Consider the following 72,089-nt stretch of genomic DNA (forward strand, 5'->3'; position numbering starts at 1 on the left):
ACAGCTTCCCAATATATTTATTCCTTAATGAAATTTGTCATTAAAAATATATCACTTTTTCAAACCAACAGCTCAATTCATGGAATCAATACTAGAAATAAGAATAATCTTCACAAGGATTTAAAGTCACTTAGTCTTGTACAAAAAGGTGTGCATTATTCAGGAACACACATTTTCAATAACTTGCCAGCAGCCATAAAAAGCTTAACAACCAATGAAATTCAGTTTAAGAGAAGCCTAAAGGATTTATTGGTGGCCAACTCCTTCTACTCCATTGATGAATTTCTTAGTAAAACCAACTGATTTGTATATAAGTACAACATAACTCCTGCACAATTTCAGTGCAGTAATGTGTTCACTGAAAATTTGTGTGTGTGTGTGTGTGTAAGTATAATCTAACTTCTGCACCATTTCAGTGCAGTAATGTGTTCATTGTAAATAAGTATTACAGTAGTTGTATTACATGTTTCTTACCTTATAAATAAATATAAAACTTTTTTATTTTAAATTCAGTGCAATAGTATTTGTAAAATGACTCTTAGTGTTCATTAAAAAATGACGATCATTCCACTTGGGACCTGTGGAATGGTACATTAGCTTATTTGTTTTAGTTTAAATATTTGTCATGTATTGTTGTTTTTCTGACATGTTCCACATCCTGGAGGACCTCTTCACTACGGATCAATTGGAATGAAAGTAAATCTAATCTAATCTAATCTAATGATCAGTTCTGGGGACAATGCTGCAAATTGTGACTTTGTTGAAACTCAATACGCAAGACTGGTCTTCTCAACCTTCTCTACGAGTTGCTGTAATGACCCAAGAATGACTCCGGAGTCCAGATGAGAGTCACCAGTTCTTCCAACATGCACCACTGTCTGCAGTTGGTTACATGTCCCTCAATGGCTGCTGGAGTAGCCTCTTCGACTTGTTGAATAGGGGCCCCAGTCATACAGAGTGCACCTGGTGTCCCTTCCTGCCCTCGCTGCCATTTTGCTACAGGGTACAATCACTTGCTGTATATTTGAACTGCTGACGATTAATAGAGCCCTACCATTGTGTGTTTGCCACCTCCTGTTACTGGACAAAACAGGTTTCCCCAAAATGGGTGAAGTGAGTCCCACTGGCTGTTTCAGTTTCAGTGAAAGAAAGCACCTCAGACTTGTTGGTTACGGGGATCGGTACAACACCCTGAGTCTTCCCCGATCCCCGTCCACCCTGTACAGGGCCTCAGGCCTCTGTCTACCATTGACTAGTCACTTGCAGTCAATGAGACAAGTAAAGTCAGATCCTGTACTTCCTGCAGAGGAGACAGGATCCACAGGAAAAGATAGTACCTGAGGTACCTCTGGTACAGGTATCACAGCTACATGACTCTTGGGAGCCCTTTCAGCACACCGATTCGCAACAGCTGCCAATCATTTGACAGTTGTCAGGGCGAATTCCAGCGACTAAAGAGCATCAATCAATTCATCCTACATTCGAGACAGGGCATCAGTACTGTTAGTTGCCGTAACATAGTGAAGGAACTACCAATTCCAGTCGTGTGACATGGGTTTCATTCATTCAATATTTTATTCCAACCATGTCGTTTTAAGGTAAAGTAAGTTTTGTATTTGGACCCAATAAAGAAACACGTGCTGCCTAATATCAATACGATTTCTTCTTTCAAAAAACTAAGAAACTGAAAAATATTAGCATGTGGAAAGGTAGAACCACCATTGTCACAAAGTGAAACCATAGGTTGTAACTTGGGACAAGTATAACAGAAGTCTTTATTGGTGACTGGGACTAGTATGACAAGTCTTTCTTGGTGAGTAATGATGTAATTATTGGAGCTAGCCTAATCTGCTGTTCGTTCAACATTACCTACAATTGTTGCCTGTGATGGGGTAAATTTTCAAATTTCTTATACAAAATATATAGTATAAAAAAATAAAAACAATCCTAAGGTACAACCCTTTCACCAAAAGTTTTATTTTGGTGGTTATTCTCTTGTTTACGTTTTATTGCTGCACTATTTTTCTGCAGTGGTGGGCTAAAGTCAAAATTCTTACTAGTCAAAATTAGACTTAATTTTACTGAAAACTAAAATAACGAAAAAATTCTGGAATTAAAAAAAATCCAAGGTATTTTCCAAAGAAAAAAACTCCCTGGAATGCAATATTTAATAATTTTGTCAAAAGTATTGGGCATAGACAGTCAAATATTGACAGATGTTTGTATATGGGACATTTGGAAGAGAAGAGAGAGCATCTTCTACTTCTATTATATGCAGGTGATAAAATTCCTGAAAGTTACTCTGATGAGAACAACAAGATTAAAAGAGCTATGGAAACACAATTTTTTATTCAAGATGTGGAAGAACTTAAATCCTATCTTGGCACCGATTTTAAAAGGTCAAAGGATGAAATGATTGCGTCTCATCTTCTGTACTGAAGATATCAAATGCAGAGCAAACCAGAGCTGAATAATGATCAAGATTCTTTCGGTAAATCTAAACCAGTTTGTCAATTGATACATTGTTTGGGGTATGCTATGCTTACAATAAGATCAGAGCTGAAGTGTTGCAGCAAATTACTTCAGCAGATATGAAAACAATCCAATGGAATGCTGTTGGAAGGGACTTTAAAAATGAATGCTAAGATACATTAAAAGGAACACTGGATTTTGGTTTGCAATACGAAAAAGGAGATGCAGAGATGATTCCCTGCTACATAGAAGTAGATTTTGGCAGTGGAGAAGACAGGAAAACTACATCAGGATTCCATCTGTTAAGTGCATGGAAATACTGTTTGTTAGACAACAAAGCGTGAAAGCTGTTTTTCGTTATCTTCAAATGAAGCTGAATGTGTAGCCCTGGCCAACAGCAGCAGCTGATTGTATGTAATTAATTCAACTGTTCACTGGCATGGGTCACAAGGTCAACAACAGAGAACTGGTTCTTGAAGACAATTCTTATATCCATTTGCTGAGTATCAAAGAATAAGCACTTTGATAATAAATACAATTTTGTGTCAGACTATGTGAGCAAGAGAATTGCTGGTGTTTGTTACACAAATGCGAAGGAACAACTGGCTGACTTGTTAACTATGTTATTACAATTTGAGAAATTAACAAATCATTTAAATGTTATTAAAGTGAGTCGAGAGTTATTTGAATTGAGGAGGAGAGTTGAGGGTTGCAGGCTCACATATCTCAATTTCTTTTTAGTATATTCCTCTCCTTTTCTGTTGAAATTCTGAGATACATCTTTTTATTCTGTTTGTTGATAAGTGGTTGTAACACGATTCGGTTTCTTGTTGCTTATTCGGAAGTAGCTAAATGTAATCAGGTGTTCATGAATTAAATTGTTATTACTACAAGTTACTTATAATTTTGTGTGCCCAAGGATTGCCCACAGCTCTCTAAATTTATCAAGTATTAATGCTGAATGATTTATAGCTACTGCAGTTGATTAGCTCAGTGAGTGGTGAGCACAGCTGGTGTTCATTTGAACAATTCCTGTAGGTTAAGGGTGATCTCCCTGGCATCTTCATCTCTGGTGAAGCAGAAAAACCATATATTTTGTAACATGTCTTGTACATTTCCAAAATTTCTGCAGACAGTCTGGCAAAGCCATTTGGTGTGTTAGGTAAAACTAATTTCTCAATTTGATTTTTTCATGGCACAACATATAAATTCTGAAATGCTTAAACAAGAAGCAATGATTCATATGGAAATATGTTATCAGAGCATGACAAGCTGCATTCTGAAAAGTTCAAAAAATAAAGAAAATCAGGGGTGTATTTGAATTCTTCAAATGTGAAAATTTTTTTTACTAAAATTTACATACATACAACTGTGCAGTGATAAAAAAATAAAATACAAAATGAGACATGCATCTGAATTCTTCATATATGAAAATTTACAGTTTTCTCTTTATACAAAAAATTACATACAATATTGCAGTGAAGATAGACTGATTAAAAATTTCTTCCTGCCACAAACTCATATTTTCGTGCTAAATGAAGTCCACATGTATCGCTCACATGAATTACAATTACTGTCAGGACCATACACTGACAGTTACAGAGTGTTATAATAAATGCTAACTATGATTAACTTCATCATTAGCATCTGCATAAATGTTTAGATATATGACTTGACCAGTGGAGGTTGTTTGTGTACCACTTTCTGTTATTACTGGGATGTTCTGGACGGCGTCGTTAGTTCTCACACGCATTTCACCACTGCTGGACGTGCAATCTGATGCAAGTTCTACATCCTTTTCTCCATCCAATTCATCATCTGAGAAATGAAAATGGTTTTCTAATAATACTTGTAGCCTGCTCTTCCACTTATCTGCTACCTCGGTGGCCAATGCTTGTATTTGGTTTGTCTTTACATGCTTATAAGTTTCACTTGTGTCAACTGTAAAGTGCTTTATTGCATTAAAGACTGCAGCTGGTAAAAATTTCTTGAAAAGTTGTTCTTGCACCATATTCTCCACATCTTCCAAAACAAGTGATGCAAACTCTGATGAACCAGCAACTTGGTATGTGCACAATATTTCATACAAAGACATTTCCATTATTCCCCTTACATCTGAATCTAGAACACTTGCATTATTACTGTCGTGTGAAGTTTCAGAATCTTTTCTTCTGCAGGGAAGTATATTATCTTGCTTCTTCAATGTAGAAGCGTATGTTTTGTTGCTATGTGCATCAACTGTATTTTCAGTTTTTGGCACAGTGGACTGCGTGGAAAATAAATCTTTATGTTTTTCAGATTTGCTGCCAATTGCATTTTTCAAAATGTCATCTGTAGAACAGGCATCGTCTGAAACATTTTCTTTGATCTGTAATGACTGTTCCACCATATTTCCAGACTCTACCTGTCTGTGTTTACCTAGTTCTTTCATCTGAAACACAAAATGTTGTCCACATATAAACTGATTGAGCACTTGTCACAGATAACGACAAGAACATTTTGAGAAAATTAAAATTTTAAAACAACTCACAAAAGTCCATTAAATCATCTAAGCAGTTAACAGACTAATATTGAAATATCAAAGACAAAATTAAGAATAAAATTAAGATGCTATGTGTCAGACAAACAAAATTTGAAAAATTCTCTCTAAATCTGAACTACGAGGTATACGACGGATATTGCTGCATGCTGCATAATAAAACCACCTCATCCTCCTCCTCCTCCTCCTCCTCCTCCTCCAAATAAATATATGTATGTAGCACTGAGATGATTACATCCACATTGAAGTGAGATGGTTCTCTTGTCAGGCTGGTGCCACAACTCTTGATGAAAAGTCAAGAGAACATCTGATGAGACATTTTGCATGGCACACAAGTAAAGGAAGCCTTTAAGACACACAACTGACTGATATGCCAAACTGAGAATGCTGTGCACAGTTCAAACTGATTTTGGTGGTAGTGTGTGTTGTAGCATAAGGTTTTCCATATGGCTATAACTAGACTTCCTGACGTTTATCAAGCACAGAAAAAAATATTTAAATTAACATACATGTCAAAAATAAAAATTTGTGTGTTGCTGAACATTAATATATATTTGTTTTGCAGCAAACAGAAATTTGTCTTGAAGACCATAATATTACCTTGTGTAATAATCTTACAAAAATGAGTCTGACATTGTTACAACAATATGCCCATACAACATAAATGTGACACATGGCATCTACATTCACAATGAAAATAGCTCAGATAAAATAGAAGTTAGTTTCAAACTATGTAAGATGCATTAAAGAATAAGATGATGATACAAAGATCCTGATAATTTACTGTTAGATAGTTAGGACCAACCTGTTGAAAGAACTAAGTTTTCCTACTCTGTGTTAGATTGATCTGAGAGCTCAAATGTAAAAAAAAATGATGGGCATTTCGATACTATAACAAAGACATGTGAATGTTTCAGGAAGAAATTCGACAATGCACATAGGAAAAGAATATTTTCCTATTTTGGAGAAAGAAATTTTAACATTAATAAATGCTCCCACACCAAAAAATCCAAATCTAACACAAAGCCAAGTGGGAAAAAGTAACTGAGAAAATTAACTGGCAGTGTGCTATTATACTAATACTGGACACCATGCTGTAAGTGAATCCATAATGGTTGGGAATAAAAGGGAAACATCATTCTTGAAAAAGAATGTAGGAAAGTCATCGAAAAGGAAGAAAGTTTTGTTGTTGGGCAGTTCTCATGCCAGAGGTGTAGGCCAACTTCTGCAAGAGGAATTAGGACCAGAATACCAGGTCACAATTTTTTTCAAACCAAGTGCTAGTCTGGATCAGGTGACAGAGGATTTAGGTTCACTCTGTAAAGATTTTACCAGGGAAGACACCGTGGTTATTGTGGGAGGGCCAGGGAACAGTATCGACAGAGATCCTGGGTACAGTATAGAGTGTGACCTGGTAAAGATTGCGTCGGCATCGAGACACACCAATGTTGAATTTATATCTGTCGTGAGACGCCATGACCGGCCTCATTTGAACTCTTCTATTGGGAGAGTTAATTTGGATTTGGAACGGCTGCTTGGGTCGGGTGCGGGGGCTCATATTGGTGTGGTTCCTGTTGATTCTCTCAGTAGGTGGGACTATACCAGGCACGGCCTACATCTCAACAGGAAAGGGAAGGGTAAACTGGCAGGGGTAATAGCAGGAAATTTAAGGGGGGCAGGCACTACCATGAATGGTAAAATACCAGTGGTTACAGGTGTTGGAGCAGCACCTTTTTTAGGATAGGTAAGACAGTAAGATGTCAAATTCTACAAGAGGTCAGGATTGAAACAAATCTTCAGTTTAGGAAAGAAATTAAACAGCACAATTCTAGCACATTGGATCACCAATCACAGCTGTCAATTATAAATTTTCACCAATCACCAGAAATTTTATCTCCACCAAGTTGTATCTCATTCCTAGGTAATTGCATTGATGAATTAAAGTCACCAAACCCAGTTGACATAATCTGCCTCTCTGAACACCATGTGGCCACTGGTATAGGAACTAGGCCTAAGCACTATGAGAAACTCAGACAGGAGAGTACTGCAAATGTTAGAATAAGGAAAGGTTCTCATAAAAGTATAATTAAAAATAATGTAAGTATATTTCATCAAAATATTGGGAGTTTAAAGAATTAAACAGATGAGCTTCCGGTTTGTTTAGAAGATTTAGAAGCTGAGAATGAAATAGATATACTATGCCTGTCTGAGCATCACATTGTTACTGATATGGATAAGGTAAATGTAAGTCGATATAAGCTCTCTGCACATGTAATTAGAGAAAATGCGCAGAAAGGAGGAGTTGCCATATATGTCAAAAGTTATCATTGTGCAAAAAGTATAGAAACAAAAAAGTTTTGTGTAGAGAAACATATAGAAGCATGTGCCTGTGAGCTTAAATTAAATAAAGGCCCATTTATAATTGTAACTGTATATAGTTATAATAGAGGGAAACATTCCACGTAGGAAAAATATATCTAAAAACAAAGATGATGTGACTTACCAAATGAAAGTGCTGGCAGGTCGACAGACACACAAACAAACACAAACATACACACAAAATTCAAGCTTTCGCAACAAACTGTTGCCTCATCAGAAAAGAGGGAAGGAGAGGGAAAGACGAAAGGATGTGGGTTTTAAGGGAGAGGGTAAGGAGTAATTCCAATCCCGGGAGCGGAAAGGCTTACCTTAGGGGGAAAAAAGGACGGGTATACACTCGCGCACACACACACATATCCATCCACACATGTACAGACACAAGCAGGACTGTACATGTGTGGACAGACACGCGTGCGTGCGCGAGCGCACACCTGTCCCTCCCTCCCCCCAAGGCAAGCCCCCCCGCTCCCGGGACCGGAACGACTCCCCACCCTCCCCCCCAAAACCCACATCCCCCCGTCCACCCCCCCTCCACCCCCGATGAGGCAACAGTCCGCCGCGAAAGCCCGAATCCCGTGTGCATGCTTGTATGTCCATCGACCCGCCAGCGCCCCCGCCCGGCAAGCCACATCATTCCTGTTTCCAGACACATTCCTCCCACGTGGAATGCTTACCTCTATTATATTACACACACACACACACACACACATATATATATATATATATAGAGGGAAACACTCCACGTAGGAAAAACACATCCAAAAACAAAGTCTAATGGTCTTCCCATCATGTGATAGTGATCTTGCGATACAGGCAACCTTGGTTCAGTAAACTAAGGAGCCTAATGTTAGAGGATGCTACCATAACCATATACAAAAACATATGATGTTTAGACAGCTCATTATCTGTTAACAAGTGCTGAAATCTCTAGTAAGTGGTATATCCTGGGTACCATCCACAGTTGTTTACACTAAGCTACTAATTTTGAGTTGCTAAGACTCCCAGTGCTAGATGGAGTTATAACAAATTTAAAGTTGACTTGTTATGTGTCACACTTTCTGAATTTCAATATTACTTTGGAGCCACAAATGTAATCCCATTATTAATCACATAAACGAAAGTTACAATAAGCAATTGTTAGAAGGAATTATGTTGACAATTATGTGAATACAAAATGGAGGTAAACACAATAAATAATAATGGGAGGAAGTGATAGTTTATGTAACCTATAAATAAAAAGACATATTCCTTTGCATGAGCAAGGTTCTGGTTATGTGTGCAACATTTGTGCACCAAAATCTAAGAGTAATATGCTGGCTTCAATAGATAAGACCAAAAAGTGATAATATTTCAATAATTTAAAAAAATGAAATGATTTTTAACGTTCAGATTTCATTTTTATTCTTCAGTAGACAAACAGAACTACCTTTTTAAGTATAATGTGAATTATAAAGTGATGAATATAATTCTGCATAAAAGGTTTGTGACACTCTTCAGTGTTTCAAAAAAAATGTTACTTTCTACTGCAACAGAACAGAGGTCTATATGGTATTGTGAGTATGAAAGGGATGATGATGATGACAGCAATGAAGAATGAGGAAACATCAAATCATTTCACTTAGATCAGAGAGTAACCACACAAATACACATGCAGAAACTAAGTGCATTTGAAACCATCAGGAATCACGTAAATATGTTACCAAAATTCACCAGTCATTATTTTCTCCATGAGCAGATGTATACAAAATTATTGAATTCTGTATGTAACATTTATTAACTACATCCAAAATAATGAAAAGTGAAAGGCACAATTCCTACTCCACAGTACATATAGATTATATTAGACTGGATCTTTACTCGTCCAAATAAACATGTAGTACTCAATTGGTACATTCTGCTATAGTCAGTGCAAAACAAAATGTAATATTTTATGATTTAATTTTCCATTAATTACACTACTTTTACATTAAATGCGGATCAAGTTATAACGCAAAGAGCATATATTGTACAAGTGGAAAGAGAATACGTTATAAAAGCAGAAAGAGTATATACTGTACAGAACGATCAATATTTGTATTACAGTAACATCTACATGACTGATAATTAAGGTACTTATGGGCTAGTAACATTTATACAATACACCACTAAAGTACGGATACAAATATTTTGTGTACTTCCTAAAGGAGCTCGTGCAGGCTATAGAAGCAGTGGTGAGTCAAATATGCATTAGCATCTGACTTGAACTTTTGTCAGGTCATTTACTGATTTAATTTCTGGGGGAAGTTTATTAAAAATAATTTTCCCATGATGGAAGGTTCCTTTTTTATTTAGGCTGGTGCTCACTGGCTCTGTGTGAAAGTTTCCTCTTTCCTTGTGTTATAGGAATGTACATTTTCACTTTTTCGGAAGAGTATTTCCCATTGCATATTTTTTCACAAAAACAACTAACTCGTACACACAAATACGTGGAAGTGGGAGGACTTCCAGTTTTTTAAATAGTGGTCTAGAGGTTCTGTTCCATTTCACACTTTCCATTATTCTTATAATCCTTTTTGTAGCCTAAAGAACTTTTGCGTGAGAGAAGAGTTACCCCAGAAAGTAATTCCATATTACAGTTGTATTTTAAGACAATCTTTGCTGCAGCATCCTTCTAATATACTCACTAAAACAGTATGCAGTGTTTAATTTCTTATACAGTTTTTCAGTGTGTGTCCCCCATTTCAGGTAATTCTGGTGCCATAAATCTAAGAACTTTATGTTGCTACTCTCTGCAGCTCCTTACCAGATATCTGAATCCAAACATTTTGCTCACCTTTTTCACATTATGAAATTCAGTGCCACTGTCTCACATGCATTTATTAAAAACTGATGCGACTGAACCTGCTCATTGTCTCCATTGTCGACTTACAAGCATTTCCCTTTCTTTCCCAATATTATCATCAGAAAACTGAATGGTGTTTCTACAGAATTTGTTCAGGTCATTCACGTATGACAGAAACAGAAGAAGTTCCAGCACTGAGACTTGTGGCACTCCATATATAATGGCTTCATACTTTGAATAATGTTGAGATAATTTGTTGAAACTTTGGTGTTGCACTTGAACTACTTGCTTTTGTCTGATTCGGTATGATTATATCCAGTTGTTGGATGTTTCTGATCCCCATGTTGTCAAGCTATGGCAATAGTTTAGTGTGACCTATGACGTAAAAGCCTTAGAGAGATCTAAGCATATTCCATCTAAGCATATTCCAATACGACATTTTCATCATGATCCAGCTTTTGAAATACTTCATTATATGTTCAAAAATTGCTGTATTAGTCGATCAGCCCTTCCTGAAATCTTGTTGCGCTATAAATAAAGTTTTGTGCTCTTCTAGGGACCCTGCCACCCTTCTTTGAAAAAGTTTTTCTATGAACTTTGTAAAGACAATGGACCTGTAGGCACCCATTTGGTCCTTTTTACCTTTTTTGAGTAGTGGTTTGTGCTTGGTACTTTTTAAGCATGACAGGAAAATTCCAATTTGAAAGGAACTGTTACAAACGTGAGCTAATGGTTCAGCATTGAGATCTCCACATTTTATAATAAGACTGTCTGGGATGCTTCTATTCCAGAAGAGTGGTTCATTTTTAAAGTTATGTTAACTGCCAAGACTTTTCTCTGGGTTTCTGGAAAGAGAAAGAGTGAAGAAGGATGATACAAGGCAGTTTTTAGTGCAAAATTTGATTTCAGTGGCCAGCTGCTCATTTATATTGTTAAAATAAGTCTTGAACACATTTGCTATTTCTTCAGGATCAGAATTTCTTTTCTGCTATGGTTCAATTTATACTGGAATTTTGGGGAGAACTATTACCACTTTGCTGTTTCACTATATTCCATACAGTTTTCACTTTGTTATTGGAATTATTCATATAGCAGTCATTTGCCATCACTTTGGCTTCATTTATCACTTTTTAAAGTATCAGTTTATATTTTTTGAAATACACACTAAATTCATTAGATCCTATAGAAGATTTCAGCACATGATTTGCTACACCTGTTGTCAACCAGCAGTTTTATCTATCAAACCAGTAAGATTTGATCCTTTGTTTTTAACTGGAAAAGATGTATCTTAGTTACTTAGCAAGTTTGATGTTCAATGTATCATTTTGCACAATAAACTGTAATGAAGCGGAATGAGTCATTTTACATCTACATCACATATTCATTTGTAAATATGGTTACACTCTGAACATTTCTAAGATCACCCCTCTCCTCTTACAGAAGAAAAGAAGGAATACAGATGTGAGTTAGTAATGCCTATCCACCACCTTTCACATATTTCAAGTGTTAAGGAGAAGCTTCTGGAAATAAAATGGGAATTCCTGGACGAAAGGCGACATACTTTTCGAGAAACACTATTGAGAAAATGTAGAGAACTGGCATTTGAAGCTGACTGCCAAAATGATTCTACTACCGCCAACACACAATGCGCATAAAGACACAAAGATAAGATATGAGAAATTTGGATTCACACGGAGGTGTACAGACATTTGTTTTTTCCTTGCTCTATTTGCAAGTGGAACAGGAGAGGAAATGACAAGTAGTGGTATAGGATACCCTCTGCCAACACAGAGAATTGATGTAGATAAAGATGTAAATAGAAATTCTTCTGTGGAATAGAAGGAGCTGTCAAGGAGAAACTTTCTCACTTCGTTATCAAATTTTAGTGAATGATCAAAAATTTTTGTTGGACCATTGCCCCACTTTTTGTGCTAAAGACAACCTTGATGTGGAGTAATGAATTGTCATTTTTTCTTCTGGTCTTGTAGCTGTGTACATCATTATTTCTTTTGAACTGTAGTGGAGTATTTGCAACAAGCTTTACAAGGGAATAAATATACTGTGCAGTAGTCAGAATGCCCAACTCCTTAAATAGATATCAACAAGATGATTGTGGCTAAGTACCACATATTATTCTCGCAGTGCATTTCTGAGCAAGGAAGACTTGCTTTCTTCAGAATGAGTTGCCCCAGAACAGTATTACATATGACATTACTGAATGAATATACGCAAAATTTCTCAAATTACTGATTTATGTCTCCCAAAGATCTGCAATGATTCTACGTCCAAATGTGGCCAAAATAATTTGTTTACAGTGGTTCCAAAATGTGCTTTCTCCAGTTTAAATTTTCTGAGACATTAACACCCAGGAATTTTGAAGTTTCCACCCCATTTATAGTTTCCTCACCATGTGTTACATTTATCATTGGTTTAATGATCCTACATGTCCAGAACCGAATGTGTTCAGTCTTTTTAAAGTCGAAGATGAGAACATTTTCAGAAAAACAGTCAATGATACTTTTAAGAACTATGTTTGCCATTTCTTCTGTTTCTGCATGTATGCTTGGATCTATTACAGGCTAGCATTACCTGCAAAAAGAACTCATTTTGATTTTTGTACATTAAACAGAAAATCACTCACATGTATGAGGAACAACAGTATACCTAGGATTAAACCTTGTGAAACCCCCATACACGATTTCTCTCCAATTAGAATTACGTCCCTGAACTATACCAGTTAAATTACGAATCACAACTTTCTGTTCTCTTTTGGTCTATTACAAGCTAGTATTACCTGCAAAACAAACTCATTCTGATTTTTGTATATTAGACAGAAAATCACTCAGAATTATGTCCCTGAACTATACTGGTTAAATTGCGAATTACAACTTTCTGTACTCTTTTGGTTACACATGGTTAGATATGACTTTAACCACTGGTTGGCTATACCATCAATCCCATAAAACTGAAATTTATTTAGGAAATACTGCGATTTATGCAGTCAAATTCCTTACATAGACCACAGAAAATATCCATCGGTGCTATTTTATTATTCAAAGCTTGTAAAATATGGTGAGTGAACATTAAAAGCCATTCTCAGTACAGCAATCCTTCCATAACCCAAACTGTGACTTTCTGGGGATATTATTGTCGCTAAGGTGAGATACTACTCTAGAATACATCACCTTCTCAAAAACTTTGGAAAATGATGTCAGCAGTGAAACAGATCAGTAGTTAATGACATCTCTCTTATCACATATCTCAAAGAGGGGTTTAATAACAGCTTATTTCAGTCTCTCTGGAAAATGCTGTGTGTTGTTGACGCATTAAATATTTCAGATATGATGAGGCATATTATATGGGAACAAATATTTAGTACACTGTCAAAACCACATGAGCTTTCATTTTTGAGAGAATGCATAATTTTCTTAATTTTGAAAGGAGACATTAGTGATACATTCATATGATTGAATTCCATGAGAGTTACTTTATCAAAATACTACTGTGATTTTTCTCTTGAGCTGTTTATGCCTAGGCTTTCTAATATATTTAAGAAATGATTATTAAATACATTTTCTATCTGTGGCTCAATATGTACATCTAACAATTTTGAAGTTTCCACTCTATTTATTATTTCCTCACTGTATGTCACACTTACTATATTAAAAGAATTTGAGAAGACAAACACAGATATGTTGAACTTTTCATCTGTGCTTTCACATCTGTACACACAAATCCACGTTGCTTTCCTCAATGCATTCCTAAGGCGTGCTGTGTTTTGATGCCTGAAAGTTCTTCCTATTTTCATTGTTTCTGTTTCCATAGTCAGTACTGAAGATATTTCAAGAAGTCATTCTTAGTGGTCACTGAAAGCTGTGTTGATATTTCTAGCTGTGTATTCATGACTTTCCTTGTTTATCAATACCATATCATTAGTGGTGAGGAACACACTTGTTACTTTGGTGGGGGAATTTACAATACGGAAGCGAGTTGCATGTTCCAAATATGACCATAAGATCATTTCTATCTTTTGAAACATGCATGTATATGATGAACTTTTCATCTGTGCTTTCACATCTGTACACACCAATCCATGTTTTCTTCCTTAATAAATTCCTAAGGTGCTCAATGTTCTGATGGCTGAAGGTTCTTCCTACCTTCACTGTTTCTGTTTGCATAGTTATGCTAAGTTGCAGTCAATGTTAAAATCTAAACATATTATAACTGTTTTGTTCAAGTCCCTGATACCATCAAGGCTACCTTCAAGTTTGTTAAAAAATATTTTTATGTTTGAGTTTGCACTTCTATACAGGCAAATATGATTGTTATTATTGAGGTTAGTTGTAAAGCAGAAATTTCAAAGCCACCCTCTTTTCCCAATTTTTCCAAAGATTTTAAAGCAGCAATAGTTGACACTGTCTTTCTACAGAAATGAGGTGTCACAACACAACCTGTATATCTGTAAAGTTACTAACATCTCATCAGTCAGCAATGCTCTCTAAGGACACTTTGACGAAGCAATATACACTGAAGACTTCCACTTGGCATATTTGATTAATTACTCATCTTTATTTGTCTTTCTTTTCATTTTTATCAGAAGAGCACTTCACGGCTGTACTATGGTGCTGCTGTCTGACAGATTTCTAGGTTTAATATTTAGATTCATGTTTAGAACAGAACAAAAACAGCTTAAGTCTTAAACTTACATTATACCCTTGTTTGTCTGTCTGTAAGATGATAATGAGTTTTATTTTCTCACACCACGGTGAGTAGCAACTTTCCTTCTCATAATATTGTCGCAGAAGAAACTGAGTAGCACCGTGGTGTAAAGGTCATGTCGTATGTTAACCAAGAACCTAGAAACGACGGAGAGGCTCCGTCCCTGCCGCAGCCGCAGTGGTCCACAACCCTACGATGACTACCGCAGTCCACATCAGCCCTCTGCCACCCGACACCGAACCCAGGGTTATTGTGCGGTTCAGCCCCTGGTGGACCCCCCAGGGAACGTCTCACACCACATGACTGTAACCCCTACGTTTGTGTGGTAGAGTAATGGCAGTGTACGCGTACGTGGAGAACTTGTATGCGCAGCAATCGCCAACATAGTGTAGCTGAGGCAGAATAAGAGGAACCAGCCTGCATTCACAGAGGCAGATGGAAAACCGCCTAAGAACCATACACAGACTGACTGGCTCACCGGACCTCGACACAAGTCCGCCGGACGGATTCGTGCCGGGGACCAGGCGCGCTCCAGAAAGCTGTGCATTAGACCGCTCGGCTAACCAGGTGGGCTAAAGGACATGATACTAAACCGTTTCATGGAGGGTCGTGAGTTCAAAAATCACCTAGACTGCACAATTTTAATTTCTATATTTGGTTTCAGTACATTCTAGAAGTATCCACAGATATCAAGAATCACTGTACTGGAATGGTCTCCAGCTGTATATATACTGTATGTGTTCTGGCCGGAGGCAGTTCGCTCCGCACTCTTGCATGTGCAAGTGCTGAATAAACCTTCGTTAAGTGAAGCTAGTGTTCGTCATTCATCTAATTATACCTTCTTCTACGTAACATTATTCTTGTGGAGGCACTGGGTATTGGAACTTGTCATAGCGCACATTATTGACGACACAGTGGCTCCCATCAGGCCATGACAGAGCTGCCGTTTACTTGGCGAGAAACCTGAGTTCGAGCCATATTCAACAGATCGCAATCTACCGGAGACAGAAGAAGAAGAAGAGGAGGAGGAAGTTATGATGACAGCAACTGTGTGCCACCACATGAGACATCCTTCCGGGTTCCTTGGTGATGATCGCCAAGATCCAAACAAGTGCCTGAAGGTATATGAGGGTATAGCAAAATTTAACAAATGGGATGACACCATGTGTTTGGCTAACGTATTTTACTACTTGGAGGGCACTGCCAAGCAATGGTATGAGAGCAACGAAGAGAAGCTCACAATCTGGGAAGTATTCTAGGTGGAACTGCACAAGTATTTCAGCGACACACAACGACAGAAGAGCAAGGCAAAGATAAATTAAAGTGCAGGGCACAGTGTCAAGGAGAAACTACAGCATCCTACATTCAAGACGTCTTGGAGTTGTGTAAAATAATGGATCCTAGAATTAAGGAGGAAAATAAGATTGCACATCTCATGAAGGGTGTTGCTGAGGACATGTACCAAGCCCTACTCATTAAGGAGGCTTCGACAGCAGAAAACATCATAAAATGGTGCCAGTATATCGAGACAATGCCTCAAAAAATAATTACACGCAAGAAGTTTGAACGGCTTCCAAATGTCGTATCAATGTATGTGATGGAGGAAGCAATTGATTTCACAAGTGTTCTTCGTCAGATATTGAGAGAAGAAGTCCAGAAGGCACTTGGATTGCACGGCGAGCAAAAAACCAAGACGCTTCAAGAGGTCATAAGGGAGTAAGTGGAACAGACATTAAAACCAATCTCTCATCCTTCATTTCCCTTTAAAACGGCGAAAAAATCGAGACCCAGGTGGAGTTACGTTCCTACAATGCCGCATGAGGAACCTGTTTGTGCACCAAGGAAGACTGATGTCTGGAGGACCCAGGATAACCAACCAGTATGTTTCCACTGCAGACGACTGGGAGATGAGGTGCGCTATTGTCGAGAAAGGCGGCGGATATTTGATGATGCCCGCGTCACAAGACATCAGACCGATCTTAGCCGACACGAACTCCGGGACAACGAAGATGAACAAGAAGATGTGGGTGCAGGACAACGTAGGTCACCATCGCCGCCAGCTAGCCACTGGAGAGGACACTCCCCAACATGCCGATCTACATCTACATCTACATGGATACTCTGCAAATCAAAAGTGCCTGGCAGAGGGTTCACTGAACCACCTTCACAATTCTCTACTATTCCAATCTCATATACCACGCGGAAAGAATGAACACCTATATCCTTCTGTACAAGCTCTGATTTCCCTTATTTTATCATGGTGATTGTTCCACCCTATGCAGGTCGGTGTCAACAAAATATTTTCGCATTCGGAGGAGAAAGTTGGTGATTGGAATTTCGTGATAAGATTCGGTTGCAACGAAAAACGCCTTTCTTTTAATGATTTCCAGACCAAATCTTGTATCATTTCTGTGACGCTCTCTCCCATATTTCGCAATAATACAAAAAGTGCTGCGTTTCTTTGAACTTTTTCGATGTACTCCGTCAGTCCTACCTGGTAAGGATCCCACACCGCGCAGCAGTATTCTAAAAAGAGGACGGACAAGCGTAGTGTAGGCAGTCTCCTTAGTAGGTCTGTTACATTTTCTAAGTTTCCTGCCGGTCTTTGGTTAGCCTTCCCCACAACATATTCTATGTTTTCTTTCCAATTTAAGTTCTTCATAATTGTAATACCTAGGTATTTAGTTGAATTTATGGCTTTTAGATTAGACTGATTTATCGTGTAACCGAAGTTTAATGAGTTCCTTTTACTACTCATGTGGATGACCTCACACTTCTCGTTATTTAGGGTCAACTGCCACTTTTCGCACCATTCAGATATTTTTCTAAATCGTTTTGCAGTTTGTTTTGATCTGATGACTTTATTAGTCGATAAACGACAGCGACATCTGCAAACAACTGAAGACGGCTGCTCAGACTGTCTCCCAAATTGTTTATATAGTTAAGGAACAGCAAAGAGCCTATAACACTACCTTGGGGAACGCCTGAACTTCTGTTTTACTCGATTACTTTCTGTGAATTACTACGAACTGTGACCTCTCTGATAGGAAATCACAAATCCAGTCACATAACTGAGACAATATTCCATAAGCACGGAATTTTACTACGAGCAGCATGGAATTTTACTACGAGCCACTTGTGTGGTACCGTGTCAAAAGCCTTCCAGAAATCCAGGAATACGGAATCGATCTGAAATCCCTTGTCAATAGCACTCAGCACTTCATGTGAATAAAGGGCTAGTTGTGTTTCACAGGAACGATGTTTTCTAAACCCATGTTGACTGTGTGTCAATAGACCGTTTCCTTCGAGGTAATTCATAATGTTAGAACCAATATTTGTACTAAAATCCTGCTGCATATCGACGTTAACGATATGGGCCTGTAATTTAGTTGATTACTCCTACAACCTTTCTTGAATAGTGGTGTGACCTGTGCAACTTTCCAGTCTTTGGGTACGGATCTTTCGTCGAGCGAACGGTTGTATATGGTTGTTAAGTATGGAGCTAATGCATCAGCATACTCCGAAAGGAACCTAATTGGTATACAGGCGGGACCAGAAGACTAGCTTTTATTAAGTGACTTGAGTTGCTTCACTACTCCGAGGATATTTACTTCTACGTTACTCGTGTTGGCAGCTGTTCTCGATTCGAATTCTGGAATTTACTTTTTCTTCTTTTGTGAAGGCATTTCGGAAGGCTGTGTTTAGTACATCTGCTTTGGCAGCACTGTCTCGATAAAATCTCCATTGTTATCGTGCAGGGAAGGCATTGTTTGTTTCTTGCTGCTAACATACTTCACATACGTCTAGAATCTCTTTGGATTTTCTGCCAGGTTTCGAGACAAAGTTTCGTTGTGGAAACTGTTATAGGCGTCTCGCATTGAACTCCGTGCTAAGTTATGAGCTTCTGTAAAGCACCGCCGATCTTGGGGATTTTGCGTCTGTTTAAATTTGGCACGTTTGTTTCGTTGTTTCTGCAACAGTGTTCTAACCTGTTTTTTGTACCAAGGAGGATCAGCTCCACCATTTGTCAGTTTATTTGGTAAAAACCTCTCAATTGCTGCCGATACTATTTCTTTCCATTTAAGCTACATCTGGTCTACACTTATATTATTGATTTGGAATGAGTGGAGATTGTCTCTCAGGAAGGCATCAAGTGAATTTTTATCTGCTTTTTTGAATAGGTATATTTTTTGCTTATTTGTCGAGGATTTGAGGATTACAATATTCAATCTCGCTATGACAACCCTGTGTTCACTAATCCCTATATCAGTTTTAATGCTGGTTATTAACTCAGGATTACTTGTTGCTAAGAGGTCAAGTGTGTTTTCACAACCGTTTACTATTCACATGGGTTCACGAACTAACTGCTCGAAATAATTTTCAGAGTATGCATTTAGCACAATTTCAGGTGATATTTTATGCATACCTCCAGAATTAAACATGTATTTTCGCCAACATATCGAGGGTAAATTGAAGTCACCACTAACTATTATCGTATGAGTCGGGTAAATGTGTGAAATCAAACTCAAGTTTTCTTTGAACCTGAACTGGGAGGTCGGTAAAGGGATCCAATTATTATTTTATTCCAGTTGCCAACAATGACCTCTGCTCGTACTAACTCACACGAACAACCTACTTCAATTTCGCGACAAGTTAAACTACTTCTAAAAGCAACAAACACACCACCGCCAACCATGTTTAGCCTATCTTTTCGGAACACCGTTAGGTTCTTCGCAAAAATTTCAGCTGAGCTTATATCCGGCTTTAGCCAGCTTTCAGTGCCTATAACAATTTGAGCATCAGTGCTTTCTATTAGTGCTTAGACTCTGGTACTTTCCTAACACAGCTACGACAATTTACAACTGTTATACCAATGGTTCCTGAATCTATGTTCTTCCTGTGTTCAGCCTGCACCCTCTGTCACCGAAGCCCATCTTGTGTTTTCCCAAGACCCTCTAACCTAAAAAACCGCCCAGTCCACGCCACACATCCCCTGCTACCCATGCAGCCGCCTCCTGCATATTGTGGACACCTGACCTATCCACCAGAACCTGAAACCCAACCACCCTTTGGTGCAAGTCGAGGAATCTGCAGCCTACAGTCGCAGAACCGTCTGAGCCTCTGAGTCAGACCCTCCACTTGGCTCTGTACCAGAGGTCCGCAATCGGTCCTGTCGACTATGATGCAAATGGTCAGATCTGCTTTCATCTTGCAAGCAAGACTGGCAGCCTTTACCACTTCTGTTAGCTGCTCAAAACCAGAGAGAATCACTAATGATCCAAAGCGACACACATCACTGGTACCGACGTGAGCAACCACCTGCAGTTGGCTGCACCCTGTGCTCTTCATGGCATCCGGGAGGACCCTTTCCACGTCTGGAATGACTCCACCCAGTATGCACATGGAGTGCACATTGGTTTTCTTACTCTCCTTGTCAACCAAGTCCCTAAGGGGCCCCATAACGCGCCTAACGTTGGAGCTCCCAACTACCAATGGACCCACCCTCTGTGATTGCCCGTATCTTGCAGGCTGAGTGGTTTCCTCTGAAACAGGACAGGCGACAGCACCCGGCTCAGCAACAGTGTCAGCTGCAGACAGCACCTGGAACCTGTTTGTCAGACGATCTGGGGAGACTTTACGTGCGGCCACCTGGGAAGTCTTCCACCACCTTCTTCGCCCCGGGGCGACCTCTCACTCGACCACAGGTGAGGGGTCAGCCTCAGTGCGAGCAGTAACTGGGTTGGCCACCGGTGAGGACCGATCAGAGGACTCGTGACGTGCTGAACGTCTGTTGGATCCCCACAGCCGGCCCACAACAGTGGTGCCCATCCACTGCAGCCTCAAGCTGTGTAACCGAAGCCATCACAGCCTGAAGCTGAGAGCAAAGTGTCACCAACTCGGCTCGCATCCGCACATAACAACCGCAGTCCCTGTCCATACCAGAGACCGTAGAAAACTAAACTATGCAGATAAACGGACTATCGGCACGTGCTGTGCAACTCTAATGTAGACCCTGACGAAAGCGCACGAACTGTGTCTCGTAATGCGCAGATATTCAAGAACCTAACTACCAAAGCACTCAGGTGAAACTAAATAATTTGCCCCTGATAAGGAACTTGTAATGTATCACAAAATCGGTTTACTTTCTGACGCAAACGAAAACACAAGAACTGTGGCTTAGATTTCAAATTTACACGCAGAAACCCTAGAAACTAAACTATTAAAGCACACAGATGATATAAAATTCGCTCCTGGTTAGGAACTCGTAAATGTCACAAAAGCAGTTTACGTATCTGTTGCTGCATCTATCACGGTCAGCTACTACTGCCTGATTCAAGGTCTCCAGTGCCGTTCAGAAGCTCCAGCCCATCACCTAGCTGCCGCAACCTGGAAAACCAAAGGGTGCGACCTTCCTTGGAGGTGAGGCCGCTGAAGAAAAAAAATCCTCCGCCGTTGATCACTACAAAAATGATAGGAAACTATGTCAATATGGTAATGGATGGCTGACAAGCCCAAGCTCTTGTGGACTCTGGAGCATCATAATCAGTCACTTTGGAGAAGTACCATCACCAGTTGCAGAAAACCGTATTCGTTAACAACAAAACATCTCTGCTGAAGGTGCTAATGGAAAATATGTAAAACCTACAGGAAAATGTACCATTCGTGTGGGTATAAGTGAGCATACACAGTCCTTAGAATTCATCATCTTACAAGAGAGTAGTCATGACGTCATTCTCGGATGGGACTTTTTGAAAGCTTCTCAGGCAATTGTGTGTGTAGTGTGTGTGTGTGTGTGTGTGTGTGTGTGTGTGTGTGATGTGTGTGTGTGGTTTGAGGTTTTCGGGTGCTAAACAGCGCGGTCATCAGCGTCCAAACGCATAGAAACAGGAGGGGGACAGCACATTCAACAACGTGAGGGAGGGAACACATCTTTGGCAGCCACATCCGCCAGTTCGTTTCCCCTAATACCCATGTGCCCCGGCACCCAGCAGAAAGAAACCTCCTTCCCCTGCCATTGCAGGTGGAATAGGGCATCACGGATGTTCTGGACGACCGTATCCGCTGGGTACAAATGTTGCATGGTCTGAAGGGCACTCAGGGAGTCAGAACAGATGAGAAACTTAAGACTGGGAACACATCTCATCTGCTCCAACGCCCGCACGATCGCAAACAATTCGGCATCAAAGATGGTAAACGCCGTGGGAAGCCGTAACTTGATGACTCGATCAGGGAAAACAACAGCACAACCAACAGAGTCCCCCTGTTTAGAGCCATCCGTAAATACTGGTGCATGGTCGGGATGCTGGTTTAAAATATCGTAAAATAAGGAGGTAAAAACAAACGCAGGAGTGCAGCTCCTCCGGTACTCTGACAAGTCTAAAAGGACGCTGGGCCTCTGGAGCAACCAGGGAGGCAGACGGGTAAAACCCTGGAGTTGGGGTACCACACACTCCACACCAAGGGACTCAAGCAAATGCTTGGCATGAATCCCAAATGGTCTCGTTGCCCTGGGACGACTGGGAAAGAGACGTTCCATAGGCGGTCGGGCAACAGTAGGGTACGCAGGGGAGGTAGGACAGGCAAGGAATTGACACACCCGTCGCACCATGAGGAGTTTCTGCCAGTTGGCGAGCGGCAGTTCCCCTGCCTCAGCACACAGGCTGGGGATGGGACTGGTACGGAAGGCCCCAGTGGCCAGCCTGATACCCTCATGGTGTACTGCGTCAAGAATCTTCACATACGAAGGCCTCGCTGACCCAAACACGGTGCATCCATAGTCCAGACGTGACCGGACGAAAGCCCTACAAAACTGCAGCAGACGCGCCCGATCTGCTCCCCAGGACCGATGGCTCAGACATTTCAAAATATTCAGTCCCTTCAGGGCCCGCACCTTGAGGTCTTTAAGGTGCGGCAACCACGACAACTTGGAATCAAAAGTGAGGCCCAGGAACCTCACAGTGTCTCTAAAAGGAAGAATGGTGTCTCTCAGACGCAATTCAGGGGAGGTAAAAGCACGCCGAGAACAATTAAAATGGACACACACACATTTGTCTGCAGAAAAGGTAAAACCCGTCTTCGCAGTCCATGCCTCTAATCGCTTTATCGTAAGCTGCAGCTGCCAACTAGCAGTGACAAGACTGGAGGAAGAACAGAAAACAGCAAAATCATCCACAAACAAGGAGCACTGGGCCGGACTCCAGCTAGCGGACGTGATACTGTTAATGGCGATGGCAAAGAGGCTGACACTTAAAACGCTTCCCTGAGGAACACCATTCTCCTGCACGTACAAATCAGATAGCACATTACCAACCCGATATCGAAAGAGCCGGCGGGAAAGAAAGGACCAAATGAAGATGAGGAGATGACCACGAAACCCCCACTGATGGAGTTGATTGAGGATAAGGCGGCGCCAAGTAGTGTCATACGCCTTATTAATGTCAAAGAATACACCTAGACAATGCTGGTTACATAGGAAGGCCTACTGGATGGCCGCCTCAAGCAGGGTCAAGTTGTCTATAGTTGAACGACATCTCCGAAAGCCACATTGAGAGTGGCTAAGGAGCTGCCTGGTCTCGAGCAGCCAAACCAGGCGGCGGTTGACCATGCGTTCCAATGTCTTCCCGACACAGCTCGTCAAAGCAATACTCCGATAACTAATGGGATGCATTCGGTCCTTTCCCGGTTTGAGGAGGGGAATCAAAATCGCCTCCCTCCACGAGTCAGGGAATGTTCCGAATCACAATATCATATTAAAACAATTCAGGAGAACTTCCTTGGATGGCAGCAACAAGTGCTGCAGCATGCTGTACAGGATTTGATCATCTCCTGATCCAGCATCATGAGCCACAGACAGCGCTGAATCCAGTTCCCACATTGTGAAGGGGCAGTTGTAGGGTTCAGAATTTGGCGACTGGAAGTCCAAGTGATCCCTCCCGATGGCAGTGCGGTAACGGCAGAAATCTGGATCACAGTTAATAGTGGCAGTAGATTCCGCAAAATGCATGGCCAGTGTCTGGGCAATGTCTCTCGGCACCATGAGTAGACAACCCTGATGCAGCAATGCCGTGACAGGTAGTTGGCTGCGTTTCCCGGAAATCCTCCTGATGGCCTCCCATACTTTCGTAGAACTAGTGGAGCGGGAGATGGAGTTCAAGAACGATTGCCATGGCCGTCGTTTGCTCTCTTTAGTCACTCGCCGCGCCTTGGCCCTTGCCACCCGAAAGGCCGCGAGATTGTCAGCTGAGGGACGGCACTTGAAGCGGCGCAGAGCTGCACGGCGGGCTCGGATGGCTGAGCGGCACTCAGTGGTCCACCAAGGGATAGGACGCCTCTTGGGATGACTTGAGGACCGTGGGATCGACAATTCAGCAGCATGGGAGATCACGGCTGTAACATGGCCGACCCATTCGAGGACGCTGGCACGGTGTTCCAAAACAGCTAATTGGCTGAAAAGTGTCCAGTCAGCTCTGCAGAGGTGCCACCTGGGCGGCACTGGTAATTCCACAGCCTCATCCAGGAGGCGAATCCAAAGGAGGAAGTGGTCACTAGAATGGAGGTCAGCGGAAACCTCCCACAGAGCAGAATCCGCAAGTGCTGGAGAGCAAAAGGAAAGGTCAATAGCTGACAACGACCCAGAAGCAGTACAGAAATGAGTGGGAGCACCAGAGTTGAGGATGCACAGTTCTTCGGATGCCATGAGGCTTTCCAGAACGCGACCCCTGGGGCAAGTAGTCGTAGAGCCCCATAAGACATTATGAGCATTGACGTCCCCCAGAAGGAGAAATGGGTGGGGGAGTTGGCTAATAAGGTCTGTGAGAGCCTCTGAGTCTATTGCATCCTGAGGCGGTAAGTAAACGGAACAGATTGTGAGCCTCCGCCGCACAAGAAGGTCAACTGCAACTGCTTGCAAGTCCATAACGAGAGGGAGCTCAGATGAGTGGTGCATGTCACGGACAAAAACCACAACACCACCCTTTGCCCTTTCCCCCATCAGATCACCTTTTCGATACACGGTATAGCCCCGTAAAGAAGGAGCATCAGTGGCCCAAAAATGTGTCTCTTGGAGACATAAGCACAAGGGGCGCTCTCATACAAGGAGTTGTAATTCGGCCACAGGCGTCCTAAACCCATTCAGGTTCCACAGTAATATGGGAGCCAGTGATCAGGATGGCTGAATTTTCACCCTGCCTCTGTGCTTTGGAGGAGAGCCCGAACTGGCTGGAGATTTATTCCTGTGGCGAGAATATCGCCCCCGGTCGACATCAATGTCCATCAGCTCCGATGGCGACCCAAGGGAGATGTCAGACAGTACGAGGGCATCGTCATCGGACTGACCCTGACTAGTCTCCTCAGGTGGCAAAACCTTCACCTTCGGCGTCTTTGTCTTGGGGGGCTTAGAATGCAGAACCTTGTCAACAGTTGGAGCTTTACTCACCTGGGCAGAAGGCGCCATACGGGGAGGGGCAGGAATACCCCAATGTCAGCAACCACAGCCTTGTCCGACGTTGTGGGAAGAGCTGCAGGTTGCAAAACATCCGCAGCAGCAGCACAAGTGCACTGGCAAACGCAGGTATTAGTGCTGACACTAGCAACCTCCGTTTGTGTAGCAACAGTGGCCAACTGTACCAGTTTCTGCAGAGCGGAAGCGAAAGATGTTGTAAACACAGGAGGCTGCATGGCCTTAAAGAGCTTCTTGGCCTCACCATAGGGGATGCGCTTAGATGTTTTGATCTCCTGTATCTTCCGTTCCTCGAGATAGATGGGGCAGACCCGGCTCCAGACAGGGTGACTCCCAGAGCAATTCACGCACTTCACAGGCAATGAACAATCGGCTCCTTCATGGGCAGGCTGACCACATTTACCACAAGTGGCTATCCCATTGCACCCCAACGTAGTATGCCCAAAGCGCTGACATTTAAAACAGTGCATTGGATTGGGGAAATATGGCCCTACTGGCAAACGTAAGAAACTCGCTTTAACATGCTCTGGGAGTCTAGGGCAATTGAATGTGACAATAAACAAGTCGGATTTGACTAGGTCCCCATCGACTCATTTCATAATACGCTGCACGTCGACAATACCTTCGTCAGCCCACTCAGATTTCAACTCGTCCTTGGGGATATCCACCAAGTCCCTACATGTCACAACACCCTTACTATAGTTCAAAGTGGAGTGGAGCTCGGTCTCGATAGCGTATTCTCCAAGGCAGGTTGCTTTCCGAAGAGAAGTGACTTGACGGGAACTAGAAGTTTCAACTAACAGAGTCCCATTGCGCAGCCGCTTCACAGATTTCAGTGTTCCTGCAATTCCCTCAAGACCCTTGTGGATGTAAAAGGGAGAAATTCTCTCAAAGCTACCTTCCTTCCGTTTGACAATCAAAAACACATTCTGGTTATCAGCATGTGCTCTGTTACAACAGTCTGATAAATCTCTAGTAACACCAGGCGCTGGAGGACTCGCAGCACGAAGTCGCTTTTTCGATGGGGTGTGGTTTTCTACCAGTGGCCCACCCAATCCACTGGTAGGGGGAAATGTAGAGGTCGAAGGGTCCATTGTGGTCCCACGAGCAGCTAGGGAACTAAAGGTCCGCTCAGACAGAGCCCTGCGTGCCTGAGTAAGCCTTATACAACTGGGGTGCGGCAGGTGACAGGAGACTGGCGGCGCTGACCAGTCCCCAGCTAAGGACCCCGGGGTCCCCAAGCCCATACTCAGCAAATGAATGCTGAGCCCCTGGGGGGTCTCAGGCAATTATAGATTGTGGTCACTGAAAGATCATGCTAGACGAGATGAGATATTGTGGACAGGTAGATGCGCATCTGGATGAAGTGATCATTCCTGCAGTCAGCGCTAGAAAGATAACTGTCACATGTCATGCTACGCATCAACTCATGGATCTTGTAGTGGAATATAAGAGAAGCATACCACCGAAGAATAACTTGCTCATCCCAGCCTCTGTTGTCTCGTTTAAGAACAGATTCAGTGAATTGTGGGTAGTTAACTGTCACCGAGAACCGCAGATCCTTCCAAGATTCTTGTGCATAGAAAATGCTAAGCCATTAATTGAAGATCAGCTGAGCATCACAGAAAGTGCCCTCCGCCACACACCGTTGGGTGGCTTGCGGAGTATAAATGTAGATGTAGACGTAGATGAAATCCCCCATGCCGAGTCTGTGTGTGAAATTAGTGCCACCACTACGAGACAAGATCTTCTAGCTGGACTGTCACCATATCTCACTATGGAACAACAGAAGATACTACTTCCCATTCTTCAAGAGTTCTCTGAATGCTTCAATCCATAGATGAAGAGCAAATTATACGAATTGACAGAGAAGACCAGATTAGCACTGGAGACCATCAACCAATAAGGCAGAGAGCATACCGTGTGTCAGCAACAGAACATCGAATAATTCGCGCCGAGGTAGAGAAAACGATGAAGAATGACATCATTCAGCCTTCACAGAGCCCATGGTCATCACCAGTGGTCCTCGTCAGGAAGGAGGATGGCAGTTGGTGCTTTTGTGTTGATTACATGAAGCTTAATAAGATAACTAAAAAGGGCATTTACCCTCTTCCACAAATTGACGATACACTAGATTGTATGAAAGGGGCTAAGTTTATCTCAACCATGGCTATGTACTCAGGCTACTGGCAAATCGAAGTAGATGAGGCTGATCGTGAGATAACTGCATTCATCACCCCTGAAGACCTGTATGAGTTTAAAGTAATGCCGTTTGGTTTGTGTAATGCACCAGCAACTTTTGAACGGATGATGGATAATCTTCTATGTCACCTGAAGTGGACAATGTGTCTTTGTTATTTAGATGACATTATAGTTTTCTCAGAGACATCTGATGAACATTTGAAAAGACTGAGGGCCGTTCTTCAGTGTCTCCAACAAGGCGGACTGAAACTTAATCCAAGAAAGCGTCTCTGTGGAGTAAAAGAAATCAAAATACTCGGACACCTTGTGTCAAACGAAGGTGTGCAGCCAGACCCAGGAAAGGTGAGATCTAAGTTGTTAAAAGCTGATGCTAAATTTATCTGGGGTGGTGCTCAACAAGATTCTTTCAATGCGCTGCGAAAAGCTCGGATGACTGACCCTGTACTTGGTCTGTATGATGAAAGAGCACCTACAGAACTACACTACCATCCGCAAACTAACGGGCTTACTGAACGCCTTAATAAGACCTTGGCCGACATGCTATCAAAGTTGGACAATATTGAGCAGAGCAACTGGGATGAAGTGCTACCTTTCGTGCCGTTTGCCTTCAACACCACCACACAAGACACCATCGGACTTATGCCGTTTTTACTGGTGCATGGTCGTGAGGCAACTACAACGATGGACAATGTGTTTCTGTTACATCCTGATGACATGGACAACAACTACATCGGCCAGGTGTTAACCAGAGCTGAGGAAGTTCTGGTATTTAGCTCGACTCCACACGCTGCAGGTTCGATAATATGATCGCCGAAGGTATGATGCGAGCCACTGCCCTGTTGTCTACAAGCCTGGTCACCTAGTCTGGATCTTCAGTCCTGTTTGGAAGGTTGGTCTCTCTGAGAAGCTCCTCAGGCGCTACTTTGGACCTTATAAGGTTGTGCCACAGTTATCTGATGGTACTTATGAAGTTGAAGATTTCAACCCCAACACAAGATGATGAAAGATCAGAGATACAGTCTACATCCTTCAAATGAAGCCCTACAAGGATCCTGCAACCCAGGGTAAATTCGAAGCTACAGCGACAGGCAGCAAGTGGAAAGGTGACGAAGAGCAAAGCAGCAAAAGAAGTACTAAAAAAAACCACCGCCAGGGCAAGCATCAGTCATCGGGAGTCGAAGTATACAGGACTGATGACTCGTTCCCGGACTAGGAGGACGTAACACTGAGACGCTGTTCTCTTAAAGAGGGAGCAATGTCGCAGAAGAAGCTGAGTAGCACCATGGTGTAGTGGTTATGATACTAAACAGCTGCATGGAGGTTGTGAGTTCAAAAATCACCTGGACTGTACAACTTTAATTTCTATATTCGGTTTGAGTACATTCTATAAGTATCCACAGATGTCAAGAATCATTGTACTGGAATGTTCCGTAGCTGTCTATATACTGTATGTGTTCTGGGCAGAGGCAGTTCAGTCTGCATGTGCAAGTGCAAGTGCTGAATAAACCTTCGTTAAGTGAAGTTGGTGTTCATCATTCATCTAGTTACACCTTCTTCTACATGACAATATTGTTAATTCCATCCTGGATTTTCCATTGTTTGATTAGGTTTTCATTGACTTATCACAACCTTTAACATTGATTTTCAAACAGTTTTCTGGAAAAAGTCCATTGTATTATGGCTCAAAGTCAGCCTTGGATCAGAGCAGAAAATACACACAATACACAAAGTTATAGATCTTAATGTAGCATTAGTGTGGTAAGCAACATTTTCATTAATGGCATGTTGTGTCAAGGCTGCCTGTATTATAGGTTCACAGTATCTGGAAAGGTGGTAAAGTATGCCAAGTCACTGCCTTACGATAATCACAATCTGACGATAGTGACTCTAGGAGGAACCTTCCTTCTGCTGGCTGTGTTGTATTACAACAGCTTTAATGTAATTTCACAGTCGTTTGTACATACAAACACCACTTTTGAAGACGGCCATCTCTATAATGGGCTTTCATGAATCGTCATTACTTCCACATGAACTTCCGTACTAGGTGCATAGTATTAGGTTGGTACGACCTGATGTTGGATGTAAAAACTTCTCCTCAAGATGCTCCATAATTTTATCCTCTTTCTCACCCAGCATCACCCTGAGCTGAGTGACCTCCTCATCAGCAACAAGCTGTAGATTTTGTGTCTATTGTTCTCTGTTTACAAAGACTGCCAACTTCAGTGTTTTAAGCAATATTGTTTTACATGTTTTATCACACTGAAACACAAGTATATTTTTAATGTGGTTTCATGAAAGAATTTTGCTTTTGTGTTTTATGTACACCACTGGGCATGATCAGAATGAAGAGGCAAACCCACATGCACATTTATGTGAGTGTCAGCACTCAAGGCAGTACCTTTGTAGCTACCATGAAGACCGTGGCCGAGTGTTAACACACATAAAGGCTTGTTTCCTTTTGTTGTATGTCGTGCCAAGCAGTAGAGAAGCTATGGGAGACAGTAAAATTTTGAGGCAGTACAATGGTAGTACATCAGATGATGATAATGGGTTTGATGCTTTATATACTATGGAGAGACAAGTGGAGCTCATTGCTGTTATAAAGGAACAAAAACAAATAATTATTTCAGATTTTTTAAACGGGTAAAATTTAAATTGTTTTACTTCCACATTTTGAACAATATAAAGAACAACCAATGGAAACTCCATGTAGGAATATCAACAATGTAGGAAAAGACAGACTGCTACTTACCGTAAAGACGACACCTCAAGTTGCAGATAAGCACAATTAAAATACACTCACATAAAGCTTTTGGCCACAGCCTTTGCCAGTAAAAGAGAGACGCACACCATTCACACACACAAGCAAGTGCATCTAAGCACACACGACAATACACATGGCCCAAGATGTTGGAGTTGCCATGTGTGCATGAGGTGTGTAAGTGTCTTTTAATTGCACCTGTCTGCAACTTGACATATGTGCTTTATGGTAAGTAGCAATCTGTCTTTACCTACATTGTTAACAATATAAAGAGAATGACAGTAAGAGTAATTAATTCATTTTCACCCGTTGTGTTTCCTACACTTTCCCGCATTTTACACTTTTCTGGGTCAGTCCGCTGAAAAACATAAAAAGGGGTTTTACTGTAGATAATAATACACTGATCAGCCAGAATATTATGACCACTGACCTACTATTGATACAAACCCATCCAGGCAACAGCACCGTCACCTGGCAAGGAATGACTGCAAGTCAAACACACACAAGGTGCATGTAACATCAGTGAGCATGCTGTCCACGCGTAGAATAGAGAAGGTGCACGATCTATCTGAGTTTGAGTGGAATGGGCACAAGACCATCTGCGCTGGACATTCCCACAGTGGCAGAGTGTTGCATGGTCTAACGAATCCCAGTACCTTCTTCATCATGCCAATGGAGAGGTTCGTCGTCTTCCAGGGGAACAGCTCCTTGACACCTGTACTACAGGAAGGAGAAAAGTTGGCAATGGCTCCATTATGCTCCGGAGAACATTATGTGGGTGTCAATGAATCCACTGGAGTTTGTGCATGGCACCATGACAGCTAAGGAGTATCATACAGTGGACAGTGGCTGCAGACCGTGTACACCCCTTCGTGACAACGATGTTTCCTGGCAGCAGTGGTATTTTTCAACAAGATAATGTGCCAGGTCACAAGGCCAGGAATGTGATGGAGTGGTTCGAGGACCACAGTGGTGAGTTTCAATTGATGTGTTGGCCCTCCTCCTTGCCAGATCTGAACCCGGTGGAACACTTCTGGGATGTGTTTGAACATGGCATTGGAACTCATTGCCCCCTCCCTGGAATTTATGGGAACTAAATGACTTGTGTGTGCAGGTGTGATCCAAATTCCCTCCAGATGCCTACCAAGGCCTTATTACTTGCATGCCACAATACGTTGCCGCTGTTATGCGTGCCAAAGATGAACATACCGGCTATTAAGTAGGTAGTCATAATGTTCTGGCTAGCCAGTGTATGTGGCTCCATATGTCTACAGGTCAAACAATTCCCGCAAATTGCAGGAAGGTAGTTAAAATGCACACAGCTGGCGCCTGATGTGTGTTGCAGCGGGTACAGATCAGGCACATTTTCTGGCCGAGACATTAATGTGAATTCAGTATAATGCCCCTCAAACCACGGTAGCATGATTCTGACCTCGCAACATGGACAGTTATCCTGCTGAAAGATGTCACCACCACAGGGGGAGACTTCAAGCATGAAGCGATACTGGTGGTCTGCAATACTGTTCACATAGTTCACTTTTGTCATGATGACTTTGATTACCACCACAGATTTCATGGAAGCCAAACTGAATGTACCCCTTCACATAATTCTGCCCTCAACCAACCTGCATCTGTGGTGCGATGCATGTTTTGTGCAGCCATTCACCTGGATGATGTCATGTAAGGACCCAACCATTGAACTGGTGTAACGAGAAATGTGATTCATTCGACAAGCAACATGTTTCCATTGATCTATGGTGAAAACTCAAGTCATGATGTATCCACTGCAATCATAACTGATTATGTTGTTGGGTCAATACAGGAATATGTAGGGGTCATGTGATGTGGAGCTCCATGTTCAACAATGGTCTTTGAGCAGTGTGCTCTGAAACAATTTTGCCTGCACCAGCATTGCTCTCTATTATCATATCTGCCACAGTTTGCTACCTATGCTGTATTACGCATTGAGGCATCCTCTAACCTCTATGTTTTGTGATGAGACGTGGTCATCCAACATCATATGGCCTCCTCGTTATTTCACCATCTTTCAATCACTTTCAATAGGTGCTCACGACAGTAGTAAGTCTACAAGAGACGAGCTTTGCCGTTTCAGAGATTCTCATTTCCAGCTGCAGGGCTATAACAACATGCCCCTAGTTAAAACCGCTTATATCAGTGGATTTCCACATTTGCGGCCTGTATCTTCACTACGATGACTGCCTATTCATCTCTCTTCCACTTACATTTCCTTACTGCATCACGAGCCTGCAATGCCACCTCACATTGGGCAGTGGTCATAATGTTTTGGCTCACCAGTGCTATGTGTTAATTTTTTATTAATTATGACTGCGTACAACTACAAAGGAATTTTTTATATTTGTAGTAAATTAATTTATTTGGCTGACTAGCAAGATCTGTAATGTTATGGTGAACTTACTGATGTTAAGTCTGCAATACTGTTTACATCTCTGAACTACAAAACAAAGAGAGTTTTGGCAGTCACTGATGTCTGGGATCAGATGCGGTGTGTCTCCAGTAAACTGTATTTCTGTGATAAAATGTGCATTAATGTAAGTTATTTGCAGAATATGTAAGGGAACAACACTGTATATAACTTACAACAGCTCCCAAATACAGAAATTAGGAAAAGTCATTATTAACTGCCACTCCATGCACTAGTTTTAATTACTAGTATAGTAACAGCCTTCAGAGCCTTAAAGATACATTCAGAGTAGTATATTACTCCAAGTAGATGTTACTAGGTTAAAAGTGATACAGAAAACTACAGTACTGTATAAGTAAGAAGACATGTGTTCTGTGCACAGAAGGGTCACGGAATACTTTGCAGCATTACCAGTACGCTCTCTGTCTCAAGCCCATGCCTCATGCTGCAGGCAGTACCTGATCGGATAACTAGCAACACTTGGGTCACTTTCACGTCAGGTTACTGTTTCTGCTTCTGTCTCTCTCCAGAAAGATGCATATGCTCAGAAAACTTCTCAAAGTAACATATGTGTTTGATTTCTCACCCATAACGAACACTGTGGTGGCCACGCACCCCCCCCCCCCACCAGAGCTCATCACTGTGCATCATTCCACTATCCATTTTCCTATGTGCACATCGTTAGTAGTAAATGAGAAAATGCAATAACATGCTAAAGAACACCAATATGTGGAACATCCTGGTCAACCAGTGCCACAGCTGGACAAAAGGGCACGGTGTGGGAGGAGGAACATCTGTTATGCTTAAAGCACTCTCCAACAAGATACATTTGTACACAATCCTCAGATAATATAGCTACAAAAGTTAGCTAACAGAACAGTGCAACTTTGGCTTCTACAGCTCTTCCGGGGCAGTAAATACTGTGATTAGTGACAACACGACGGAAACCTGGTGGTATCCAAGAAAACAAAACAAACACATATTCACACAAGCAGGCACACCTCACACACACACACACACACACACACACACACACACACACACACACACACAACTGCTACCTCGTGCGGCTAAGGGCAGTCTAAATGGCCAGAGATAACAATCACTGGGTGTGAGGTGTTCCTGCTCGAGTGACATTTTCTTTCCTTTCTGAAGAAGGCTTTGGCCGAAAGCTCAGCTTATACCCATCTTTTTGTTATGCCTCTCTGCAACTCAATATGTCTTCTTAACACTGGCTTGAATGTCAGCTATTATCATCAAAGCATTTACTTTTATGTGAATTTCTGCATTAAGTCTCACCACCTGTGATGGTTTTTCCCCGAAAAGAAATGTCTACATTTTGCATTTCAATCAAATCGTGGCAGGTGTACTCGAAGTATTGTTTTTGTTAAGGGATCACTGGAAAACCTCTGCACACACTTTTTTCTTCTTCAAGACATTCTGAAGCATGTCTTAAACACTTGAACAATGGAAAGTCCAGGATAAAAACTTGATTAAGAGATGTTGCTCCATTACCATTTCTGACCCAATAAAATTGACACACTACAGTCACTACTTAACACTGCCTGGTCACAACTGACTTGGTAAATGTTTATAGTCATTACCTCAAGCTGCCACTGTCATTACTGTGTTGTCATCACATATACACCAGAAACAGAAGCAGTCTATGTCTTTTTGGACAGACTGTGAACAGTGAAAAGAAAACCAAGAACTGCTAATGTAAGAATTCAGAGGAGATTTACTCAAAAAACCTTACCCACAAAAACAAATGCACACCTGGCAAGGAAAGTGCAGACCTCAAATGTGGACGACACTAAATGTGCTTATTCCCCTAACTGTATATATGACATATGAATTCCCATACAGGATAGTTGTTATATACAGTCACTCCACTACCAATCCATTATTTTCCCCTGGCAAGCAGTTCCAATGAAATGTGAATTTTATGTGAACAGTATGGCATGCTATAGTCCAAAAACATATTCACAAACTTGTGAAGACTACAACAAGATAAATGAAAATGATTACAAAATCTCATGGTGGCTTCAAGAAACAATGATGTGGTGCCAGTGACACAATTATAAAAATTAGCATGGAGAGCTGCATCAAATCAGTCTTTGGGGAAAAAATAAAATATATTTTGATAAGTGCATTAAATATTTAGTATCATCATTACTATTTGTAGTTCATAATCATCATGATAAGACCTTTATGTTGCTGGAATTATCAAAAACACCAATATGACATATGTAACAATTTTTGTTATTACAAATAGGTACACAATTGTACCTACATACTGTGTTATAATAGTTATCTTTGGGTACTATAACCTATAGCATCTTAAGCCAAAAATTTCAGATCAAAATTTGTAATCTGTAGAAAATTAGAAAATTACCAATCCCTCAAACACATGTGGCTTCCATCCTCTTGATGAACGATACTGTGCAATTGCACCATATGTTTCAGCGAAACTTAAGATTTCATAGCAACCAATCCATACCTTTGACACGAATACACATTGGCCTGCTGTAGAACTGCCTGCAGTAGCAGAAAAGTTAACTGTGACACCTGAAAGAATAAACAAATACATATCAGATAGTCATAGGACTCAGGCGTAAGCTAAATATTCCCTTTTCATTGGTACTGATGTTTGTCATAGGGCTCATTTACGACAGCATCATCAATTAATGCAAAAGTACATAAAATGTGCACAACAATTTAGTGACATACCAATTATTCCTTAGACAAGTTTACAAAATAACTCTCTTAACTAATTAGTCTACTCTGTGGCTAGCCTGCAGAAATGACTAATCATTATTTTCAATTAGACTGGAACGTGATACTAAATGAAGTTGCTGCTGTACAAAACTGATAAAATTTTTGTTGAAAGTGACTAGTGTACAGCTGCATTACATGAAAGTCATAGGAACATGTCACAGCTTTATAAACTTCTGTAGCAGCATCTTATAAACTGGTTTTGAAGGGGATCTGTTAGAAATAAGTTTCATCAGTTGCCAGAGAATGCCAGATAACAGGCGTCACCACACTTGCACAGCTACGATGATGCAGGTAGCCCGTATGATCGTACGTGTACAACATTAAGGGATCTTACATTACGTCATAAAAGAAACAAGACATCAGAGGATACTCCAAGAGCATCGGAATTTCGTGAACCATACTAAAATGCATAATTCGGCTTAAAGTGCACATTCGGATGTAAATTTTCTTGGAGTACCAGTACTATATTATCTCGTGTTTGGTTCTTTATTATGGCATAATGTCATACCTGCCAGAAGATGAAAACGTGCACCTGAAATGCAGCGAACAGTCGAAAGCAGCCAGTAGTGTAGAATTAAACACTTCTTTTCAAATAAATGAATTGCCTCAGTCGAAAAAGAGTAATAAAAGCCCAATTTCTTTAGCAAACAGGCAAAAATAACTTCATTGTTCTGTAAGGCGACTAATTCTTGACTGTTAGAAAGGTGGAAATAAAATAAAATCTGAAACTAATAACTTATTTTAGCCTTCCGTAATTATGGGAATGTATTTTAATTCACTTTATAGCTCCTGGCCACAGAAATTCGTTTTGTTTTCATTTGACGTGAGAGCAATAAACGAAGAGGAAACAGCAAAATCACTAAACGTGATCATGGGTCACGTAGAGACTACCCTCCTCCCCACTACAACTCAAGAGTCCTCTGTCACGGATCTACTATATTTCCAAACCGGGCCATACTTGATAGTGACACCCCTCCTCCCGCCTTCCTCCAGCGTTTGAAGTTGTTGTTGTTGTGGTCTTCAGTCCTGGGACTGGTTTGATGCAGCTCTCCATGCTACTCTATCCTGTGCAAGCTTTTTCATCTCCCAGTACCTACTGCAACCTACATCCTTCTGAATCCGCTTAGTGTATCCATCTCTTGGTCTCCCTCTACGATTTTTACCCTCCACGCTGCCCTCCAATACTAAATTGGTGATCCCTTGATGCCTCAGAACATGTCCTACCAACCGATCCCTTCTTCTGGTCAAGTTGTGCCACAAACTTCTCTTCTCCCCAATCCTATTCAATACTTCCTCATTAGTTATGTGATCTACCCATCTAATCTTCAGCATTCTTCTGTAGAACCACATTTCAAAAGCTTCTATTCTCTTCTTGTCCAAACTATTTATCGTCCATGTTTCACTTCCATACATGGCTACATTCCATATGAATACTTTCAGAAATGACTTCCTGACACTTAAATCAATACTGGATGTTAACAAATTTCTCTTCTTCAGAAACGCTTTCCTTGCCATTGCCAGCCTACATTTTATATCCTCTGTACTTCGACCATCATCAGTTATTTTGCTCCCCAAATAGCAAAACTCCTTTACTACTTTAAGTGCCTCATTTCCTAATCTAATTCCCTCAGCATCACCCGACTTAATTAGACTACATTCCATTATCCTTGTTTTGCTTTTGTTGATGTTCATCTTATATCCTCCTTTCAAGACACCCGTTTGAAGTAGGACACTAAAAATTAAATCGACTTTTCAAAAAATATTCGTTTTGTAGCGCATATCTTTCTGCAGAGTCTGATACATAAAACATGTGTCCTCGAGGAAAAGTAAGACATGTTATATGGTCTTTAGTGTGCCAAAGTGCAGTGTCATGCCGCTTCACACAGCACTCTTCTATCGCGTGTCACTGAATTTCGCTCTGTCAAATTCAAACGTGTAAATTTTGTAATGGATGCCGTCAAACTATATTCAGGACAGTGTAAATTAAAATGTCCTGTGGTGCCTACCCTGCTCCCAGTCAGCCAGTTTGACATTCTGACCCTTTTAAAAAAGGAACCCCTCGCAATTAATGCTGAATGGGATTATTTGTAACCAAGAGAACAAGAACGCTTCAGAAAATTTGCATTCTTTATTGCCTATTAGCTTATAACTTGCTGCTTTGTGTGGCATAAAATTAAATATGGGATACATAAAACCAGCAAAGACAAGAGACAAGTAAGACACAGTACACATTTCTCCAGTCCTTAAGCCCTAGCTTTTTTTCTCTCTTATCACGCTACAGCTTTACATGGTGTGCTTTCCTTTCTGCGAAATAATCTATTACCTAATCGAAGTTCGTCAAATCTTTTGCTACACGAAAAAACGAAATGTCATTGTCTAACACTGAACAATCTGTTAATGCAAATAGTATCCCAAGACTGATGATGTTTCTGGACCTGATTACGTGTATTTTGTCACTGTCTGCTAGATAAAACAAAATAGGCCTGTCTAATATTGCAGCGGTTGTAATACATCTGAAATAAACGAGACTGTTTTGGAGCAAATGGTCATTTTTACAACACGACAGAATATAATTCACGAAGAACCACTATCAAATGCCTATTAGTCCTACTACAAGCAAAAAGCTTTATGTTAGGAAATAGTTTCACATTTCATTCATATGCTCCAGCTTCTCATCTTCTCCTTCCCCGTTCTAACAAACCATCTTGTCATCAGTAATTCTGTAACTATTCCAGCCTATGTCAAAATTTATTCTCCGGTTAACTTCACTAACCCAGCTACAATCACCAGTTTAGTTACCCCACGTTTATTCTACGGTTAGGCGTTATTACGTGTCGCACAACACATTTTCCATGCTACTCCCAAAACAGAACTTAAGGTCTGCTCACTGGGGACTGTACAACTGGCCCTTACTAGTGTAGCGGTCTGGCCAAAAACTTTCTATCAAAATTTTATTTTCTTGGATACACCGAGAAGATAACAAGTAATCTTTCTTAGCTATTATTCTTGTTAGTTGTTTATTTCCACTCTGGTAGTCCGAATCTATGGCTTTCACTATTAATTTTAACAACGCTGATCATTTGCAAACCCAGTCAACCACTCAAACAAACATTGGCATTCACCTGTTCAGCCTTATTCTGCTCAGCTCGTATGGCCCCGTCCCCTTTTGTCTGCAGGGAAGTTTACTTCTAGATGAGACAGGGATTCCCCTGGCATACACATCACGTACACTATGCACGCATTCAAAAATCAGCTTATGATTCATTCAGAAATTAACTCAAAATGTGTTCACAAATGTTCAAAAACCAACTGGAAATCATATGGATAATCGATATACCAATGTGCGCTGGATGCTAGTCGCTTTCGAAACTAGGTTTTTCCTCAAGAATTGAATTTAGTGCCCCCCCACCCTGAAATTGCCACCCGGGGCAGTCACCCCGGTTTGCCCTTCCCTCTTCTGCGCCCTAGATCTGGGCCTGTTGCGCACTTGAGTGAATCTCGCAGCTTGGGGCGCCAGTAAAATTTTTCCATGTAGCATCTGGCTGGTTGATGCTACTGCTTATACAGCTAACAACCACATTTCCGTAGCCAGAAGCGGGAGAAGGTACTACTCATACGTGACTCACTGCACATGCGCATGAGCCCGCTCGCAACTGCTCGAAGGAATCTAAAGCCTAGTTTACACGACAACACTAGGTTGCATGCAACTATGCTGCCACCCACTGTGCATGCGCGCCATGTGTTTGCGCAACTCGTTGGTTATACTAAACACTTTCAGCATGTTCCAACTTTGGTGACACTAGTTCCATGAGTTTTCAGGTTATGTGTGTTCGTAGAGTGTAGATAAATTGAAATAAAAAGTGGGGAGCAGAGAATAATGTTCGCTTTTTAGATATCTATGCTTCTATGATTTGCATAGGTATTTGTGGGATTTCAGTGATGCTGATTACAAAAATAAGCAACATATTGCTCCCGCTGAGACCATCATGTGCGATTCTAACATAGATGGCTAGACTGTATCTGAGCTGCACAGCAAAATTTATTGAGTAAGGAGCACATATACAACTGAATTAAGAAAAATACAAACAAGTGTAATTCTAGCTGTGGCAACGCTTTTGTCTACAAGACTAAAATCTCATCGTTCGAGTTGGCCAACTCTTTGTTAAGGAATATTGTTGACAGTAGGGAAGGCTATACAAATTCAAGAATCTGCATTCTTCATTAGATATTCATCTATTTAAAACATCGCTGCAGTGCTCCCCATTCACACAGGTTACAATTTAAAATATTGACACTGTACAGATCTATCTTCAAGAGAGTAGTCTGCAAACCATTCTCTTCTTAATGTGGCCTGCTTCGAATGATTACTGCTGTTAATGTTAATAATTATTACTGTTGATACTTATTGGTGTTAATGAAAAAGCGTCACCACCAACTAAAACCGCATCTTATAGCATGCCGAGTGTTCTCAATTGTAATGCATGCAATGTGACATGTAATGTGCTTCATGCATTACAATATCTTTATTCCTTATCGCATAATTAACTCTATTTAGAAGAAACGGTAACAGTTCTGGTAACATTCTACGACAATTAAAAGAACTTCTTGGATAAACTGTTATGAATTACTTCAGCAAAGATGCTGAGCAACCGAGCTGACACCTTTTCTTCATCCAGTCACTAACCAAAACACATTTCTTAACGTTTTATTATGCAGCGATTCCACGCAACAAGCTTTAACTCCATCACAACTTGTACGATTTGCAGCTGCCAAAACTTTCATTTCAGAATTGACTCAGGAACCCATAAAACGACGAAACAGAAGTGTATATTGGTTTTGCCGTGTCTACAGTCAAATATGAAACCATTTGCGTGCAACTCACTCCACGCAACGAATGGCGCAAGCACTGCATAGTCTTCCTAAAGCCTTTGACACATTTTGCTGTTGGCAGACGCTTGTATGAGCACTGTGTTTTACTGGCATACAGTAATATCCTTTGTTAGAATATTGGTTCTTACCGGTCAAAATTACGAAAATCTATCTGAAAACTAAACTAATAAAAAATTCCCGGAATTCTAAAAAAATTCCGAGTTTTTCCCTGTTTTCTCCTGGCTGAAAAAATTCCCGGGCTTTTACCGGATCTCCCGGGTCATATGCACCCTGCAGTTGCCATCACAAAGTTATCCACAACTGTCTGAGCAATGTGTCTATATTTTGTTTGGAGATGGCCAACTGCATTTACTGTAAAATCTCCTAATGCATCTCCATACTTTAAGTAGAGACAGTGATATAGTTGATAAAGCCATGTTTACACTGGCATGTTTCTGCTGGCAACACTGTTTCTGAGGAATCTACAACATGCCTACAACTATGTTCATTGTTTGAGTCTCCACAGACACTCTGGTATCGTGTTCCACAGAGGTTGAACACCCACTAGAGGATCCCAGCTGCGCAGCACTGAGCTTGCGCAATGAGTGAATCCTTGTCTCGCATCAGATGAGTGCTGTGGCCAGTAGCATTTTATGCAGCCGGTACATAAGTGGCCGTCCAGCACACAATTGACCAAATCAGAGCTCACGTATGATACAGTTGGACGTATCTTCGCTGTATTAGGACCACTTGCTTGTTGCCTGGTTACTCTATATGGTCACGTCTTGGATTTGTCTCTCCGGTGCTCTGGGCCTTGCTGTCATCATTGTGGCAAAGGCTTAGTTTAGTACTTCATTGTCGTCTAGGGTGTTTGTCCTCGTCCTGGTCTGTTGTTCATCTGCAGTCTGCTGCGTTTCACTCACCTACCGTTAGTTTGGGTTATTCTTCTGCAGGTGGCTCTCCCACATGGCAGCTTCCTTCATTTCCACATTTCTTGAAACTCCCAACATGCACGGTGATATTCTGCCACCCGCGAATACAGCATTGGCAATGAGGAAAAAGGAAGTTCTTTAGAAGCACAGACACTCAACTAGTTTGCCTGCTGGAGCAACTGAAGCAATACATGCAGCAGCAGCTCCGGTTACACTCGTTACAAAAATCACTTCACATTCAGGCAGACAAACTCAGAGCACATGAACCTCAGTTGCACCAGGCCTCAGTGCCTTCCACTACTGATGCACCCATACGTCCTCCATTGTTTGCACCTCTCAATGACACTAAGGAGGACTGAGACACATACTTGCTTCATCTGAAACAGCATTTCACGGCATTTAAATTTACAGATTATTCACTGCAGTGATTATTATTTTTGTCTTGGGCTTCACCAGACACGTTCTTTCTGTTCTGAATGTTGGCCCCTTGGTCAGACCCCAGCACACTCTCCTTTCAGTAGTTATGTGTTCTGTTGACTAATTATGACACCCGGGGATACCATGTGGTTGCCTTCAGGCTCCATCAATACTATAAACAGCTGGGACAATCATACCATTCTCGGGTCACTGACTTATAAGGTCTCAGGCACAAATGTGATTTGAGTTGCAGCAATCGAGGTTGCAAGGCTTCATAGGTGGACACCTTGATTCATGAAGTGAACGTTCGGATTGCACCAGATCCAGAGGTATCACTATGGTACTGACACTCAATAACCCGTTGTTAGATGGCACTTTGAGCACCACACAATTGTCTAAAATTACACAGGCAGCTAAGGAATGACTTATGGCAATGCCACAAGTTGTGGTGGTCAACGCACCTCCACACGCTCCACTCCTGCGCCGCAGGCATACGACAACCCTCAGACTGAGCACACTCATGACTCGTCCTTGTTTAGATTAGATTAGATTTACTTTCATTCCAATTGATCCGTAGTGAGGAGGTCCTCCAGGATGTGGAACATGTCTGATGTCTCTACGCCATCTTAGCCTCCGGTCGCACTGCATCCCAGGTCATGGGTGTCACTCCCTTTGTGCCCACAGTATTTCTGCACTCACTCCCAGGCAGATCGTACAGATCGCTGGCAGTCCTGCACACTTTGTGGCAAACAGGGGTATCTGCAGTTGGTGTTGCAGCTGCACATCCCACTCCTATTCCACCCCACAAGGGCATCAGTATATCATACATTCACTGTAGTTAGTAATTTTCAAATGAAATCATTCTGCTTTAGACTATTGAAATCTATATTTTGCATGCTAATTTCTGGGATTGATGTATTTGCTCGCTGTGGATACCAACTCCAAGTACCCAACCGTGGCAAGCATGGCCTCCACTACAACCAATGCTACCCTTACTGCTTTGGCCCAGGTTTTAGCCATCAAAGGCTTACCTCACACTTTGGTCTCTGATAATGGGCCCCAATTCGTAGTGCCTTCTTCAAACACTTCTGTGGGGCCAATGGTGTAACACATATTTTCCATCCCTCCAACAATGGTGAAGCAGAACATCATGTTCAGACATTTAAGTAGGAAATGAAGAAAGATGTCAATTGCTCTGCCACTACCTCAGCCCTCATGCTGTTTCTGAGCACTTGTCACACCACCATATGCCGGTGGTAGCCCTGCCAAGCTGCTCCACAGGCGGCAATCATGGACCCTACTTCACCTTTTAACACGCCCTCTTTGGCAATCCCCTCCCAACCATCCCACTGCTACACACTGGGCACAGCTGTGTGGGCCCACTGCTACAGGGAAATTGCGTCTTGAATGCTGGCAATGGTAGTAGAAACCCATGGAAGGCAAGTTATGTCTATCCAAACACACAACGAGCTTGAGCACCATCACCACAACTAGTTCTGGCCTCGAACACGGGCATCACACCTGCCACCGCCTCATCCCCCTTCCACCTTCTGATGACGATGAGGCCCCAGAGCTGGTACCACTGGCAACTACCCACAAGTGCACTGGCACTATCTTCTGCGTCCACAAGGTTCCGGAAAACCATCCGGTGTCCTCACCTCTAGTGTCATCCCAATGGACACTGCCGAACATTCTCCCTACCCCCAACCAGCAGCAGTCAGTACCGCATTTTCATTCATACCTCCTTTCAGTTTCTCTCGGCATCATCCAGTGCACAACGCTCTTGGGGGAGATCTGGTATCGGGTGCCACAGAGGTTGAATGCCCACTAGAGGAGATGGACTTATGTGACCATTAGGGGCATCGCAGTCACGCAGCGCTGTGTGCAGTGCACCCCTGTCTCATGCCACATGGATACAGTGCCCAATAGGGTTTCACGTAACTGGTATGTAGGTGGCCACCCAGCACACAGCTGGCTGGTTCAGTGCTCCTGCTCGATATTGTTGGAGCTATCTTCGCTGTATTATAGGACTGTTGTAAGGCTGCTTGTCACCAACTTACTCTCTTTGATCGCATCTTGGATTTCTCTCCACTGCTCTGCGCCTTGTCATTGGCATTGTGGCGAAGGCTTAGCTTAGTGCCTCATTGTCATCTAGACTGTTTGTCCATGGCCTGATCTGTTGTTTGTCTGCAGTCTGTCTGCTACATTCGCTTGTCTAGTGTTAGTTTGAGCTTCCACAGGCAGCTCTCCCGCCTGGCGGTTTCCTCAGTTTCTCTATTCCTTCCGAAGCTCCTACATGCAAACCAATATTCAGCCACTCATGGATATAGCATACAAGAGTAACAAGCATTTCTGTATGTGTGTACACATTGTCTGCTATGACCCAAGCTGGTGCCAAATATATCACATTGTTTATATTTGTACTGTGTACTGTGCTATGCTATGTTTGGCAAAGAGGATGAATATGTCGTGATGCAATAATACTACTTGACAATAAAAGCAGACAAAGACAAAGGTGCAGTGGGTGAAAATATTGTGGGTGACATGACAGGAATTACATACAGCGAAAGTGTAATTTAGAGCATAGGGCTGTTTTTCATATCTTCACAAGAATATCACAGCTCAATTTTGAAATTTTAATCCGTATGATAGAACCATTTGTTGCAAAGAAAGACACAAATATCAGAAAAGCAATTCTGGTGAAGTAAAAACTTGTTGCTACTCAAAACATTTGGAAACAGAAGATTCATTTTAAAGCATTGTATATTTATTCCATATTTCAAAATCAGCTGTCATCTCAAGCAGTTGCTTCAGTTTGAGAAGCATGGTTGAAGGGCTATGTTGTAATGGTAATACAATTAGGTTAATAAGATTGACAAATATGTTTCACTGCACATTGCAATACTCATAATAGATAAATACATAAAATCAAATCTAATCATCTTCTACAGAAATGTGACGATCGGTACTAATGGATATGACAGGAGGATCCGCAGTTGCAATCTGATATCTGCAATATCCAGATTACTGAAAAATTCCTCTTTTTTCCCGACAAATTCAGTTCCATCTCAAAGAGAATCTGTCTGTACTGTGTTAGCAGAGACTTATTTATTGTGTCACTGCATCTGGTGTTAAGCACAGCATCAGTCTTCTGGATGAAGACCTGTTTTAACATGTTATTTTTTATTTTCCAGTTCACAAATTCCAAAGAAACTCCTCTACCTCATGAAGTGTGATAGTTTCAAAAACCTTTCGTATTGATGAAGGTTTCTCGGGTCTCCAGCCAGGTGGTAGCATTGATATCTCGCGACGTTTCGGGAAGTGTCATACTACCCATCTTCATCACTTCACCAGAAGATGGGTAGTATGACACTTCCCAAAATGTCGCGAGATATCAACACCACCACCCGGCTGGAGACCCGAGAAACCTTGCATCAATAGTTTATCCCGGGAAAGCCTACCGTCACATATACCTTTCGTCTTGTCCACTCCATTATTAGGCAACACAATTACTGTTCTCCGCTACAAGAATTATGTTGTAACATAAACACTAGTGCCATGCAATGGCATTTAAAAGCAACAGCAGGCTAGAAACAATGTTTCCTTTTATCTGTGCTGACACAGCACCCCATATTAATTCATCCTCTTTGCTGAATATAGTAATATAGTAGAGCACAGCACACACTACCAACACACAATGTGAAATACAGTATTTGGCGCCAACTTATGTCCCCTGGAATTTGGCCTAAAAATTTCAGGATGGATAAATCAGTGGTGTGATGTATCCAGCTTATGATGCTGGAAGCTGCCTTGGCTTTCAAAAACACCCAACTGACTGAAAATTAGCCAGTTTGGTCTACAGAACAACTCACCTTGGTGGTTTCCTTTTGGACTGCTCTTTCTTGCAACTGGATACAAACAGGGTAGCATTTAGTGGAACAAACATAATTAATAACATCCAACTGAGCACAATCTTTTAGGGTTGGATAATGTAACTAGAGGGCGATGTCTGATGACTCATAGCAGTGCTGGACTGCATGTGGCAAAAAGTGTTGAGGATACACAGCATCAGAGACTTCATGAGGCTCTCTACAATTCAACCCCTAGGGCAGATAAAGTGCAAACCCTTCAGCTCATTTTGTGCATTACAGTCTGCCAGTAGGAAGAACTGTCATGGGAGTTGTTTTGTGAAGTGTGTGAAAACATTTAATGGACAGGGAAAATACTACTTCCTTCATCTTTCTCCTCATTCCTCTATCGAATTGCATGATCTACAATGGGTGTCGGACAGCATTTATGAGTGTTGGTGATTGCATCAAACTTTATCATAAACAGCATTTTAAGGCATGCCATTAGATACGATTAAATCTGAGTAGTTTGATGACTTTAAGGTGCATTTCTTAAGTCTTACATGGTGGGGATTTGGCTATTGCACCAACACTAAACATCAATTAAAATAACTTTGTGACTGACAGATGTCACTGGCAGGGAATGAAGATGCTAGCTGATACAGAACACACCATATATTCATACAATCAAAAATTTTAATTTAAAAAAAGTATGTAACAACTGTTGTCACTGTTTTCATTTGTCATGGAGAGGGCAGTAGAGTTGTGATAACTGAAGCAGCTGTGGGACAGCGATGTATGTAATATCCCACTCCACTTCTCCAACCCAGTGCCTCAAGTGAATCTGAGGCATCAAGGGATCACTAAATTAGCATTGGAGGGCAGCGTGGAGGGTAAAAATCATAGAGGGAGATCAAGAGATGAATACACTAAGCAGATTCAGAAGGATGTAGGTTGCAGTAAGTACTGGGAGATGAAGAAGCTTGCACAGGATAGAGTAGCATGGAGAGCTGCATCAAACCAGTCTCAGGACTGAAGACAACAACAACAACAACAACGTGAATGAAGAGCACCAGGTGCCCCAGAGCTTGTCATTTATCTGATAACAACTATTTTTCTTCAACAGTCATCTTAATGTTACGCTTTTTGAGGCATGTACCATCCTCCTGAACCAAGTTAGGCTCTCCATATCCTGTAACTCACAGTGTTCCATCATAGTCACAAGTCTCCAAATAAGTCCCAATTTCTCTCACCTTATCTTTGTTGTCCACAAGTGAAATGTATATTGGCAGCAGGAGAGTTGCTCTGCAGTCAGCCTCAAATGCCCGTTCCCTAAACTTCCTCAACAGTGCCTCATGAAAAGAATGTTGTCTTCCCTCCACGGGTTACAAACTGTGTTCACAAAGCATCTCCATAATATCTGCGTATACTTCTTACCCATGATAACAAATCTAGCAGTATGCCCCTGAATTGCTTTGATGTCTTCCTTTAGTCTGACCTGGTGGGGATCCTAAATACTCCAGCAGTACTCACAAACTGGTCACATTAGCGTTCTATATGCAATCTCCTTCATAGGTGAACTACACTTTCCTAAAATTCTCTCAGTACACCGAAGTTGACCATTCACCTTCTCTACTTCCATATTCATACGTTCATTCCATTGCACACTACTTCGTGACCTTATACCAATATATTTAATTGACATCACTGTGTCAAGCAGCACATTACTAATGCTGTACACAAACATTATAGGAATGTTTTTTCTACTCATCTGCATTAACTTACATTTTTCTACATTTAGAGTAAACTGCCATTCAACAAATCAGGTAGAAATTTTGTCTAAGTCATCCTGTATCCTTTTACAGTCACTCAATGATGACACCTTCCCATAAAACAGTGTCATCAGCAAACAGACACATATTGCTGCTCACCTTATCTGTCAGATAATATATGTACATATATAGAGAATAAGAATGGACTTATAACACTTCCCTGGGGAACTTCTGACTATACTTGCGTTTCTAATGAACACTTGCCATTGAAGACAATGTACTGGGTTCCATTACTTAAGACATCTTCAAGCCACTCACTCTGGGGACCTAACCCATATGCTCTGACTTTCATCAACAGTCTGCAGCAGAGTGCTTTGTCAAACACTTTCCCACAATCTAGGAATACAGGATCTGCCTGTTACCCTTCACCCATGGTTTGCAGGATATCGTGAGAAAATGGTAAGCTGATTTTCTCATGAGAAACATTTTCTAAATCCATGCTGATTTGTGGTCAGAAGCTTTGCTGTCTCAAGCAAATTTGTTACATTCAGTCTCAGAATGTGCTCAAAAATTCTGCAGCAGACCAATGTTATGGATATTGGTCTGTAATGGTACAGGTCAAGTCTTTTACTTTTCTTATACACAGAGTCACCTGCACTTTTTACCAGTCAATTGAGACTCTGAGCTGGGTAAGATGTTCCTGATAAATGCAAGCTAAGTAATAGGCCAATACAACAGAGTGCTCTCCATAAAACCTAATTGGGATTCCATTAGGACCTAGTGACTTACTTAACCTAATTGGGATTCCATTAGGACCTGGTGACTTACTTGTTTTCAACTCTTTCAGTTGCTTCTCTACACCAGGGATGCCTATATCTATGTGCTCCACATGCGAGTCCATGCAACGGTCAAAAGACTGTATGTCTATACAATCCTGCTGTGTGAATGATGTCTTACAACGTGAAATTTGAAACATTAGGTTACCATTTGTGTCTTCCATTGTCACATCGGACAGGTCAATGAGCGACTAGACAGAAGCCTTCAACCTGTTTAGTGAATTTTCTCGTGTTCTCTGCAAGATCTTTCATAACTATGACAGAAATTTTTGTATCCTTTGCACATCAATCTTTTTACAGACGCACAAATTTCTACTAAATTTTGCCTGTTATCACTTGCATGTTCTGTTTTGAACTGACAGTGCAATGGTCTCTCCTTCCTTCAGAATCTTCTGAATTTTGCAATTAAAACACATTGGGACTTTTCTGTCCTTAATCCACTTACTCAACATATACTTCTTCTTGAGAGCACAATTTACAATCAGTTTAAACTTTGGTCATAACCCCTTTATGTCCATCATACTGGAACTAAATTATGTGCATTTACTATGTCGGATGTTAACAACTGCTTACCTGCTGTTTCTAACAAAAATATTTTCCTAGCCTTCTTGATGGATTTAATAACTTTAGTAATCACTGTTGTTATGAAATTCCTGTCTCCACACCGACACTATCAACAAGGTCAAGCTTTCTTGTAATTACAAGGTCTAAAATAATACCATTGTGTAAAGGACGTCAATCTAGCTGCTCAAGAAATTTTTCAGAAAACATGTTCAAAACTGCTTCAAAAGCCTTTCTATTTGTACCCCCTGCAACAAATATGTAGAGACCATAGTCTATACTGTGTGGATTAAAATTGCCTACCATGGGTATTTTTGTGCTGCTAAGTGTAGTTATCTTGTATTATTCTAAAACTGTCACAGTGGAATAGGGTGGTTGGTTAAAACATTTAATAATTTGTCATTTTTGTATGTGTTTCGTGTCTCGCTAAATATTTGGGAGCTTTCTACTTCAGGTTTCGGCCAGCTCTCAGTTCCAAGAATAATTTTAGCAAGATAACTTTCTCCGACAGCAATAAATTCAGGAACTTTGTCACAAATACTTCTAGAATCCACTGTTAAAATTTTGACAGTCCAAGTATCTTTACTTTGTATGCAGTCTGTTTTCAACCTCTGCGTATTGACTGGCAAGCATTAATCAGAGGCCCTCAAACAACTGCCTAGTCCAAAAACATTCATGTACGCCTCTCAAGTACTCAGCTACCCGAGTAGCTGCTTCCTTTGTATAGTGCACCCTTACCTACTGAGAGAAGTCCAATAATTCTCCAACTCATCACGCGAATCCATAAACCTGCAGCCGAGACCATCACAAAATCAACAGTCTTTGACTGAGACCCTCCACTCGGCTCCAAATCTAAGGATCCCAATCAACTGTGGGAACAATGCTGCAAATTGTGAGTCTTGCTCGCACCACACGAGTGAGACCAGCAGTCTTCATCACTTCCACCAGTTGAACGTACGATCTGAGGATAGCCTCAGAAATCAAGCCACAATGTCACTGGTGTCAACACGAGCCACAACTTGCAGACGATTGCACCCTGCACCCTCGATAGCTGCATGCAACAGCCTCCTTCACATCTCTGATAAGGGCCCCCAGCAGACACACTGAGTGCACACCGGACATCTTTCCAGCCCAGGGCACTATTTCCTTAAAGGTCTCCATAATACAACTAACACTGGAGTTCCTGATAACTGTCCCCATTTGCCCGCTTGGATCCTGCTGAAGAAGCACACTCACAGTCGGAATGAGAGAGGCCGGGTGTCAAGTTTACACAGTGACTTTCCATATCGAGCAGTCACTCCCCCTGAGGTGTGGGTGAATCCCTCCACATCAGGTACGTAATCTGTGGGCGATACAGTGACATCTGATGTGTCCCATGTGACGCACCACATTATCTTCTGCCGCTACATCCAAGGCAGCGACCTGCAGACAGCTTATTGCGGCCAAAAGCGTGTTCAAACGTTCTCATGAACAGCAGCCAGCTCCTCCTACATCCACACATAGCACGCACACGCCCTATCCACCCTACTAACTTAAGAATTAAACTATAAAAGCACACAGAGAAAGCTAAATATGAAACTTGTTACTCTCCTGGCATGTCACCAATGGAAGCTGGAGGCTGACTGAGCTGTGACCAATAGTCACTGGCGGTTAAAAACAAACAAACAACAACTGCACTATAGACTACACAAATCTACTCTATACAGTGATGTTGAACGATCCAATCCACAACATAGGAAGCAGTTGTATAACCTGTATTGCCATGTTTGGTCCCCAAAATTGATGATCACTGCGTCTTGTCACACAATGTCACCAGAGTGTCTTTTAGTGCACACATCACAAGATCACAGGTGGTTTCATGGACCTTTAAGATGCCTTAAAACTTACAGGTGTTAAGTGTATTAATATCATAATGGTACTACGGCTGTGCAAGTTGGCATGATCATTCACTCACTCAAGTGTTGACGTATATGCTCCCTCCTCCCCAGTGTCAGAATATTGAACTTTGTACAAAACATGGAACTTCTTTGTTTAGGTGTTTCACACTATAATGGATGATGTTGAAGTCAAAATACAAAGAGGATATAGAACAAGAGATGTTAAATGAAGGCAGATAGGACAAACAGATGAAAGAGAAATAATATTAGATACTGTTTTGTAAGAGACTGGCATAAAGACGAAAACTTGGAGGAGCCAGGCAAAGAATTATAAGTAAGGATAATGTAAAGTATTACAACACATTAATCAGAAATATTAACATGTGCAGTGGAGGATGAACAGAGATTATGACCTATGAATGAAAACAATAGCCAGAGTCCAAACAAGAACTGGAATAAAGACAATGGAAAATTATAAAATGAAAACTAAATATAAGCAACTACACTACTATAATCTTTTGTTTTATGCAAGTGCATATACGATAATCAAAATAAGTGAAACTAAGGCCAGTAACTCACCTACTGTCAGAATGTCCGTCAAATCCACATTTTTCAGAGGTAACCCATAAAGATAAACATCCTCCTGTACAAAACTGAGCACTATACCGGCTACAGTTTGCAGTTGGCCTTCTGTTGGTGACAAAGTTATTATTTTTGCTTCCTCTCCAGTCTGAAAATTTCTCAATGCCTTCAGGCCTGCAGACGGCACTGGTGTATGATCTGCAGCTTCTTTCCAAGCTTCTATAGCGAACCATTCATGCTCTTCGCCATTTCTTGATCTTTCAACTACAACATATACTACATCACCTTTGTTTACATGCAATGACACACATTCATTGTGAGACAATTTTCTTGTATCAGAGAATGGATGAAATGAAACATTTGTAACAAAAACTGATGCAACATCATCTTCCATTACAATTTCAGCAACAAAGGAAAATTTTTTGATTAGTACAACCTTTGCTTGATACATTCCTCCAGATTTTATACTGTTCCTGTCGATGGAAAGGAGTTCTGGAGCATTCTTATAAACAATCTTTTTGGGTTTTTTGTTTTCCCAAACACATTCAACACTCAACCTCGTCATACTGATATTACAAAGTAAGTTAAAATGAACCATTTTACCTGCGGGCCATATGTCACGAAGGTTCCTACCACCTTGTGCAGTTATTAGTACATTAGTAGACTGATCAAATGGGATTTCATAGTCCTCATTTTTGTATCTGAATTCTATGATGCCAGTACCCAATTTGTCATATTTGATCTTACCCATTAGCCCCTTTAAAATTCTACGATTGTCATCTTCCAGTCCTGATGTCACATTTAATTTACTTACAAGTAAATTAGTGAGGGAGGTAACACCTGACACTTTCGTTCCATTTCCATGCATCTCATTATATGGTCTTATTTCAACATACTCAGCAGTATATTTAACTGTTCCCTGTTCCGAATTTGTTATCCTCTGGATTTTAATACTCAACCGCATATTGATTCTGAGCATGGCCAATGCTGACTTTGGCTCTATTTGACTACCATCAAAAAATATTTTTGTATAGGAAAAACTGGCACGTTCATATCTACCACACAATTTGAAAACAGCTAGACCCATTTCTGGCTGCAATTTTTCCACAAAAGCAATAATTTTTCTATTTTTAATGAATGAATCAACTTCATCAGCTACACATGAATCTTCTGTGACACAACTTTCACGTTCTTCAATTCTTATAACATTTGAAGCAAGCCAAAGAATAGATTTTGGATTGAAACACTCTGGTTTTACATGAAATGAAACTTCATAATTTCCCTTTGAGGTAACAACTGCTTTCAATTCTTGCCAGTTCATACTTGTTTGATCTTTGAAGAACAGTGCCCTCTTGAGATACCCTCCAGTTTCAAATGTTACTACACCAAATTCGTTGTACACAGCGGTAACCACTCCTCTAAATGTACACGTATCATCCACTAGAGTAAGTGACGACACATTTACAATGTTGTTGTCCCACACTTTCTTCACACGCCAATGGATGCCAATTTCCTTAAGGGATGCATTTTTTGTACTTTCAATGCTTACAGTTAACACATCTCCTACACTAACATAATCTATTATCCAACTCCCAGATGAATTTCTAAGTGCTATACCTCTACAAGCTGTCAAAGCATTTACGTGTATTAGTACCAGCACTGATACTGAACTACTCACAGCAATCTTCATAAGACCCACATATGGTGGCAACAGGCCCACAATTATTCCAAGATACTGTACATTATCTTGCAAAACTAAAGCATTAGAGTATTCAGTCTTGAAGACTGAAAATACTTCATGCACTGCAGGTGGCATTCCTTGCCACAGTAACCAAACAACGAAAGTTTCCTTGAAACGCCCTGTCTCTGGAAGTTTAATGCCTGTACAATATATTTTATCATTTGAGTTTGCATCAATGTTGTACGCATCTATTTCATTGAAAAATGCTTGCACTGGTTCATGTGGACACATAGCCACTGTTAACACTGCAGTAGTTTCTGAAACTGGTTGTATTGCAGTAACTTCCGCATCTGTAAATCTACAGTGTGATAAGTCATTAGTTGTCTCTGGATTCTTGGCTAGAAATTCCTTCCATAGCAAACTACCAACTACCAGCATAGACCCCAGTGATTCTAAATCAGAGACTAATGTCTGATCATCCTGTGCAAAGGCATTATACACAGGACGTGCGATAGTTGTCTCTTCTGCAGTATCACTGTCCATATCATTGAGTTCCGAATTTGTTTTTTCTCTAGACAAATATGACCCCTCCTGAACAATTTTCATATTCTGTGATGCAGCATTATTGCCTTTGGACCTACAGTCTGCAGATAAAATACAGCTGTCAATAGAAGTTCCTGCAGGAAGTGAAATACCTGCTTTGTTTACAATCATGTCACAACTTTCATCTTTAGTGTGTGTTTGGACCAAGATCTGATTCTCAATAGAACTGCTGAAATTTTGATCTGATGAAATTGTATCCTCCTTTACAGCAGCACACACAACATTTTTCGCTGTTAATGCATCATTTGTTTTCCAGGCAATACAGACAATTCTAAATCTGCTGTTCTTTATTTTACTTGCAATTTTTACTTTCAGCTTATCACCTATTTTTAAATAGTCATTTATCCAGTCACCCCTGGTACACAGTGTCCTCTCTGTGCCGACAGCCAGACTGGAAATAAAAAGTAGTACTGGTATTGAACTTCCAAATGTGTTTATAGTGACAAGAGCAACTGATGGGGGTGCAATATCTTTCACTATGCCAAAGTAAGCAACATTTTCCTTAAGCATGTCCCCATCTGCAGCATCAGTTATGTAAGATTCCATAATAGTACTAACACCTGGTTTTTGAGAATCCCAAACGCATACACAAATATGACTAGTGTGTAAACCATACCACTCTCCTTCTGATACAACTGCAACAAAGTGAAATGTCATTCCTTTACAGATCACATCGCCTAACACTTGACTACTCCCTATTTTTTTCCCCGAAAGAAAAAGTCTTGATTTGTGAAACACTGCTTTGTACATTCCACATTCAATAAGTCCATCATCGTCTCTGAAGTCAATCAATACACCACGCTCTGCATTCAAATGTTTAACAACTGGAAAATCCACCAGTTTATCAATCTTTTTACTACAAATGCTGCATGTATTACACTTTGAGCTTATTTTCCTTTCTAATCCACTCACATAGATGACTGAAATGTAATATATGTTCTCATTAACAAAGTAAATTGAATCCTTCTGGAATGTAACAGAAGAATTGTGTGTCAATACAGCAGAGAGTGCCACATTTGAACCAATAGGTTCATTATTAATCATGCCAAAATCCTTTATGAAAAAACCAAACTTGCAGCCTTCATCTGTATCAAATGTAACTACAGCAAAAGACTTATAGAGAAAAGAAACATTGCCATTGTATGGGTTTCTTTTGCACCTGCTAAGAATCCTTGTATTCTGAGGCTTGATTTCACAAGAACAGCTCTTTCTGGCACTTACTGCAGTCCACTGGTAGCCAAGTTTTGCAACTTTGTTGGATTTCTTTGTTGGTTGAACTGAAACACTCACACAGTCAGCAATACTAATATAATCAATTATCCAATGATTACCCTCAAAATTGAATGGACACACTCTGTCTTGCAGAAAATTGGAAAACACTACAACTGGTACTATACTCCCTCCAATGTATAGCCTAACAAGAGCAGCACGTGGTGGATATATGGCTACAACTTGTCCTTTGTACTGCTCATTTTCCTTTAGTGTTACTGCATCAGATTTTTTGAACTCAAACGCACTGAATACATGCTGCACATCTGGCCTTGTTCCTTGCCAAAGGCACCAAGCAAAATGTGTTTCACCATGACAGCCACGGTGTGGCAATTCTGTAGCAGTGCAATGCAACTCTGCACCCACTGGTAAAACTGTGCACTTTTCACCATTCACATACACATCATTTAGGTGAAATAAGATCTTCATTTCTCCAGACATTAGAATTCCTTCTTCATAAACAGTCCCAGTAATGTCAATGAAACGAACAGTATTTAATTGGAGTGCTGATGATGCTTCCGTGTCAAATTTGTTGCTAATGTATTCTTTCCACAACAAACCACCAAACACCAAAGCTGTTCCCAAATCATTTAACACAGAGCGGTAATTATTGTTTTCCTGAAGCTCTTCTGACATGTTGCACTTCTTGAAATGAGTCAAACTTTGCATAAATGATTGAGATGCTTGTTTGAAGTTAGCCTCACTTTTTATGAACATGTTAAAATCAGGTGGTTTGTTTGTTGTATTATATGGAACACTGGGCATCTCAACAGTACTGTGAACTCTATTCTCACATTTCATTTGACAACTGGAAAGTAAATCAATAAAATAATGATAGTGATCTTTAAAAGTATCAAAAGTTACAGAATCGTTTTCTCTATCATTGCAGAGAAGCAAATAAGTTGCTTTGAATCTTATTTCACTTGTTTCAGATGGTATACACAAAAAAGCCACCTTTTCCTTTAACTGCAGAACATCATGTAAATCAGAGGAAGTAAATTTTTCTCTGTTGAAATACAAATTTTCAGTTAAAATAACTGCTTTTTCCTTGCTACCTCTCCTGAAAAATGAGATTATACCTACATTGTTCGCCAGTTCCACAATTTCTCCAACAAACAAAAACAATTTAATATTAATGTCACAACTGCGTGAATTCACACCACATACAGCAGGCATCCCTTTGTAAAGAACTACATTTAAAGGGCATTCTTTAGGGACATTAAAATCATTAATATACACATTCTCACTAACAAAAATTGCCTTTTGATTACACTCGCCTCCCACTAAGGACAATGTTCCCCATGTATCAAAAACTGATTCAATAGTGGCATGGATGGAAGTAAGTCCTAATGAGTTGTTCATGGCAGCTAGGTATAGGGGAGACATAAAGTAATTCTTCTCCTGCAACTCCTCTCCCTTCTCTACATCTAATATCACACGAGAGCTAATTAAATTGCCTTGTTTACTTTTTAAATTACTATTAATATGTAGTGTCACATGTTGACCAGTGACAAGCAGTTCATCAACATTCAATTTCCTTCCTACTTTCCTCCCTCTATATTCAATTTTCTTCTTGGAGATAATTGCTGCATAACTTTTTCCCTTCCATTGAAATGATGCAATGGCTGAGGCTGTATCAACTTTGTCAATAACTCCAATAAATACTCCATCTACTGCATCCATAGAGTAGTCTTTAGCCACAGGCAGTATATCGTTTTCATCTCTGTCTGACAGAAATCTATTAGTGCTCAGGGTCTCATCCAATGCATGGTTTTGTGAAGAAACCTCAATAACATCAATCTGTCTGCATAAATTAGCTCCATCCAAACTGTCGGTCATATTTATCCCCTCCATCATGTCTTCTGCAAAAATATGTGCATTGAAGTTACGCAAATTTCCCCACAAATTTTCACAAACAAATGGAAGATACCCAATCAAATTATCTCCCAATAAAACTTCCCTTGGCAGCTTATTAAAAATTGGATATGCACTATCACAATTTTCAAATGAAGATTGTACATTTCTAATCCTTTCAAGTACTAAACTGTCCTCCCTTGCCTCAAGTGGGCATATAATTTTATCTTTAAAAGCTCTTGCAATACTATAATCTTCATCCAAATCTAAAGTTCTACTCTCTCTCGAAGGCAAATGAAATGCACCTGTAGTTTCTTCCAACTGCAGTGATTTACGCACTTCCTGTCCTTTGGAATCACACACTTGTTCTTCGTGAATAACAGAATTTGAGTTACAAAGAATTTCATCTTCCTGTGAACTATAGTCAGGCAAGTAATATGTATTATTTGCTACTGATTCTTTAGATACCAGAGTGTCAAAATAACTGCACTGTGGAACCTCAGATTCAGTCTTTCTAAAAGAATAACAGTTTGTTTCCTGTAATGTATTGACATCTGCGTTACAAATATTAGGGGTAATCTGCCTCTTATTCAGGTTCAAACTGACCTGCATCAAGGCTTCATTCCTATCACAATCAATCACACTTCTACGTGAGCAACAAAATGAACAACTGCAAGACAGGCTATTTGACCTGTTGTGCTCAGCATGGATGTCTATATCAGCAAATTCATCTGTTTCTTTTCTGTCTTCTTGTGTCCATGAATTACCCATATTATTTTCATTTATACAACTGCAGCTGCAGTGCAGTTTCCATCAAACATCTGGATAATCTGCAAAAGAATAAAGTTTCGATCATGACAAATCTAACCCACATATAAACATTTACATAATGTTTCATATTGTCTTTTCTATGGTAAATAGATAAATTTTTATACTTCTCATTGAAGCAGAGATGTGAATACAACCCTCTCCCCTCCCACACATGCACACAAAGGAAAATGAAAAACTCTTGACACTGTTCTGGGTACTGAAACTTCTGCAACACCCTCTATAGCGAGTTATCTCAGTAAACCAATTGCAACAGGGTCAACTGCAATGATAACCACAGTAAAAACATACTGGAGTCACGATTTACTCAACAGCTAATTTACTGTATTATAAAGTAAGACATACTGTAGAATCAAGCTACTATCACTGGAAAGCCCACAAGCCCAGTGTGGGTACCTAGTTGTGAAATGGGACTTGCTACGTAGGATGCCTGAGAAGAACTGAACAAGAGACGTTCCTGCATTCTACTGTCTACCTTCATGTATGTTCAAGTAGGTTTCACAGTTGGTAGCCTATGATTATTGACATGTTTTAGTAATCTTTAAAATAGTAATTCTGAGAGTCTATATTTTACAGAATCTAAACAGGAGTTATTCCAGTAACAAATACTTGATGGAGAGGCATCCTCTTGCACTATGCAAAGAATGTTACTATACATGCCTAAAATGCAAATTTTTCTTCCTCTCTCTCTCTCCACAATCTGAGGCAAGCAGGCACTGTTATCTTCCACACTGCACTGTGAGAACACTCCCGGCCAAGCCTACATACCATAGATTCAGCTCCATGAAGTAAAATATTATGAACTGTATGAGAGAGGTGTGTTCTCACTCACCTTGCTCCACATCTGAGGTGTGCCATCAAAGGTACTCTGTTCCAGCTCAAGTGTCTGCCTGTGCAAAGGGGTGGGCTAACAGCTGACATCCAGGGAGTCAGGCAGCTGTACTTAGCAAAAGCAAGTGCACTGCCCTGGCCTTCCGCTTGTGGGCATGGATCACCAAGCCGACTGTGCATGCACATAATGCATGCAATAATGCTAGTTGGCTGGTAGGCTATACTAGCTGTGCACGCACATGAGCAAACTGATGGGTGCTCCTGAGCACTGGTGCCTGTCTGGTAGCATTGTAGCAGCATAATCTAAAACATTAACATTACAGACTGCCACGAGGTGAAGAGACATGCAGGAGGTACAAGCCCTGCCTGCCTCTTGCAGCATAGGCACCTTAACCTGCATTTCATTCTTCTACGAAATCAGAAATAATGTGTGGAGATTAAAAGCACTTAAATGTTGTTCGTAACTGGAATTGAAGTCGTTTTCTGTTTAAGAGAGATCCTTACTCCAACAATTATGTAAATTTGTCGTAAGGAAAGGAAACTGGTGGAGTACAAAACAGTAACACAGCAGACAACAATGACTTCATCATACAGTACTGCCAACTGGATAACATTTGCTGCAGAGACAGACAAATGATGACTGGCTGAAGCCTTCCAAATTTTACTATTCAGATCTATGGATTATAACACTATGAGCGATCTGCCAACACTGTGTTGTTCTATTTACCCCTTCCAGATGCTCAGTTCAAGAACACAATGAAGATGAACCTTGCTCAGGGAGACCTTCAACATCAAAATCTGATGAAAATGTCGAACGTGTGCATGCTCTTTTGAGATCAGACCTACAAGACAAACTGTCAACTGAGTGTTTGACAAAGACATCCTTGACAGGCTCAGGAAAAGGGTGAATTGAGTGAGACTGGACATTGCAGACAAGTGGACGCTGCATCATGACAATGCCCCTGATCACACGGCCCCTTCCATCACAGTCCTGTTGTTCCCCAGGCCACCCATTCACCTGATATTAGTCCTTGTGGCCTTTTCATTTTCCCAATATTGAAAAAATGTCTTAAAAGGACAGTGCTCTGGGACTCTGCAGAACATTCAAACGAATGTGACCTACATGTTAAAAGCCCTACCAGCTGAAGCCTTTCAGCACTGCTGTCAAGACTGGGAACAGTGCCTCCATTGGTGTTTAACTACCGATGGGAACTACTCTGAAGGGGACAATATTGTTGTTTGAAAAAAATAATATAACTACCGATGGGAACTACTCTGAAGGAGACAATATTGTTGTTTGAAAAAAGTAACAACTTTGGTAGGTAAAAGATCAGTCTCATTACTTTCCCCATACACCCTGCATATGATAGTATGTAATGACAGATTTCCCAAATGAACCCAAATGACATAAAATACTACTGCCATGAACTACAAATGAAAAGCTCAACATTGTGCATGTTATATAGCTTACAAACCAAAAAAGGTTATCAAAAATAAATTAGTACTGCTGAACATACACAATATTGTTATTTTCATGTACAATGTAATTCTTCTACCAAAAACTGAAGGAAGACTCAGTTAAGATGACTATGAACAGTTACAAGTTCACTAAGTTTCATGAAGAGGACTGCTCACCAAGCAGAAAAATTAAAACTTAATGCACTTAGAAAACTGTAGTAACAGTAAGTAGATTGCAACCTAGAATATATGTGAACAGCAGCTTACTTTCTTTAATCACTAGGAAGATACCATCAAGATAAAGTTGTTCATGTAATATTACATTCTTCAACTTATTCTCTGCTTTAAGTACATTTGTAATACTGGTACCTAAAGTAAATAATGTCGGAGGGGAGGGAGGAGAGAAAAACCTCAGCTATTGGTCTAATCTTACTTCCAGCTTCCTTCTGCAAGTTGTGGCTATGCTAATCAACAATTTTGATTATGTTCCTTAGCTTTAAGCATTCGTCATTTCATGTGTCTCTGACTTATCCCTCTCTTCTACATAAGATTTTACACTTCAATTAGAAAACTTGAAATTCAAGCTTCAAAAATCAAGGTAATCTAACCTAACCTAACAATTGGTCTCTTTCAGGCCCTGCTACAAGTGTTTTAGTTTCAGCATCTGGTATCTGATGGTTCGTGTGCTAATTCAAAGCGCATTTTAAATTTTCATTGGGAATTACATCTGAAAACACTTTGATTTATAGCAACAATACCAGAGAAGAACGTTGCTACTCACCATAGAGCGGAGATGCTGAGTCACGAGAGGCACAACAAAAAGATTCACACAATTATAGCTTTCGGCCATTACAGCCTTTGTCAGCAGTAGACACGTAGACACACACACACACACACACACACACACACACACACACACACACACACACACGTGTAAACGCAACTTGCACACATCTGCAGTCTCAGAGAGCTGAAACTACACTGCTACTGTGTCTACTGCTGACAAAGGCCGTAATGGCCAAAAGCTATAACTGTGTGAATCTTTTTGTTGTGCCTATCGCGACTCAACATCTCCACTATATGGTGAGTAGCAACTTTCCTTCTCTTGTATTGTTACATTCCATCCTGGATTTTCAATTATTTGATTTATAGCAAAATACTTACAAACAGTGTCTTGAATGGTTTATCACAAATGATGATATCATTTGATTATTTAATAATGGCTAAAAATGTGGGGACAAAAACATGTCCATCGAGAGCAGATAAAATACACTTACTTCGAAATTTAACTCTTTTTGCTATGATGAAATCTCAGCCAAAGTACTAAAATATTTTGCCGACTATGGGGCACCACCCTTGAGTTACCTTTATAATCAGTCAGTGAATCAAAGAGCATTTCCTGAAAGGCTAATGTATGTAGTACCAACATCCGTAAACTGAAGTGGAGATAAGCAACCAACCTCTAATTATAGACCAAGCTCACTCCTTTGCTTTTTCTCAAAATAAACTGAGGACATAGCTTACAATGGAATACTGAACCATCTGCCTGAGCATAAATGTGTAACAGCTCAGTTTGGCTTCTGTAAAGGCTTCTCTACTGAGAATGCAATATATGATATCACAAACTCAATTCTGGTATAAATAAAAAACAAAAATTACCCTGTTGTCATTTTCTGCAATCTTGCCTCTGACTGTGTAGATCATAAAATTCAAATTCCACTAGGGAAACTAAAATGGTATGGGATTAAAGGTCTTCCCCTTGCTTGAATGGAGACACATCCTAAAAACAGAAAACAAAGTGTCGCATTAGCAAATGATACAACGGGAATAAGATTAAATTTAGAGCAAGGAAACACTGAGAACGTTTTCCCACAAGATTTAGGCTGACTCCTGATCTTGCTCTACATTAATGGTATACTGGAAACAATGGAGGACTCCTCAAAAGAGTAATGTTTGATTGTTATACAAGTTTCACACAGATCCAAACCAGGCACAGCCGAGGAATAATGGAACAGGCTTACAACTGGTTCACAGACTGCTAACTTTTTACCTTCCAAGACCTACATCATAATGTTAAGTGGATGGATTAAAATCTACTCATCAAGCAACAGCAAGAGAACACACTTATAAAATGTATAACGTATGCAAGCTTTTGGAGCCAGCAGCTCCTTCTTCTACTAGGAGGTTTGAAGGGGAAGGAAGAAGGATGAAGGGAAAGGACTGGTGAACTTTAGGAAAAGTGGTACAGTTTGGAACAGTCACGAAGGAACCCCAGGTCAGGGAAGACATACCATACAGTGTGAGAAGGAAAGACGTTGTTGCAAACTGAACTGGACGAGACTTGAAAACCTGATAGTTTAAGATGAAAGATATGGTAATACGCAAGACAGAGATTACTGCCAAAACATAATGCATGAGTTAATAAGACTGAAACCTAAGTCCATTGTATGCAAAAGAGGTGGGATTGGGGGTGGGGAAAAGAAAAACAGATCAGTAAGTGAAAGATGTAGAAAATCAAAAGGGACTGAAGGAATGAATGGTTACTTGTGAAAAAATGCCGAGACTGAAGAAATTAAAGTAAATTAAGACAAGGTGTGTAGCAAGAACTAAGGACATGTTGTAGCGCCAGTTCCCACTTGGCGAGTTCTGAGAAACTGGTGTCTGGGGGGAAAATCCAAATGGCACACATGGTGAAACAATCACCGAAATCAAGACTGTCATGTCGTAGAGCATGCTCTGGAACAAGATATTGTGTGTTGTCACTAAACAGCCTCTGCCTATGCCCAATTCACCCTAACTGATAACTTGATGGTAGTCATGCTGAGGTAAAAGGCCAAACAGTGTTTCCATGAGAACTAGTATACAGCATCTGTCATTTCACAGGTGTCTCTTGCCATCTGACAGTGTATGTTTTGCCAGTTACAGGGCTCGTATAGGAGAGTAGGAGAGTGCACAAGGAAACTCTTATAATGGGGACAGTCACAGGGGTAGGTGCCATAAGATAGGGAGATGGGAGCAGAAGGAGCATAGGGTCTGCCGCGGAGATTGGGAGGGCGACAAAAAGCTATTCTAGGTGTGGTGAGCAAAATGTCAGACAGAATGGACCTCATTTCAGGGCATGATAGAAACTCATCACCTCGTCGAAGGAGCTGATTACTACATTCAAGACCAGGATAATATTGACTGACAAGTGGTGTACTCCTAAGCTGTTTTTTGGAGTGATTGCAGTACCAGGATTGGATGTGATGGCCGAGGAAATCTGCTTTTGAACTAGACTGGTGGGGTAATTACGTCCAGTGAAGTCTGAGTTGAGAAAGGTGCTGTATTGCAGTAAAGAATGTGTTCTGTTTCTTGTTAGTAGGCATTTGTGAACATAAGTGTGTAGCTGACCTTCAGTGACTATGAAATCAAGGTAAGTGGCCTGAGAGTCAGAATAGAACCATGTATAATTTAATTGGGAGAATGTATTTAAAGATTCCAAGAATCTGAACAAGTCAACCTCCCAATGAATCCATATGTCAAATATATCATCTTGTACCAAAACCACACCACTGGTTGAAAGGTTATGAACCCCTAGGAAAACCACCTGCAAGTGACCCATGAAGAGGTTGGCAGAAGAAGAAGCCATCCTGGTTTCAATGGCTGTGCCCCTGCTCTGTTTGTATACGTTTGTGCCCCTGCTCTGTTTGTATAAGTATAAAGCTGGTTGCAATGAGAGAGAAAGATGTTGTAAGTTTGGAATCAGGTAGGCAGACAGACCATGTACATGGGAGATGTTGATACAGGAAGAGGTAGCATCAATGGTAACAAGCAAGGTGTGTGGTGGCAAGCACACACTGGTCACTGGTTTGGTTCAGATACATTAATAATATCTTTGTCATATGAACTCATGGCGAGGCTGACCTGTTCAAAGTCTTGATATCTCTAAATACATTCTCCCAATTAAATTTCACATGGTCCCATTCCAAATCCCATGCCACTTTCCTTGACACTGATCTCATCTTCACCTAAGGTCTGCTACACACTTCTGTTTGCATTAAACCTACTATCAAACAACAGTACATACTTACATTTTGACAGTTTCCTTCCTTTTCATGTCAAATCCCTCCAAACAGCCTTGGCAGTTGATGCAAACATATTCGTTCAGGTGCTGATTCTTTACAGCAATACAGCACCATTCTTACCTCAGCCATCACTGGATGTAATTGCCTCACCAGCCTAGTTCAAAAGCAGATATTCCTTGCCATCATATCCAATCTTGGTGCTGCTGATCCCTCCGAAAAACAACTTAGGAGTACACCACTCGTCACTCTGTATTATTCTGGTCGTGAGCTTATTAATCAGCTACTTCGACAAGGCCATGACTTCCGAAAATCATGCTCTGAGATGAGTTCTGTTCTGTCTTGACATTTTGTTCACCATACCTAGGATAGCTTTTCATCACCCTTCCAATCTCCACAACTTCCTTGTCAGGACCTACACTCCTTCTGCTCCCAAGTCCCTAGGCTATGGCTCCTTCCCCTGCGTCCATCCCGTTATAAGACCTGCCCATGCACCATCTTATCACCAACCAAGACAGCCCTGTAAATGGCAAAATATAAAATCAAAAGGAAAACTACCTATAAAATGACACATGCCATATACCAGCTGTTCATACCATAAACATTGCGTGGCCTTTTACACCAGCGTGACTACCACTAAGTTATCAGTTAGGATGAATGGACATAGGCAGAGGGTGTAAACTGGCAATGCACAACACCCTGTTGCAAGCATCCTCTACAACGTGACATTCATGACCTCAGTGCTTGATTCACCACACATGTCATTTGGATTCATCTCCCAGACATCAGTTTCTCAGAACTCTACTAGTGGGAGCTGGCATTACAACATGTCCTTAGTTCTCACCACCCATCTGGTCTTAATTTTTGTTACTATCTTTGGACTAAGAATTTCTTTACAAGTAACTATTCCTTTCTTCACTCACTTTTGGTTTTCTACATCTTTCATTTTCTGATCTGTCTATTTTTTGCCTTCCCCCTCCTCCCACCTCTACCACGTATAAGGCACTTAGGTTTCCGTCTTATTAACTCATGCACAATGTTTTGGCAATAAACTCTGTCTTGCATATTACCCTATTTTCCACATTCAAGTCTTCAGGTTTTCAAATCTCATCCAATGCAATCCCTTACAATGTCTTTCCTTCTCATCCCATCCAGTAAGTCTCCCCTGACCTGGGGTCTCTGTGCAATTTTTCCAATCTCTATCCCTTTTCCTAACCTCACTAGTCCTTTTCCTTTACCCCTGTTGTTCCTCCTTCAACTTTCCTCCTAGAAGAAGGAGCCACCAGCTCCAAAAGTTTGCGTGCTTTAATATCTTTTAACATGTGCGTTATCCTCCCACCACCTGGTGAGTAGATTTTTTTTTATCTACCCAATTACGTTACATTTTCAAAAATTAATTATTTTCATTGATATAAAAACCCATATTATGCAATTCTGAACAAATGAAAATGACTTACAGGTACCAGAAGTAGAGGGCATGGACATGCACTGGCTGAGGCCACACGTGTGAATTTTCTGTGTATACAGATGGATAACAAACAGTGGTAACCTCAGCATTTGGATAACTTAACAAAAATCTCAGTACTGTCTGCTCTGCACTCAGACATCTCTCTCATTGTGTTGACCTGCAGACAAAATTGTTAGCGTACTTTCACTCAATTCTGCCCTGTAGCATAATCCTCTGGAGCATTGCAGCTAAGGTGAAAAAAGTGGTTTTCCTCATAAGCGTACAGTAAGAATATTCTGTAAAGCTGATAACTGAATATGTTGCAGATGCCTCAAGGGTCTAGGAATTCTTACACTTACATGCAAATACTAACGCTCCCTAATGTTGTGCGGCTGTGTGCAGTTAAAATCAAGAACGAATTTGGGATGGACTCAGAAACTTATAACCACAGTACTAGAAGTACAAATACTTTCCGTATAGACTATGCATCCCCCTTTAGGGTTCAGAAAGTAGTTCTACGTTCTGGTGCAGAAGTCTGTAACAGGTTACCATTGGAGTCGGCAGGAAATAAAAAATCCCCAAATATTTAAACACAAAAAGTAAAAGAATACCTTATTAAGCACCTTTTCAACAAGTAATACAAAAGTAATTGAGTTTGAGTAGATTAGTGCTAATCATAATTTGTTGCCAATATACCCTACAGAAGTAAGAATCAGTGGTCACTTCTGCCTATTGACGTATAACCTGCCTCATTCCATATCCCTGAAGGCTCTCTTTCTAAATGCAATTTACAGGATACGATGTGTAAATAAGTAAACATTTTGGCAAACTATCTTCCTTGGAAGTATTTCCACTTCTGATTGTCTTGCCTTCGGGACCAGTTAATTAAAGAGCATAGCCACAAAACAGAAAATTTAACAGTTTGATAATGCAATACACAGTCCGTATTGGTTACATGGTGCTTCAAGACAGCAAAACATAGAAACAGAACATCATTTACAAAGGTTGTGATTTATTAAATAAAGGAATCACAAACTGGGAGTTAGATACAAACGTAACTGGGATTTACCATGGTGGTCTATTGAAGATGGTATGCTTTACTATCTTCAGACTTATGAAGCTCCTCGCCCAACTTGTAAAGAACACTCTACAATTTGAAATGGGGTCAAAAACCACAGTGAAAATTGAGACCATATTAAATTCTACAACCAACCAGAAATACCACCCTGGACTTTAACATTTGTTAAATTCAACACTTAACTGAGCAACTACCACATTGCCAAAATTATATATATGCAAAGTTGTTGCAGCTCTCAGTCCAAAGATTGGTTTGATGCAGGTCTCCATACGAGTCTGTCTATCTTGTGCAAGCTTCTTCATATCTGTATTGCACCCAACATCCAACTTATCGTACTGTACTCAAAACCTTCGCCTCCCTCTAATTGAGGAATGATGACAGTTCATCACAACTGCCAGTTCTCGAGCACACTGATGTGGATCACTGTGGATTAATGTCCTTAAATGATCTTCATCAAAAACTGAAGGTCTTCCTGCAAGTGGAGTGTCACTATTGTCAAAACAATCCTCCTTAAAACAAGAAAACCATTTTTTTTTTTTTGCCATGCTCTGTCCTATGGCATTATCCCCGCACACGGCGCAAATGCTTCTGGCTAACTCCGTTGCTGTCACCCCTCTACTAAACTCAAACAGGTGAACATATCGGAAAGGTTCTGATTTTTCCACTTGGCACTCCATTTTCTAGCATCCACAGCTCCATTCGTTATCTCCAAATGAAAACAATAATATCTGAATTTAAATAGCAACAATTGATAAATAAAGCGATAGCAACTGAAATACCAACATGCAAAACATAAATTCTATGAACTTATGCTCCAACCCAACATATTCAACAGATTTATCTCTTTCAGAAATGCTTTTCTTGCTATTACCTGACTGCATTCTACATCCTCTCTACTTCAGCCATGGTAAGCTATGCACCTAAGCAAACACCAAAACTCATCTACTGTTTTCAGTACCTAATCTAATTCCATAAGTATTGCCTGATTTATCTTCCAAGACTTATCTCATCTCGACAGATTTACAATAATACCAGCAAACCTCAATTTTTTATTTTTTTTATTCCAAATTTCTTCTTAGTTACCTTTATTGCTTGTTTCATAAACAGACTGTACAACATTGCAGGTAGGCAACAACCGTGTCTCAATCTTTTCTCAAACACTGGTTACTTTCATGTCCTTAAGCTCATAACCATAATCTGTTTTTTTGTAAAAGTTATGGATAATAACCTTTTACTCCCTGTATTTTATACCCACTATCTTAAAAATTACAAGGAGAGTACTTGAGTCAGATACAGATAGTGGTACCACAATGGAGAAGTATCTGTGGAGAGGCCAGACTAACACATTGTTCCAGAGGATGGGCATCAGCCCTTTCAGTAGTAACAGAGGCAAAAGTCTGGATGACTAGATACAGTGGGAATTAGTGAAGTATGGTGGCAGGAAGAACAAGACTTCTGGTCAGATTAGTACAGCGTTATCAAGACAAAATCACATAGGGGTATCATAAGAGTAGGTCTAATAACACATGTGAAAATAAGAATGCTGATTAAGATACTATGAAATGTATAGTGAACTCATCATTGTAGTCAAGTAAATGCAAACCCACCACCGTAGAACAAGTTTACATGCCAACTAGCTCCACAGATGATGAAGAGAGTGAAATAATGTATGGCGAGATACAGGAAAATATTGAGACAGTTGTGGGAGATGAAAAGTTAATTGTGACAGGTGACTGGAATTCAGCAGCAGGACAAGGAAGAGAAGGAACAATGAAGAACAACATGGACTGGGGGAAAGGAATTAAAGCAGTAGAATTTTGCACAGAGCATAATTTAATCATTGCTAATACTTGGTTTAATGGACGTAAAATTTTTCTGGGTATGGTACCACGTCACAATGTACAAAACTACTGCTGCTAGAGGGAAAAACCAAATGTTTCTGCACTGGTTGCAGTAGATCCTGAAGAGTACCGCTGCAACTGTGGCTGAAATGTTTGGTTTTTTCTCCAGCAGCAGTAGTTTTATACATTATGATGGGATACCAGAAAACTTTTATGTCGACTGACTCTGGCCGCAGAAGCCTACGCAGTTATATTTGGTTTAATGTTTGTGAAAGGAATATGTATATACGGAAGAGATGAGGTACACAAGGATTCCAGATTGATCATACAATAGTAAGATAGAGATTTCAAAGCCAGATTTTAAACTGTATGACATTTGCAGGGTGTGGGCTCTATAATTTATTGGTAATGAACTGCAGATTAAAACTAAAGCAGTAGGAAAAAGAAGGAAATTAAAGACATGGGACCTGGATAAATTGAAGGGACTTGCGTTGTTAAAAGTTTCAGAGGGAAATTTATGCAATGTTGGACTGAAACAGGGGAAAGGAATACAATAGAAGTTGAATTTGTAGGTTTGAGAGATGAAATAGTGAAGGCAGCAGAGTATCACATAAGCAACAAGGCTGGGTCTAGCAGAAATCCCTTGGGGAAACACGAGATATTGAATTTAATTGACAAAAGGAGAAAACATAAACTTCTGCACATTTAAAAGTTAAAGTGGGATACAAACACATAAAAAATGAGATTGACAATAAGTGCAAAATGGCTAAACACAAGTGGCTAGAGGACAAAGTACATCTATTGGATTAGATTAGAGATTAGATTCAGTTTTCATTCCATAGACCCAAAAATAAGGCAATTCCCATGGGTGTGGAACATGTCAGAAAGAATAACATAAAAAACACAAAATATTTGAATACAGTACTTACCATCCTGATCATTTGTCATGAGATCATTGGGTTGGGTTGTTTGGGGGAAGAGACCAAACTTACTATCCTGATCATTTGTCACGAGATCATTGGGTTGGGTTGTTTGGGGGAAGAGACCAAACTGCGAGGTCATCGGTCTCATCGGATTAGGGAAGGACGGGGAAGGAAGTCGGCCATGCCCTTTCAAAGGAACCATCCCAGCATTTGCCTGCAGCGATTTAGGGCACGAGATTGTCAAAATAGGTGAATACATTACAGTAAACTAGAACTGCTAATATTTTGCAGAATTAATACACTGTCAGAATTAAATATTGTTATGCACTTTTAATAAATTTACCATATACAAAATACCTAATCTTGACTGTTGTGACCAAGTGCTGTCGAAACTGAAATCTAACAGACATTTTTACTTCAGCTGGTCTACCAATCCCTGGTAAAATATTCATTTAAAGAGTAGAAGAAGTTGCCTATTTGTCTGAAACCAAGTTTTTAATAGCTGCTGGCAATTTATTGAAAATGTATGTTCCTGTATACTGGACCCCTATTTTGGACAAGGTAAGTGATTTCAGCTCTTTAAGTAGATTACTCTTATTCCTAGTATTAATGTTGTTTATTGAACTATTGGTTGGAAATAAAGATATATTACTTGCAACACATTTCATTAAGAAATAAATATACTGAGAAGCAGTGGTTAGAATACAAAATTCTTTGAACAGGATTCTACATGATGTTCTTGAATTTACACCACAAATGATTCTTATTACACACCTCTGCATGCTAAAAACTTTTGCTCGGTTTGATGAGTTACCCCAGAATGCGATCCTGCATGACATAATAGAATGAAAGTAAGCAGAATATGCAAGTTTTTTTATATTTATGTCTCCTACACCTGACATTATTATCACTGCAAATACACACTTGTTTAGGTGCTTCAGAAATTCTGTGGTATACCCTTCCCAACTGAATTTATTATCAAGTTGTAATCCCAGAAATTTAACACTGTCAACCTCTTCAATCTGCACGTCTTCATATGTTACACATGTGCTGGAAGGAAATCATTTACGGGTTCTGAGCTGCATATAGTGGGTCTTTACTAAGTTTAATGATAGTGATTAGCTTTAAACCATTTATTAATATCAGTGAAAACTTGATTAGCAGCTATTCCTATATTTGTACTTGACTTGCTGATTATTGAAGACTCATTACTTACTGTACAGGTATTTCACAACGAAACCCTTTGTTTCCTGTTAGTTAGATAAGACTCAAACCATTTCACAACATTACCAGTGATACCATAATATTCTAATTTATTTAGGCCGGTATTACACTATCAAATTTCTTTGTCCAATATCTTTGTCCAATATCTTTGTCAAAGATATTTGATAGTGTAATAGGGACTTTGTCAAATGTCGTCCAATATTTGATCAAATCTAGGGCCTCGCTGTATATTTGATCAAAGAAACCGCTTGTCTTCTGTTCACTGCAATGTGACATGTTACCACATGGAGCGCTAGCATCGCTGCAGCGTTCTGTCGTCTGTAGTGTTTTTATAACCATTGCCGGTAAATACAATTGGTGTGTGCCGACAACTACAAAATTAATAGAGATGTCTGAAGCTGATGAGGCGCTTTACAACGTGAGGCACCCTGAATACAAAAATAGATTAAGAAGATTGGAGACCCAACCTGACCTGACCTAACCTAACCTAACATAACCCTCTCCTGTAGCAAGGAATCGGAGTGTTATAGTGAGCCTGTCTTCTGAAGATGTAGCAGTTCTTAAGTGAATATTGTGCTTTGTGATATGAGGATACACTTCATTGAGCACATACAGAAATGTATGCTCATCCATTCTTAAGTAATTGATGTAAGACTTGATGTCTTCCACTGTAAGCTCAAGTAACAAGTTTTGTTGAATGCTTTTATCGTGTCATCATAAAACCCACAGCTTCACCCAGATTAGATTAGTTTTTTCGTTCCATAGATCCGTGCTGAGGAGATCCTCGTGGATGTGGAACATGTCGATTTTTTAAAGCTGAAATAGCAATACTAATAGTATGAATAAATACAATACATCATTTGTTTCTAATAAAAATTTCGACAATGGAGTAGAAGGAGTTGGCCAGTAGTAAGTCTTTCAGGCTCCTTTTAAACTGATCTTTATTTCTAACTAAATTTTTTATGTTTGCTGGCAAATCATTGAAGATGAGTGTTCCTGAGTAGTGGACCCCTTTTTGAACTAAAGTAAGTGCTTTTAAGTCCTTGTGCAGATCATTTTTGTTCCTGGTATTGTATGTATGAACTGAGTTGTTTGTTGGAAAAAGAGATATATTATTTACGACAAATTTCATTAAGAAGTAAATATACTGAGAGGCAGTAGTTAGTATACCCAGTTCTTTGAAGAGGTTTCTGCAGGAGGTCCGTGAATTTACTCCACAAATAATACGTATTACACGCTTTTGGACCTTGAAAACTTTTGTTTGACTTCAAGATTTACCCCCAAAATATTATCCCATATGACATTATGGAACGAAAGTATGCAAGCTTTTTCATTTTTATGTTGCCTATGTCTGCTAACACTCGAATTGCAAATACAGATTTGTTAAGGCCTTTCTGCAGTTCTGTGGTGTGCTCCTCCCAACTGAATTTATTATCAAGTTGTAATCCCAGGACTTTTAAGACTGTCAACCTCGTATGTATGGTTCCATTTTTCCCCCCCACTTCTTTTCCGCATGTGCACACAATGCAATTGGAGTATGTAGAACTGCTGCGGTTAAATAACAAGTTGTTGTCAGCCATCTTGAACTTTGACGAAAAATTTGATGACAGTGTAATACCCCTTCTAGCACTACGTCAAAGATCTTTGTCAAATATATTGGGCGGAATATTGGATCACATCTTTGATCAAATCTTTGACAAAGAAATTTGATAGTGTAATACCGG

At 40.5% G+C, this 72,089-nt stretch overlaps 1 protein-coding gene across 1 annotated transcript; it reads right to left on the reverse strand.

Moving 5' to 3' along the window:
• Positions 1-3,776: 3,776 nt before the first annotated feature.
• On the reverse strand, positions 3,777-57,445 carry LOC126456387 (uncharacterized). The gene is made up of 3 exons (XM_050092140.1): positions 51,265-57,445; positions 35,191-35,363; positions 3,777-4,903 (listed from the first exon to the last, which is right to left on the reverse strand). Exons 1-3 carry the CDS (start codon positions 57,443-57,445, stop codon positions 4,091-4,093), a joined length of 7,167 nt encoding a protein of 2,388 aa, XP_049948097.1. The 3' UTR covers positions 3,777-4,090.
• Positions 57,446-72,089: the final 14,644 nt, after the last annotated feature.

The sequence above is a fragment of the Schistocerca serialis genome, chromosome 2 (assembly GCF_023864345.2).
Source record: "Schistocerca serialis cubense isolate TAMUIC-IGC-003099 chromosome 2, iqSchSeri2.2, whole genome shotgun sequence".
Classification (NCBI taxonomy): domain Eukaryota; kingdom Metazoa; phylum Arthropoda; class Insecta; order Orthoptera; family Acrididae; genus Schistocerca; species Schistocerca serialis.

Coding starts and splice junctions, on each gene's coding strand:
- LOC126456387 (XM_050092140.1), bottom strand. CDS start 57,445: ATGGGTAATTCATGGACACAAGAAGACAGAAAAGAAACAGATGAATTT. Junction 35,364..51,264: donor GACGGACATTCTGACAGTAG/GTGAGTTACTGG, acceptor TTATTCTTTCAG/GTGTCACAGTTAACTTTTCT. Junction 4,904..35,190: donor CACATGTGTTTGAGGGATTG/GTAATTTTCTAA, acceptor TTTGTGTTTCAG/ATGAAAGAACTAGGTAAACA.